This window comes from Rutilus rutilus, assembly GCF_951802725.1.
Source record: "Rutilus rutilus genome assembly, chromosome: 15".
In the NCBI taxonomy this organism is placed as follows: Eukaryota; Metazoa; Chordata; class Actinopteri; order Cypriniformes; family Leuciscidae; genus Rutilus; species Rutilus rutilus.
Genome location: NC_140220.1, coordinates 5,973,064 through 6,034,011, shown reverse-complemented (window position 1 = coordinate 6,034,011; position 60,948 = coordinate 5,973,064). Strand labels below are relative to the sequence as shown.

Here is a 60,948-nt window from a genome sequence, read left to right as displayed (position 1 = left end):
GACAACTTGCCCCGATATATGCTTAATGTAACATAACACATTAAAATCCTGGATTGGAAAGTGATAAATGACACAGAAAAAAATTATATAAATCAGTATATATATATATATATATATATATATATATATATATATATATGCACCGATGTAAATGTACCTTAAATACTATACACAGGCTGGAGTGGAAGATTAGATAATTTAATTTAAGTGGGGGTGGTGGGGGTCTCATTATGGTTTCACATTAGGCGTGACGTAAGCAACCACGAACTCACGAGCTCAGACCCTGCGTGTCCCGCGCGCTCAAAACAGACGCAGCGCGCACTCCGAGCTGCAGCACGCGGAACGGAGCTTGTCTCTGCCTCTTGAGTCTGCAAAACAAGACAAAGACCTTTCCGGATAAGATTAACAGCAAACAACATCTGTGTGCATCATGAAGTTTGCTGCTTTGGTCTGCTTGGTTGTTTTCCTCGCTGCGGGTAAGTGCAATTCTCACAAAGAATCATTGCATAAATCTTTTCAGCACCATGGTCAGCGACACGACAGTTATGCTGCAGAAACAAATAGTACATCACAATGGGAATTTTCGTTTTTTGCACAAGTAAAACGTATGGATAATTGGTGATATAGAGATGAATAAGCTTAAAAACATTTTGCATTACAATTTGCATAAATATGATACAAGGCTTTTACTATCCCAGATGGAGATTCCATACCAGTTGAGCAGGACAGCCGAAGAGAGGATCTGGTATGCTGTAGCTTCTGTTTATGAGGAGGAAAAAAATTAACCCTAAAGCATTTATTTCTCTACTCGTTTTATTTATGTACACACTTCCATTTCAGCTTACCCGGTGTTTAGTTCAGATCCTTTCAAAGGTGCTCTACAAGACTGATGATAATCCAGTGCATCCAGAGTGCAAAAACATCCTTACACCAGGTACGTTGTTACTTTGCACTGTTCGTATTGTGTTGCTTCAATTTTTGAGGTAAAAGAACAAACTCAATGGTGACTTCTTATGAAAGGTTATTCTAGCCTTGCACTGTTTGCAGAGTGAACTTACATATACTATCATTTGGACATATAACGTGAAAACAGTCAGACTACATTATCGTCATAAATTCTAATCTCAGTACATTGTGTTTGGTGGAGGAGACAGTTATGGGTCAGTGGTTTCATTCTAAGACTGTGGAATAATAATTGGATGTATTCATGCAATGCATAAGCAATGGAGTGGAAATGAGTTACGAGTCATTTGCATTTGTGTTTTGTGCCCATTTTTATGTCTCCCTGAATTCAGAATCAGGTCATTCCACAGTTGTGAAAAATCAGAAAGATGTTTTACAACTGGCTCAAGAGAAGCTGAAAAACCCAAGAGGAGAGTCTAAAGTCAAGGAGGAGGAACTCATTGAGGATCTTCTCAAAGCTGACAAACGCGAAGAGCTGGATGATGAACGGAGCCAGGAAGAGTTTCCAAATTTTATGAAAAGAAGAATAAAAGACAGGCGTGAGGAAATGGATGATGAACGGAGTCAGGAAGAATTCCCAAATTTTATTAAAAGAAAAATCAAAGAAAAACGCGAGGAACTAGATGGGGAACGGAGCCAGGAAGAGTTCCCTAGTTTTATGAAGAGAAGAATCAAAGAAAAACGTGAGGAACTGGATGATGAACGGAGCCAGGAAGAGTTCCCCAGTTTTATGAAGAGAAGAATCAAAGAAAAACGTGAGGAACTGGATGATGAACGGAGCCAGGAAGAGTTCCCCAGTTTTATGAAGAGAAGAATCAAAGAAAAACGCGAAGAACATGATGATGAACGGAGCCAGGAAGAGTTCCCCAGTTTTATGAAGAGAAGAATCAAAGAAAAACGTGAGGAACAGGATGATGAACGGAGCCAGGAAGAGTTCCCCAGTTTTATGAAGAGAAGAATCAAAGAAAAACGTGAGGAACAGGATGATGAACGGAGCCAGGAAGATTTCCCAAGTTTCTATAAAAGAGGCTACAAGCATAAAAGAGAAGATTATGATGATGAGAGAAGCCAAGAGGAATTTCCTCAGAAAAGACATTTTTCCATCCTTTACAAGCGTGATAACCCCGATGAGGAGCGCAGCCAGGAGGAATTCCCTCCATACGAGTATAAAAGGAGTCATCTTCTGGCCAGCAGAGAAAAACGTGAAGAACCAGACTATGATAGAAGCCAAGAGGACTTTCCAAGTTACACCCACAAAAGGAACTACGGGGATGGAGAAGAAGAGGATGAGGAGAGTGAAGAGAGAGAAAAGCAGATCTGGAAGCCATCACATAGATACCACCACAAGAAAAAGCACCACAAACGCAGTGAGAATGAGGGTTTTGAAGAACCAGACTATGACAGAAGTCAAGAAGAATTCCCAAGCTACACCCACAAAAGAAACTACGGGGATGGAGAAGAAGAGGACGAGGAGAGTGAGGAGAGAGAAAAGCGGATCTGGAAGCCATCACATAGATACCACCACAAGAAAAAGCACCACAAACGCAGTGAGAATGAGGGTTTTGAAGAACCAGACTATGACAGAAGTCAAGAAGAATTTCCAAGCTACACTAACAAGAGGAGCTATGGAAATGGCAGGCACCAAAAACAAATCGAGGATTTGCTGAACGAGCAATCTGAGGACATGAACTCTCAGGAAAAGAGGTCTGAGGAATCTGAAGAGGTAGACGAGGATATTGCAAAACGATACTGGAAACCCACTCATAGATACCACCATAAGAAGCATAACCACAAGCGTGGCGACTCCATAGAGCTCGAGAATGAAGATGAACCCATCTCAGAGAAGACTCACAGTCTCCATGAGTCAATAGACAAGGCCATCAAGCTTCGTTCACCTGAAGAGGAGGAAAAGGAAATTGTCCATGAGCTTAATGAAAATGAGCTGAAGAAAGGACACAAGAGTTCGGCAGAGGAGAAGCAGGACAGGGAGGCTGCGTTGAGGTACCTAACAAAGAAAAAGAATGAGTTAGAGGAACGTCTACTTAACAAAGGCGATGTCTATGAGAAACGCTCCCCATGGATTTACAGAGGATACTACCATCCAGCCTGGTACAAAAGAAGCCACAAGGTGGGTGAAAGCACTGAACACCCCAATCTCAAACTAGAAGAGGTTGCCGAGACCCTCCGGTACAAAAGGGGCCTGCCTTCTCAGGAGTCGTCACCTGGGGAGGAAAAGGATGTCTCCCAACAGAAGCTTTTCACACCAAAGGAGGTATAGTATGGTAGTTTCATCCAACAGACAGTGCAATTATAACCAGGATTGCCCACCGAGAGTTACCAAAGGTTACTTGTCTGGTCAAGGTTGATAGTTTACCCTTAACAGTACGCTCTTAAAAAAAAAGTGCATACATTTTACCTTTAGGGGTACAACAGCATGTCACTAGGGGCAGTACCCTCAAAGGGACATCTTCATACCTTATTTACCCCAGAAAAGGTACACAGTACACTAAAAGGAGAATAAGGGGTTTTATATGGAACCTTAAAGGATTGTGTAAAGTGCTTCATATATAGAACATTTAGGGGTTCCCATCATGGGATCATTTTATGAATTTAGTTCTAATTCATTTTTGATTTTTTTTGGGGGGGGGGGGGATTAAACAGCTGGTAAGCATACTTATTTGAAATAACCCATTAAATATGAAAGTATTATGCAACAGACATTTCTCCTGCTATAGATACTTTTTGACATAAAGGGTTCTCCAAAACTGAGTCAAGAACCCTAGGGTTCTATATAGAAAATAAAACCTTAAGGATACATACTGTATTACAACTCTAATATGCACCTTTTAGGAGTAGATACAAGTAAAAAGTTGTCCCTTTATGGTTACTGCCCCAGTGACAAGCTGTTCTACCCTGAAAGATACATGTTTGCACTTTTTTTTTTTTCTGACAATGTACACATTTTGGGTGTCTTCCTACTTTGATTCAACTTGTTTGTAGAGACACCAAGTCCTGGAATTGGTGTGCCAGATAAGAAAGATATCCATAATGTGTACTGCTGGGGAACCTTTGGGAATTGGTTTGGGAAGTTTAACAAATGGCCCCACTGAGCCCTAAAGCCTACATTCCTAGTACAAACGGGAATAGAAACCATGGACTGACCTGAGATGTTTATGAATAGACAGGAATGACATTAATGCAATCAAACGTTGCTTCATGGAGCTCTTGAAAAACAAGGCCAGTTTTTCTGCTTGAAGTAGCTTATCTGTATCTCTGCTTGCTGGGCTTGGGCAAGTTGAGTTACTAAGAGAGGACGTGGGTAGACTGTAACCCTTTTCTCAGTTTTTATTACATGCAACTCCAACTGCACCAAAAAAATGTTAATTACCTCCCAGCAAAAATGTATCTCTGGTGACTACTTGTGTCAAATGTTCTACTATTACAAGGACATTTGAGTTATCTGATATGCCTCTAAGCTATGCAGTAACATTACTTTTAGTTGAGGGTGTAGAGGGATAGCTAGACTCTGTATGCTCAGAGAGAGAGCATGCTAAGAGCATCATTCCTCATCATGACAGGGATATTGTATAACTAAAGGTACTTCTTTTTAACTTTTCTACTGAGACTGTGGAAATAGGATACTTCATTGACTAGAGCAGGGGTGTCCAATCCTGCTGGAGGGCCAATGTCCTGCAGGGTTTAGCTACAACCCCATTTAAACACACCTGAACCAGTTATTCAAGGTCTTACTAGGCATACTAGAAACTTCCAGGCAGGTGTGTTGAGGCAAGTTGTAGCTATATTCTGCAGGACAGTGGCACTCCAGGACAGAGTTTGAGAACAACCCTGGACTAGAGCAACAAATTGTCTTTCGTTCATAAAAAAAACATAGTCTGGCTATCACCAGACCAAGCTCAATCTTTTAAGATAGAACATTAGTCTGGGGAGTCTGCGATGTATTTTCTACTGCACAAGAGTCGTGATCAACGGGCATAGGTCAGATGACTCTGTACGCAATTGGATAGTCCTTCAACCAATCAGACCAATGATCCAGGTGACGTACTTTGCAGAGCAACGCAAAATCTCCAGGCAGGAAATGTGTAACCAAACGTGTTGATCAGCGGTTTGCAGAAGCAGCAATGGAATCGAGCGATTTTTGCAAAGTTATGAAAAAACAAAAACAAAAAAAAACATGAAAGTTAGTGGTATTTACACCCACTCGAGCGATTTGTTTGCTAAAAAGAAGCCATTGAGCATTGTCGAGAGGTTAAAAGGAATTGGACAGAGCCGTAACGGCTCTGGAATTGGATTGGATTAAACCCGCCAATAGCGTGCCAAGTGGATAAGCCAGTTTGTGATTGGTTCCTGCAAATTTGTAAAGGAAGCAGCAGAGATAAATGTACAGGTTTCCAGCCTGAGCTGCAGGGCGAAATCAAATCGCCGGCAGATCAGGCTGGGTTTACCCAGTCTAAATAAAACAACCTTTGCAAACACAAAACGATTGTAAACAGATTGCAAACACACACACACAAAAAAAACATGGGGACTGATTAAGGCAGTGGTTTTTAAGCATCACTTAAGAGTCAGAAGTATTACATTTAATTCCTGCTCTTTTCTTTCATCAGTTAACCGAACTTGAGAAACTGGCCTCTGTGGATCAACAGATGAAAGAGACAACTTAACCATTCCAAGAACCAGCTGAAACATCATCTTCCTCTGCTGCCTGATTTGACTCTCCATCAGCTTTATGTGTGCTCACTTGGGCTGCTTTATATGAATGCATTATATGTTGTACCCATTTACAACTGCATAAGACTTTTGTTATTGGTGTCAGTCAGTGTATATTTAATGTGAGAGTCTGAGAAACAAGACAGTCTATAAAAAGCAAAACTAGCTCGAAAATGTCATGTGAATTATTTTTCTCTTTATTACATAATCTAAAATAACAAAGACAAATGCCCATGTACTATTGGACTGCATTTAAGAGCATGCTACGTGAAAGATGCTGTACGTGTTTAAAAATTCTTGTTGTTCTTTATGGCCTTCAATAGAACCCCTGCATTGTTTGCATTTAATAAAATGTGTTATTATGGGACCAAAGCTGATGGATGCAGTTATCGTTTGTGTTTTGATGCTGGAAGCCTTTTGAACATTATTAAAAACCGATAAATATACAGTTTCTCTTAGCGATGAATGACTGACTAAGCTTTATTTTGTGAGCAAAACTTGGTTATTCGCCAAGTGCAGAGGATGGCGTCTTTTACAAAAGTAAATGCATCTTTTACACCCCCCACATCTTGCTAAAAAAATAAATAAATAACGATGAAGGGAACATTCTGAAGCTCTTAAATGCAAATCTTGGCGAAAAAAAAAAGTAGACTTTGAATAATAAAGTCATGCAACAATACAGAGAATAAAGCACTGCCTGAATGTGTGAGTCAACACTTATTTGGTTTCTTCTCACTTAAGCAAGTTAAACTAAACTAATTGCCTTGGCAGAGCCGTCACAAGGTGAACTAATCTCATCCAGCTTCAGCCTCTTGGCGGCAGGCTCCTCTGATTTGTGCTGATTCCTAGCTTTGGCAGCGTCTGTAGCGACCGTGGTTCCAGACAGCAGATACCCTCCACCTCCACTCATGAGCAGCACTGGATGAGTCCGGTTGGGCAACACCTGGAACAATGATACAGAAGTGAAGAAGTCATCAAAGTCTTTCTAGGGGTGGGCGGTATGACCAAAATCTTATTTCACAGTCTTCTTATATAATAGCAATTGTATAACAATGTAGCTATTTTTGCTGGAAATGAAACAATTTTTTTTTTTTACATAAACCATGGTAATGGCGATTTTGGGAAAATCAAGAGATTTAAATGCATCACAAATGTTGATTTTTTTTTTAATATATTGAATTTGATAGATGTACACTACCATTCAAAGGTTTGGGGTTTGTAAGACTTGTTTTTGTCAAAAATACAGTAATATTGTGAAATATTTTTACACTTTAAAGTAAATTTACTATTTGAATATAATTTAAGATTATTCCTGTGATCAAAGCTGAATTTTCAGCATCATTACTGCAGTCTTCAGTGTCACATGATCCTTCAGAAATCATTCTAAAATGATGATTTGATGCTCAAGAAACATTTCTGATTATTATCAATTTTGAAAACAATAAGCTGCTTGATTTTTTTTTGTGTGGAAACTAATGCATTGCATTCAGGATTAATAAGTTCAAATATTTATTTGAAATAGAAACTTTGAAACAGTGTAAATGTCTTTAATGTCACTTTTGATCAATTTAAATGCATCCTTGATGAATAAAAGTATTAATTTCTTAAAAAAAATAAAAACTGAACAAAATCGGTAACACTTGGTCTCGGTCTCATTTGTTAACATTAGTTAATGTATTAACTAACATGAACTAACAATGAGCAGTAGTATTTATTAATCTTTGTTAATGTTAGTTAATAAAAATCCAGCTGTTCATTGTTCATGTTAGTTCACAGTGCATTAACTAATGTTAACAAATTCAACATTCGGTTTTAATAATGTATTATTAAATGTTGAAATTAACATGAACTAATATTAATAAATGCTGTAAAAGTATTGTTATGTCATGTTAACTAATGTAACCTTATTGTAAAGTGTTACCAAAAAAATCATACTGACCCCAAACTTTTGAACAGTAGTGTAAAAAAAAAAAAAAAAAGTATAAATCAAAGCCTGGCATTAGAGCAAAATCAACTGTTTAAAATAAATATTCTTCATTGAGATGAAGAATTACCTGGTAATGCCTGAGCCAGGAATCTGTTAATCTGAGACTGATTGCTCCTCCTTGTTCCCTGAGCTTTGTGTAGCACTCAATCAGCGGCTGTCCGGAAGAGATCAAAGAGTAAATATTACTGGAAGCAGTTATCAAAACACTCCACTCAAATTGAATATGCAAATATTTTTTAAAACAATGGTATACCCTGATTTACAACGTAACTGAATCAACACTGAACTGACTTCAGCTGAACAACAGCCGAAACGCATCGTTTTCCTGTTATCACTGTTAAAGCTGCTTTGAAACAATCTGTATTATTTAAAGCACTATATAAAAAAGGTGACTTGACTTGATTATATGGTATTTTATACGCCTTTGGAGAGCCTGGCAATAATCGGAAATAAAAATAACCACTTTTGTGTTCAACACCATGACGATCAGATTCAGATTATTTTATTTAGTGCCATGTCAGCATTCGAAGCTATTTTCATGGCAAAAATGCAATTACAGAAATACAAATTTCATATAAATACAAAAAAAACAAAAAACAAAAAAAAACAGCAAATCATATTATACAAGATTTTTTTCATTAACCTATGATAAAACCTTTTCAGGCATAATCTTACTAAATAAGTCCTTAAGTGAGGTAACTTCAAAAAAGAGCATTGTGCTTGTATTAAGTCCAGGACAATCTACATGACGATTAGTAGGCGATTATAAAATCTTCATTTTTGGGTGAACTGCCTCTTTAAAACTCTTGTCAAATCAATCGCTTTACCTCTCTGTACTGGCAGTACACTACGAACGGCCGTGACGGTGCTAGGAACTTCAGCAGACCCATTAACACGGGACAGGGGTGGAACCGACATGCAATCACCAACCTGAAACAAACATTCAAATCAGCTTTGCCCAGTATCAAGTAGGCGAATCACTGGAAGACTGCATACAAATCAATAAAAAATATGACATGACAAGACAAGACTCATCAATATTACATAATATGCACAATGAACTACCAGGACATATAAAACAAAGATAAAACTAACATTTTAGCTATATAACAAGCCTTTAACTACACAAAAACACATACCCATCTGCATTTCTCCCCTCTAACAGAGCAGCAGCGGAGGCCAACTTCTTCCTCTTCTCCTCCAACTTCACCTTTTTCTCTTGAGCCTGTAAGGTTAGAACGGTGAATTCAATTAAGTATTTGACTTATACTGAGATTTTAGGAAAACTCTTAAAGGACACTTCTACCAGCCTGACTAGTTAAAATTGCCCACGAACATTGTTCAACTGGGGGTTTTTTGGTGCTTTTTTTTCTGTTTTCTTCACACATATCATTTCACACATTTCACCTCAAGCTGCTCTTCATTTAAACTTTTGTCTCCTTGGTAACCAAGTAGACCTTTGAAAACACTTCGCTGAGGGCAAAACAATACATTTTTTAACAGTTTGATTAGCTTTTGTTAAATTATTATAATAATTTACATTTTATTCATATTTTAAAATGGACTAAATACAGCACATTTTTAAATGGTTTGTGGATATTTAGCTTTTTCTTTATGATCAGATATATAAAGTGTGTGTATATATATATATATATATATATATATATAGATAGATAGATAGATAGATAGATAGATAGATAGATAGATAGATAGATAGATAGAGAAAGAGATAGAGAAAGAGAGAGAGAGTTTCATTCATATTTATAATTATATAAATTACATTCATATTTTAAAATGGAAAAGTTTGGTTGTGGACAAAATATAAATAGTTTTAAATAGTTTGTGTTTATTGTTATTTTGTTTAAATTACTTTTTGAACAAAATAATAATTGATATTCATAATTATTCAATACATATAATATTTAAAAATGGCAAGGTTTGGTCTTGGACTTTGTGTTCTTAGCTTTTTGTTTAAATGATCTCCAAGTAATAATTAAAATGTATAATCATTTAAATGATATTCATAATTTAGAATTGAAAGTTTTATATTCATGTTTTCAAATTTAGAAACAATAAAATCTATACAAAAAAGCAAAAGCAGCAAAAAATAAATGAAGGCATGGAAATATGTTTCCAATTCAATTAACGTTAACAATATATATATATATATATTTTTTTTTTTTTTTTTTAAACCAACCCCTTGGACATAATAGTAGTTGCAGAATCACCCAAACACAAAGCGATATATGAATGTTAAACTCTCTTACCCTCTGTTCCCGCAGTCTTTCTCTCTCCGCTCTCCTCACTTCTTCTTGCGGGTCGACGCTGACCTCCATACTCTTAGGTTCTGATTTCTTCTCCTCAGACACACCTGAGGTTTCCTGAGAAGCGTCAGATCCACCGATCCTGCTGCCGTTGGCCTGAGAATCGGCGTCCTTCTCCGTCAAATCCAGGGTTCCCGCCAGCAGAGCGTTGACTTTGCATAAAGGGAAGTCATGCAGCGTCTCGTGGAAGTGTGACGGGAAGCCGAAGCTCTCCATGCCGGCTCTCGTTGGCCCTCCACCGGGATACATCTGAATCACTGAGCCAAAACCTGAGGAAGAAAACATTTAGATCATCAGCATAGTGTAACAGTGCTCAGCTGATATAGGTTTTTCAATAGATCTATTGTATGACGATAAAACAGTGAAAAGTAAAGTGTGATTACCTCCCATTCTCTCCATCACAGAGCCCAACACAAGACCAGCACAGGTCTCAAACACGATGATTTTACTGCCAGCGTGGATGTTACCCAGAGTCAATATCTGAGCCAATGTGTCGTACCGCAGGTGACTAAAAGAGTGGAAAAAATACTATAAATGCTTATGAAACATTCAAATCCTGATATATACTAGTGCAGGGTTTCTCAAACTGGGGTTCAAGCTATTAATTAAATCATAAAAATGTAAAATAAGCAATCAAAATAAAACACTCAGTAAAAAAAATGACTTGAAATGAAACAAGGCATTTATACACAAACAAACTTTTATGTTAGATGCAATTAATCACGATTAATCGATTTGACAGCACTAAAAAAAAAACGAATGAAAATGAAAAAAGCACATAATAAAATTGAAAATAAAGAATAAAAGCCAATTCAAAATATGAATACATACTATTTAAAGGTGCTCTTAGCGATGTCACGCGTTTTTTAGGCCGAAATTTATTTTTGTCACATACAGCAAACATCTCCTCACTATCCGCTAGCTGCCTGTCCCGTGAACACACTGTAAAAAAACGCGGTCTCTGTAGACAGCCCAGGCTCCACAAACGGCAACAAAAACAAACTGGCCCAGCCTGGACCACGAAACATAACAAACAGTGTTCCAGCCAATAACCGACAAGAATGATTTGGGGGTGGGGGTTGGGGGGTTAGTGCACTTGCACATGAAGGGGGGTGTGGGGAGTGGAGGAGAGAGAAGCATGAAGAGTGAAGTTAGCTAGAGGTGAGATGTGCTAGACAACGACAACGACTAACGTTAGAATTATATTCTCTTGAATTTTGATATGGCCGACACACAACCAAAGAGACATTCCGATGAACAAATAGCAAAGAAGAGGAAAAAGGAGAAGGAACGCACAAAGGGAGGGGGAGGGGACGGGATGAGGAGGAGGGAGGGTCGAGCTAGCCTCCGTTTTGTTTGACAATACTTCAAACGTCAACAAGAAGGGACGTCACCCAACATCGCTTAATACATAATAGTATATAAATAATAATAAAATAACACTGAGAACTGTGACCATGTGGATATGTTATTAAAGAAGTAAAATATTAAGCTAAAATCTTCAATTAAATGTTTTTAGGTTTGGATAACAAAACGTATTCTAGTATCAAGTATACCTGAAGGAAACCTTAAAATAATAAACTGGACATTAAATTAGAACCAGGAATGTAAATATTTCAATTTGTTCATTAACTAAGGGTGGTTGTTTATGCATGAAAGACAATAATTGAAGTAATGATCAACATTTTAATATTAATTTTGCTGCTGACTATCTGCAATTGATATTACAAAATAATGATTCAACACACACAGTTCATAAAAGCTTTTTCCATTCTAAACACCTGCGGTTTGGTGGATGTGTCTCTGACAAACATCCTGTGCAACAAGTGATTTATTTGACATTTAGGTCGAAATAAAAGTTAGTTTAACAGTGGAAATTGAGTCTCACATTATTTAAATTTTATTCACACACAAAACGTTAATGGTGAACATTTTTGACTATAAAATGATTCTCTCAAGTCTTGGCGATCGGCCCCTAGAAAGTACGACATCTTTTTCATATACATAGTTAGGTAGCCTACTATTCTTTTTGGCAGAATCTATCATTATAATCAACTTAATTATTTCCTTGATTTTGTATCACTATAGTCCCTAAATGTATGTAAATGCAGGATATGGGATTCAAATAAAAAAATAAAATAAAAAAAACATTTTCCCCCATTTTGTGTCCCCCCCACTTCTCAAACCAAAGTTACACCCTTGAACTTGTGGGTTTGAAAAAGTGTGAGTAAATGATGGCACTTTTCATTTTTGAGTAAACTTGTCTTCCTAGATCCCATACCATATTTTTCCTGGTTCTCTGCCGTGATACATCATGGCGAGGAGTCGAGCGGAGGGTTTCAGGACTGTTATGTCACTCTCGTACCTGTGTGCAGAAAGGCAGAGTGCATGTTAATAGTTATATTTTTCGAGTGATTGGTACAATATGAATTAAAAATGTTTATCAACTGTTTGAACTCACTTTTTCTTTTTCTTCTTGATGTATTTCGCTTGAGCAAATTCAGTTTTGTCCTTGAATGTTGTACTGTTGTCTATGAGCTGCTGAACAATCTCCTTAAATGCACATGAAAGGACATGTGAGAAAAATGTCTTTGTAACCAAATATGAAAACCTAAATACCTTCTATACAGATATGAATAACACCATTCTGCATTCACACTGCAAACATCCATGACAGCTTTTATCTTATCCATGCAAGCAAATAATCAAGGCCACCCAACATAAATTAAAAAAAATTTTAGTACAGCCATTCAAAACCACAGTAGAGCAATCACCAACAGAATCATTTTGGCCAGGGATTCATGTAAACACAGATATCAGATACCAGTCGTGTCTAATGTGAATGTAAACAGGTGGGGGAAAATAAATTGGATAAGTGATAAGACTTTTCAGTTTTATCGACGTTGCCATCTTGGATATTATATTGGTCACTGTCGCTATGATTACTGGTAAAGGTTTGATTCCCCATAGACAGTATTTAAAGGGATACTTCAGGATTTAGCATTAAGCTTTGTATTAGTAGAAAACCTGTAGTATTTTCGAATTATCGTGCTTTCCACCCTCATATCCCCCTGAGACGAGAGATTTATGTATTTTTTGGCCAGAGGCTAAAGACTACAGCCAGTAGTAGGAGCTCGTTCCGCATGTTTTCAACCCGCCCATAGAGGGTGGGATCTCACTCACAGAATGTACACAGTGTCAGCCGTCTTTCTTTGGAAGCTAAGCTAGCAGGCTCTTTGTTCTGTGGAGAAAGCTGAGTAGTAGGGGTTACCATCCTCTTTTTACCGTCGAGATCGTCCAAAATGTCCGGGATTCGGCTTTTGCTTTCTGCAGTCGCCATTCATTGTTTACATGCACATCTTTTGTTTCAATCTAACTGAATTCATTCCGATTGGTGAATCTGAATGTAGTGTTTACATGAACGCTAAACAAGTGATCGGTTGGTGTGCGTTTTAACATTGCTAAGAAAATTCCCGCTCCTCCGTGAGAGATACGAGACCGGTGCGTCTCACAGGTGTCGCTCATCAGTAATCACGCCCCCCGCCTCGCACCGTTCTCCCGCGCCCCTCAGCCTCGTCCTGCTCGCCACAGTAAACATAACGAACTGTAGAACGCAAAAGCCGAATCCCAGACATTTTGGGCGATCTCGAAATCCCGGGCAGACTCTTCACGGAGACTCACTAGTAGCCTAGCCTTTTTGTTTAACTGCGCGCTCTCTTACCGGTAGGCGTGGCTTGGGAGTGGCCTCCTGGGGCAGCGAAGCAAGTGCATTCTGGGAGTTGTTGTCTTTCATCCACATAGCCAAAAATAAATTTTCTGGCTTTTCTCAGTCTAGAAAGCTCCAAATTCAAAAATAATTTCACATTTCTTCTACATAAATGACCCATTTTAAATACACATTCATCTTTCCAGAGGTGAAGTATCCCTTTAAGACGTTACTATAAGTTGCTGTTTGAATGGAACATTTCAAGACTCACACCTACTGTAAGTAAATGCGGTTGTAAAAGTAGCCTTTACTCGGGTACATACCTGCCCCTTTAACCCTTGCTCTTTCAGTGTTTCAATATCATCCCTGGTCAGTTTTTGAGATCTGCCATCATCCACTATATGTCTGTTATCCTGGCCTGCTTCTTTAGAATCTATGACAGCGGAAAAGAGAAACAAATTCACCTCGTCCAGGAGAAAATAAACGAATACACAAATAACAACACAAATCTGTAATATCATTACCTAAAGAGTCTCCTGCACGTTTTACTGCCTTGGGTTTGAGTGTGCCGCCGGCTTCGATTTCAAACATGGTCCTGTACAGCTGCCCAACCACATTGTCCAAGAAGAACCACTGCTTCTCAAAGATCACTTTCCTAAAACACACAATACACAGAATGTCAAATCAAAGCAAGTGAGGCAAGCAACAAACCCTTAAAGAGAGGGTAGGCGATTTGTTCAAGAAACATTTTTGTTATGCTGGTTGAAAGTCTCTTCACATCTTGATAGTGATCACTAAGTTAAGTGGTCTAAATGTATATAGTCTGTGGAAGGCGTAGGACCATAAAATACAACCTGCCTGTCAACGTATGTTTTTTCATTCCTCCACGCAACTGTTCACGCAGACGCTTCATGCTATGCAGAGTTAGACATCAGTCACCGAGCACATAAACAAAGAGCAGATCCTGCTGAACCAAACAACAAGCGTATGCTGCGTTCACGCCATAACTACTGTAATTTGTAAGAAATGCAAACCTGTGACATTATACTCGAGGTGCTTCGTGACTCTAAATGATGCGTTTCAATGGCAACACCATCAACGCCGAAATGAATCTGCAGCAGTCAGGTGATACAGGTCAGAGCTCTTTAAGTTGATTATTACTGTAATGTTATGTGCTTAGAAACATGAGGTAGTTTAGTTTTCTCCCTGATGTATGCGTTTGTATGTGTTTTGAAGAAGGCATGACTTTGTAGACGCTCTGAAGGGAGGGTGGGATCTCATGGTTTCAAAGCTAGCACGCTCTAAAAATTGCCTACCCTACCTTTAAAGTCGACATGAGATGGAAGTTGTGATAGCATTTTCGTCCTTATTGTGGCGAGTGAAAGCTTTCCTGGACAAGAAAAAATGTAGGGCAGGACTTGAGGTTTGCTATTTGTGGATCTCATGTGAGTGACAGGTTGCCATAATAATCCATAAAAAAAAAAAAAGTAGTCAATTTTGATTTCATGGTGTGAAACAGGAGTGAAATGTGAATATTATACTTTATACTATCAATTGACAGATTTACAACAGATAAGATTAGCTCATTTTTTATATTAATTGGCTTTAAAGATAAGCAGTGGTCTTCGCAAGTCTAAGACCACTAATGAAAAATGCATCAACAACAAAATCTTTTACAATAATTTAAGTGTAAAGATGAATTTAAAAACTGACGTCTGATTTTATGTCATGTTTACCTATTGCAGATTATTACACCGAAATAGCGCAGAAAGCAATACATGTCTGATAACTGTAATATTTTCACTTTTCTTTGATGTGCAGGTTTAATTCGTTTTTTAATCCCATCGGTTTTCAAGGTGGTGTACACAAAACCTAAAGCCATTGAACCTGCAAGACTTATAACTTATAAGAAAGATGACATTTAAAAGTTGTTAAACTCACTTTTTATTTTCGACCTGCACTGATTTGAAGACATCTCCTCTTTTCAGCACTACATAATCTCCGTAATTTATAGTGCTCTCAGCATCACTGTCATTTGCACACTCCGCCATTTACTGTGATCAGCGTGGACAAAGATCGCCCGGAGAATGTTTAAAAACTAGTTTACACTTCAACAAACCCGACGCAAAAGTGGCAGCTTCTGTCTGAAAACAACAGTAATTTCACACAAGCTATGCTCCCTAGTTTCCCCACGTGTGTTGTGTTCTGTCACTTCCTGTTCTGAGAGGCCAGTTAATCGAGTGCTGATTTCGAGAGCCTCAGTCTGTCAGGAACACTACTAAGTCACAGATCAAAACGATTTTAGTCACGTGTACATTTAATATATATCCTCATTTTTAAGTGACCAAACCTCACATTATGTGTATACTAATAAAAACGATATAAAAAAGTATATTTGTGTCTATTATCTTAAGTGTGTATATATTTAGGATTTGTGTTTAGTTTTGTACAGGACTTTGGTCAGACTTGTGGCTGTTTTTAAATATGCTTTATAAATTAATTAAACTTGAAACTTGAAAAACTACCTAAACATAAGCTACCATGGTTGTCTGACCTATGTGTCTGACACGTACAATGACTATATCATGGAATTATCTCTGTACTATGGTACCGCGATTGTACTTTATAAGTTTGTTTTATGCGCTATTATGGTTATCATTACTAAAATACCAATATTTCTAACATAATAGTGGATGTATTAAAAGAACTGTATATGTATAGTAGCCTATAATATACAGTTAGATCACATTTGGTTCTATTATTAAAAACTAAAGGCTAATTTTACATCTAATTTATAAAAAATACCTCATATTCAGCACGTTAGTTTTTACATTTCAGTACTTGTCCATTTCAAGTATGATAAATTATCAGTAGCCTACTTGATTCTGAAATTCAGACAACATTGAATCTCATAATGGAAGAGAATATTTAATTAGACTATTTAAAGATTTTCCAGCCAACATAATGAAAACGAAAAGAAATTGCACCTTTTTTTTCAGAAAACAAGCCAAAAGCACCGAGACATTTTGGTGATGGCTCATTACAAGTAACTTGAGTTATGTAATCAGATTACTTTTTCAAGTAACTAGTAAAGTAACGCATTACCTTTACAATTTACAACAAAATATCTAAGTTACTTTTTCAAATAAGTAACGCTAGTTACTTTTTCACATTTATTGACCGACATCTCACCTATCCCCATGTTGAGAGAAATAAAGTGAGGAGGTGTTGGGTGCGCTGTGTAAACATGATGGTTATTGTAGACTAAATCCATAAATCTCACTTGCACGAAAACATTCAGTATTCCTCAAAATGAATAAAAACAGTAAAATGCAATCTCAGAATTTTATTTAAATTACACAAATATACTTCATGTATTTAATCTCACTTTATTAACCAATGTTTTTGCTGCTGACCTTCAGTGATCTAATTCAACCATACTAATAAGCAAAAATGACTTTAGATTAGATTGTGTTTAACTTCCTTCTCCTGTATCCTATTGTTCTTTAATCCAGAAAGGTTTGTTTGAGCGGCGCCCTCTACTGTACAGGCGTAAATATGCATTTCCTTCAGCCTGAGGCTTGTTCATTTCACTTTTGTTGTGAAAGGGCCTTAACATGTGCCAAAAATATAACTTTTTTTGTTGTTATTAAAAAACAAACAAGCAAGCAAGCCCAGGTGAGAAAAAGTAAAGCAAAAGTAATGCAATTAGTTACTTTTTTGAGGAGTAACGCAATATTGTAAATGCATTACTTTTAAAAGTAACTTTCCCCAACATGCAACATTCAAAAACTGAACTGTCAAAAGCTCTTTATTAATACACAACTTCAAAGAAACCTACAATGGTAAACTAGCAACTCATTTAAATCCAAACTCCACCGTAACCATCCTGTAACACATATCTATAACACAAATTCACATATGGAAATGTGCACAGTAAATGATGTATATTGTTCAGATGCAAAAACAACAAAAATAAAGACGTCAAGAGTCAGCAAATGAATTGGTTCAGATCAAAAATATGGATTGAATAATCCGATTTATTTTCTCTTTTGAGCACAAGGCTTGTGTGTCTTAATACAAATATAAAACGACTTTGGCAGATTAAAAAATAAAAAATAAAACACTATACAAATTGCTTTCCTGCAACACTAAGGGCCATGTCAGAGTCCCGACGTGTTGATGTGAGGTCAGTCTTGTCCTCCCGTGAGTTTGTGGAAGAGTTCTTCATCTAATGTTTCATTCTGGTCTTTTGAGCGCGTTGAAAGGAAAATGTATCCTCCGATATACTCGTGAACCACTTTGCAGTCGCAGCTCTGGCAGGAGAACGCAATGGACACGCTCTGGTCAAACTCAATGGCCACCTGTGACACAAATAAACACACTCAAAAAAAGTCATCTTTGCACCAGCCGCACGGGTTACTAAGGTTATTTTATTCACCTGTTTAATCTCCCAGTTGACGTTCCATTGTTTCATGTTGGAGAACCTCCAGGTGGTCACAGGCAAACCGGTCGACATGTCGATGCGGATCAGCCTGTTGTAGGAAATCCCCAGGAGCTCATCTTTCTTGCTCCCTCTGAATCTGTGGCACGCAAAAGACAAAGTGAAATGATTTTGATCTTTATTTCATGGTTGAAGGGCTCAAAAACCTATTCAGACTTGAGTAATGCCAGGCACAAATCAATCTGTAGTTCAGCAAAATTACCTGAAGATACTATTATGTCTAATTTATGAAACAAATCTTATTCAGCATGCGTTTGAATGATTCATTGACTATAGTTTGTTCAAACAGACTTTCACAGCTGCATGTGAAGTATCTGTATATTGCATTTCAAGCAGCAAAAATGATCAGTGCTTGATTATGAAATTGACAAAAAGTCAAAATTGGACCTTATAATGAAGGTTGACATTTCATCTCAATGAGAACAAAGTTACAATTGCAATCGAACCGACAACACTAACAAATCCCAATTAAATGTTTGTTTTTGTTAGAAAAATAGCCAAACGCACTTGTACATTTTGATGATGTGTTAATGTAAACTCATTTATTGTTTGAAAAATTGAACTGAAAAAAGCACTTAGTTAGGAGTACACAAGAAACCTAAAATTTGAATCATATTTCATTGTTTAAAGGCTCAAAAACCCTAGAAATGTCCCTGAGAAATAACAGCCACAAATCAACCTGTTGTTCAGCAAAAGTACTTGACACTGGAAATTTTATGTCTAATTTTTGTAAGTAAAAAAAAAATTCATATTCAGCATGTGTTTGAATGATTCTGTGACTATATCATTTGTACAAACCGCTGTGAAGTATCTGTATATTTGAATAATGAAATTAACAGAAAGTCAAAAGTGGACTATACTAAAGGAATAATTGAATAGTCCTAAGTCCTTAAAATATTTAACCTTGAAATTGAAAGACAACTCTCATTAAATGACCATTTTCATTTTTCAGAAAACAAGACTAGACATTTCGATGTAAACTCATTTAACTTTCGAAAAACTGAACTCTAAAAAGCACTTATAGTCCACAACTTCAAAGAAAACTACAATCTTAATCATAATTCATGGTTGAAGGGTTCAAAACCAAACTCAGCCTTAGTATGTCCCTAAACATGCATTGCACAAATCAATCTGTTGTTCAGCAAAATTACCTGACGATATAGTACTTGATGCCAAATTCGGGCAGGGACTGCCAAGCTTGGATAAAACGCATTTTAGCCTCCATGAGGGAAAGCTGGGAAATATTGTGATGGGCCTCCAAGATTCGTGTGGTCAGCTAAAATAAGAAGAATACATAAAAATGTTGCTATTATTGTAACAGATCTCAGATAGCCAATGATGTTATGTCATAGTGAAAATGAGCCATATCCTGCCATTCTGTGTCGAGATGTAATTTCACCTGTTTGGTCTTGTACTTCTTTGCATATCGAGGAGAAACGAAGCACTCGGCATTCATCTCCATGGACTCTACGTCAGGCGCTGCCTGGCCAGGAGGGGGCGCTAGACTCTTCATCTGCAGGAACGACTGGATGTTCTTCACCTCGGTGCGGTACGAGCTGTAAGCCATCGTCTTTCCTTTAGAGGCCAAAATACAGGCAGCTTTCCACTTGGCGTACTGCGTTTCCTGTTTTTATTCAGTTTTAGCAGAAGAAACAATTAAATGCAAACGCTCATAAAGCTTCTGATTGTAATTTAACCCTGTAAAGCCTGACATATGGCATAATAGTCAGAAAAATCTATTTTTTAAGTAGTTTATTGAACCTTTTTATGCATATATATTATGAAATATTATTACAATGTAAAATAACTGTTTTCTATTTGAACATATTTTGAAATGTAATTTATTTCTGTGATGCAAAGCTGAATTTTCAGCATCATTACTCCAGTCTTCAGTGTCACATGATCCTTCAGAAATCATTCTAATATGATGCTTTGCTGTTCAGAAACATGTATTATTATTATCAATGCTTATATTATTGTGGAAGGTGTGATTTTATTTTATTTTTTTCAGGATTCTTTGATGAATAGAAAGTTTTAAGTAACAGCATTTATTTGATATCAAAAACTTTTGTACCTTAAATGTCTTTACTGGTTCACTTTTGACAAATTGAATGCATTACATAAAAAAAAATAGGTTTTATGTTTTGTATCATATCTGATACTTTTATAGTGATAATATGTAGCTCACATTTGAGGAGGAATCTTTTTTTCCTCAGAGACCCAAACTGAACAGAAATATGCAATTTGGTGTTGTTGTTATTTATATGGGCAAAAAGTAAGATGAAATTCAGATTTTTAACATCAGTGTGCAAAAATCTACATATAAAACACAAATATAAAACTCACATTGTCACAGCGAATATAAACCTCGTTCATTCCGTCAGCTGCTGGCAGTAACAGCTTAAGGCCAAACTTCCTCTCGGTGACGTTGACATCAGGAATGACCTCACATCCTGTATGATTAATGATATGCATTATCACACTGATGCATTGGCTATATTAAAATGAATGATCTTCTCTCTGATTGGCCGCTCACCTCGTAGATGGAGTTGCTCAATGGGCTCCTTATTGGCAGACTCTTTGTTTTTGAAATAAGAAATGGTGGTGTCCCTAAAAACAAACCAGTACTCCTTATACGGCTTTAACGTCAATCGTTTGGGCCTGTAGAGCAAACAAATGAACAGGTAAGTAAATATGCACTGTATAGTTATTGCAGATTATTGCAGTTCTAGACACAAAAAAATAAATAATGTACTGACAAAAAGTACTGTTTTATTCATGGAACCATAGTATATGAATAGGCTATCATTCAGTACCATGATACGCATCTAATTAACATAGTATTATCGTCTGTATCATGTATCGTCTGTTTACCTCAAATAAAAAAATTTTCAAAAGATTATTTGTTAATAATTTGCTTTGCCTTCAAAGAGAAATCTGTAACAACCAAGACTTTTATACTGAAATAGTAAGCTGATTTATTTTTCTCAAAAAATTTTGATAATCTTAAACTCACCTAAACAGTTTAAGTGTATCTTCCAGCTTTGGAATATCAGTGATATCTTCCTGGAAAGAAAAGCACAAGTTAATTTTCATATGTTTTTTTGGAAGAAGTCTTGAAAAAAGGCTGCATTTATTTGATCAAAAACAGTTATATTATAAAATATTATTGCAATTTAAAATAACTATTTTCTATTTGAATATATTTTAAAATGTAATTTATTCCTGTGATCAAAGCTGAATTTTCAGCATCATTACTCCAGTCTTCAGTGTCACATGATCCTTCAGAAATCATTCTAATATGCAGATTTGCTGCTCAAGAAACATTTCTTATTATTATCAATGCTAATATTTTTTTAGAAGGTGATCAATTTTTCTCAGGATTCTTTGATGAATAGAAAGTTTTGAAAACCAGCATTTATTTTATATCAAACACTTTTATACCATAAATGTCTTTACTGTCACTTTTGATCAATTTAATGCATCCTTGCTGAATAAAAGTTATAATTTCTTTAAAAAATCTTACTGACACCAAAATAATATATGTATATAAAGTACCTTAAATATCAGCCAGATTCATTCCAGATATAATAAACTGGCTATTATACCAGGCAACCTAATATCAGTCATAAAGCTAACATCCTTATGAAGAAAATCTAATCATAATGTCATGAAAATCACAGATACCAGGATCTTGTCAGCGTTCCGTCCTTCCAGGGTAGACTCTAAGTTTGAGAGCGCAGCCTCGACTTCATCAATCTCTGGTTCATTGGAATTAGTCAGTGGCTCCGTTGACAAGGTCAGTTTACAGATGTGATACTAGAAAAGATTCATCATTTTGGTCAGTCAATAATGGAGTTCAAGACTCAGAAGACACTGACAAAATTATACATTTCACTTATGAATGAATATAAATAGAGTTTTAATGGCGAGTTCTCAGTAAATAACTAATGAAGTAGATTACAAACTTTACTACATGCTAACATTACAGAAAAAACCTTGTAGTTTCAATGCACATAATTCTAGCAACAAATAATGTGCTAAAAAAGGAGGAAAAGGTGGGAGAATGCTTGTCTGTGCAAGCATTATAGCTCATCTAATATAGTCTTTTTTTTGTTGTTCAGGCATGTCTCCCATCATCCTGCATTCAAAACAGATTTTCCTGCCCCAATTACCACCTGACCTGAGCCCACAGTGACACAGTTAGCCACATTTCCCATCTCACACTGATCATAGATATAGATTACCAGCACAAAACTGCGTAACTGAATGCTATTTTGTGTTGTGGAATGTCACATCCTTTGTCCTCAAAGTAAGTTATCTCATAGCTTCAGGCGAGAAAGGACGACACTAAAGAATTCACCGTAACTCAAAACCATTTAAGATATGTCATGACACTAAATACTATATGTTAGAGCATACTTGTCAGATGATGTTTAATTATAGTTAACAAAAACTAAAACCATAAAAAACTTTGTTACTGGAAATAAATGTAACTTTCCTTGAAATAAAATTGAAAAAACAAACTTTTTTTTCTTCAACATTTCTCCTTTTCCTTTAGCTTAACTTTTACTAAACTAAAAAATATTTTTTTTAAACTTCAGAGACATTAATATAAAAATGTCATAAATATTCTGGAATAAATCTGAAATAAAATAATGAACACAAACAAAAAAATATGTTCTAAGAATGTTTTGCTAACATCCTCATTTAGTTATGGAAACATTATATCTGATTTGTTTTGTTTTCTCCTGAAAGTTAAAAACATTTTTTAAACGTTTTGAAAAAAAAAAAAATCCGATTATGCAAACATTAAGGGAACACACCATTTTATCATTTTGCAAACATTATGGGAACGTTACTTTTGAATGTTCTCTTAAACATTCAGTAAAACAGTAGTTAAACAGTAGTAACTAAAAACTTTAAAAGTAGTAACTTTTAAAAAATGTAAGATGAACATCCAACTAAAACGGTTTAGAAAAAAGAAGTCCCATGAATGATCTATAATACCATTTTTGTGTTAAGATTTTGAGAACATTTTTAAAGACCAGATAACTGAATGAATGTTCTATTAAAGTTTGCTCATAACTTTGAGAGAACTTTTCCAGAATGTTAGCCAAAGTTCTGAGACTGTTCCCTGTTAGCAGGGGAACTGAGATTTACCTGAAGGGATGCAAACATGAGCATCTCTTCTTCAGTGCAGTCGATCTCCTCCAGCAGTATCGCCCAGCGGGCCTGTTCATACAACTGTGTGATTCTCACAGCATCATACTACGAGAAGAAAAAGCTCATTTAGACATATCGGGCCATCTAACCTTATCAACCATAAACATATGAGTCACATCTCAAAGATGCCATATTATGCCTTTTACAAAGTCTTGATTTTGTTTGTGGAGTCTACTGGAATAGGTTGTTATGCTTGAATTTTCAAAAACATTATTTTTCACACATTTAACATTGTTGCAGCTCCTCTCTTCCCAGTCTGTCAGTAACGCTCTGTTTTAGTTCCAGTCTATATGAAGCCCCTCCTTTTGAAAAGTGTGATGTGCTCTGACTGGCTGCTGGACCAGCGTGTTGTGAATGTGATTGGTCAACCGCTTTGAGTGGTTGACCAATAGCAAAGCTCCTTACCACAACCTTGAGTTTCAACACACTACTGACTCAACTCAACCAGGCTTCCCCCTTTTTTTGCATATGCTTTGGGCGGGTTATTATTTAAAGGAACACGCTGACTTTTTGGGACTTTAGCTTATTCACCGTATCCCCCAGAGTTAGATAAGTCCATACATACCCTTTTCATCTCCGTGCGTGTCATAACTCTGTCTGACGCACCCACCGCTAGCCTAGCTTAGCACAAAGACTGGAGGTAAACGGCAAGGAAAATGTTGGCGTTATTTTGTCACTTATTGGGAGCAGTATGCTAGCTGGAGCCGTTTACCTCCAGTCTTTGTGCTAAGCTAGCTAGCACTGGGTGCGTCAGACAGAGTTACGGCACGCACGGAGATGAGAAGGGTATGTATGGACTTATCTAACTCTGGGGGATACGGTGAACAAGCTAAAGTCCCAAAAAGTCGGTGCGTTCCTTTAAACGAGGAATATTGTGACGTGTTTGTTCCCAGAAGAAAACTCAAGACTACAATGGAGGCATTTCAGGGAGTTCAGAAACAGTGCTCACTGATATAGAGAATAACTCCTTTTGGAGTGACTTTGTGTTTTGTAACTTTGCAGAACTTTTTCATGCTCAAACAGCAGCATTACACACTAAAGAAAGTTGAACATGTAAAAAAGCATAATAGGTCCTCTTTAATATAATGTGGCATAATTTAAAGAATAGTTGGTCTCTCACCTTTGGGTTGAGGTCAAAGAAGCAGTGGTACTTGAATCGCAGCAGGAGTCTGTCATTTTCCTGGATTCCCTGTTCCATCAGCGAGCGAGAGGAATCCAGCCACCTGCAGATCAACGTCTCAGTTAGAATACACAAATTCACAAAAACTCATCAATAAATACAGCAACATATTAGTCAACATGACAATTCTTTTTTTTTTTTATGTTGCCCAAGGGTTTTAATAATAGTGCACATTATTTTAAATGCATGTGCCTCGTACACAGAATAACTTCCCCTCCCTCTTGCAGCAACATCTCTTCTCTTCTCTGATGATGTGTTTACTGGCGTGAGGGCGGGACAACCTGTCATTCACATGAGATCCACCAATAGCAAACCACAACCATCCAACAATCCAATCAATTCCCAATAGACAAAAGCAAGTCCTGTCCTTCATTTTTGCTTGGATAAACGTCACAACGACTATCACAACTTTAAGGCAATTCATTATTCAAAGCGTGTGCTACTGTGATTTTACCATAGTAAATGATTGTTTTTGGGAATGAGGTGAAATATATCTTGAATAAAACAGTAGAAACAGCAATATGCTAAAATAAATGTTGAATAAAAAAATATGTATACATAGAGTAATATAGTTGTAACTATTAAATCACAGGTGTGTGGCTATTGTAATGGCACTGAATGCTGTGGAGCATCAGATTTTAGAAACAAAACTACATGCGTTATGAACTGAAGTATGAAGATCTATTAATAAAGATATTGAAGGAATCTCTATTCTTGGAGACATAGGATCAGGGGTCAAACACTATCATTCAAACATTTAATTCAGTAATTTAATGCATCCTTGCTAAATTTAATCAAAAGTGTCAGTAAAGACATTTAAAATGTTACAAAAGATTTTTATGTCAAATAAATGTTGTTCTTTTGAACCTTCTATTCATCAAAGATTTCTGAAAAAATGTATGCATCGGTTTCGACAACATATTAAGCAGCACAACAAATGTTTCTTGAGCAGTAAATCATCATATTAGAATGATTTCTGAAGGATCATGTGACACTGAAAATTCAGCTTTGCATCAAAGGAATACATTTTAAATTGTAATAATATTTCACAATATTACTGTTTTACTGTATTTTTGATCAAATAAACGCAGCCTTTGTGAATGTAAGAGAGTTCTTTTGAATGGTAATGTAAATGTGCCTGTCTGTGTCTTCCTCTTACCCAGCATTAATGGCTGCTTTATCATCCACAGTGAGAGGCTTGTAGAGTTTGGCCAGTTCCTCCGGTGGAAGGTTGGGCTGGCTGGCCGTCAGGGGACTCTCTCCGAACCACAGACTGGTGGAAGACGCAGGAGAGCCGCTCTCAGGGTCATAGGTCGGAGTCATCGTTTTACTGTACAGACCAAGTGCTCCTGTAGAAAGTATAAATGTAAACTTGTAAGTTATTATTTGTTTAAGACTTACATGTTTATCCAAACTGTAGATAACTATCCAGAAGCAATCCACAGTATTTTCTAGAATAAAAAAAATGCACATTAAGGCGTTTAAAACTTGTACAAAAGGAAATATTCATTTATAAAAATATTTTTTATTTTACAATAAGATTTTTATCTGGAAGCCTAAATGCATAATGCTTACTTAATCACTGTACATTTAGTTAAAATTAACTTTATTATATTTATACATTTTTATCCAGACATCAATGGCTGTATTAGTATCAGTGATACTGACCTTCATTCATAAAAAGATGCCAATAAACATGTATTTAAAATATACTGTAAATATATAACTTTATGTTGCTTCTACATTAATTTGGAGATTAGCTGTGAAATTATTACATTATAAAATATATAAATTAATATAAATAAAGTTGAATTTATTTATTTTTGAAGAAAAAATAATGTATGGTTAACAGTCTAAGAATGTATATTTATTGAATTAATGTTTTATTGTTTTGTATATTTGTATGTTATTGGTTATGATTAAGTGGTTCTTTTTTTTTTTTGGTTTGTTGATGCTTGTTTTTTCATTGTAATAAAAAAAATCTTCAAAATCTTCATGGCCATGTTCAGCCAATAAATACCTCCTGCCATTCCGCTGGCGATGTCCATGTTTAATATCTCATCAATGGCTGATTCTGCACCCTTGTCTTTTTTCTTTTTCTTCTTTGGTTCATCTATTGGTTTTAGAAGAGATAGTTCTTCAGATCTTCTAATGTCTGAGAACAAAGAATGAAAACATACACAGTTTAGTAAAGAATCAACTAATGTAGAGAAAGAAATAATGGAAAAATGAATTACTCAGCATTTCTTTCATGTAAAAAAAGTATTTTTTTTTAACCATTTTTGTTTTGTTTTAAATGTATTAGTGTCTATTTTTAAAAGTTTCAAATTTAGTTGTATAGAAGCATCTTCATTCAGCTGAGTTTCTCGAAAATCTGTGTAAAGACGCAATGCTGCATTAAAGGCACAATATGTAACTTTTTTGCTTTAAAAATAGCAAAAATCACTATATCTATGTTATATTTTTTTTTTGGTTGTGTACTTACATTATCCAGACTGTTTCCAACAACTTTCAAACCAGGTGAAATTTGTAATTTAATTCGAAGACACGTCCCGTTTCTTTATTTCCGTTTTGTCGCCGTCAATGGCGTCATATCCGCGTTCTCCCTGGTTTCCGCTCGTACTGCCATAGTAACCAGAGCTATGAACCAGAGCCCTGTGATAGTAACCAAAGCGACTGACGTGGACAACTGTGTAGTTCGCAATGTCTATTTGCACGCTGTTGTTGTTTCGTTCAAACATTATGGACCATGGCAAGCAGACTTTGGATAAAAAAGGAGAACTAAAACGAGAATCAATATCAATCAAGATGCCGAGAGCTCCACGTCCGAGACTTCGACCGCTCCTACATGTACTTTATTAAACAGGTGAGCACATTTACATAAAACTAATCAATGTTATATAGTTCAACAATGATAAAATGTTAGAATATGATCAGTATGTTATTCTAATGTTGATCTAGCTTACTGCTAGTCTCATACAGACAAACTAACACATAAATTTCAACACATTCAAATGCAGTTTAACAGTTAGTGTGCTAGTGTAATGTTAGACCAAGTGAAACAGCGCTGCGTTACCTCACAAAGTTTAATTTGTCTAATAAACTGACCTGTGAGTAGTAATTCTGCACTTGCGTGTAGTTCGGTAGAATGAAATGTCCATAGCAGCTATTCCTTTTATATCCGCGGGACTCGCGTCGCGTGTGGAGCTGATAGCTGTCTCTTAGCAATCCCGAACTGCTTCATATCACAGTCATGATAAAAGCATCGATGTATTCAGTCATCCATAAAGATTATTAGATCGGTCGGCTTGACGTTGATGACAAGATCCATAATTCTTAGCAAATGTTGCGTCATCAAACTACGTCTTTGTTATTGTAAAGAGGTTAGCGACTCCTAGCGGCGAAAAATTCCATACTGTACGTTTAAAGTCAGACTAAAGTATGCCTGCTCTGACCCACCTCAGCCCCTAGTATAATAATATGCAATTAAAATTGTTTTGTAAATGCATTTATGCCACCTCTGAGCAGCATTAAACAGTTGCGTAAAGACACCTAATTGCCACTTCAGAAGTGCTTCTGTGCCACATTTGCAGTTAAATTTGGCAATTCCAGTTCTAGTATCAGGTTCAATCAAAAGTGTTAATCATAAATGTTCGTTTTTAATGATTGTCCATATGATATAATGTGGTATCTAAATGACACAAACCTGAATTAGTATTACAGCACATTCATACATTTTACACAATATTTTAAAATAGGTGAATTATAAAATCCCAATTATCCCAAATTAACCCGATTTCTTTTTCATGTAAGCAATTGCAATGTAATATTATATTAATCATATTTTATAATATAACAAATACATCATTTTCCTTTGCACTTGTTCTTACTGAGTGCTTTGCAGATCTCAGCCACGGCTCTGAAGACCACACCAGAGAAGGTAACCGGGAGCTTGATGGTCTTCATGTTGGGCAGCTGGATACACAGGGGTTTGTGTTGTGGAGTGTATCGCAGGTCAGCGTCCGACTGGACTCCATATTTATCCAGAGTCCAGTGTGTCTTCAGCAGCCAGCAGCTCTTCTGCTCCCACCAGATGGCATGATCAGACCAGTCCTGAGGAGCCTCTGACACAAAGAACGTCATACTGTGAGAACATGAGCCTGAGACAATGCTCTGATGCCATTTATCTCCACACACACATATAGAGCACAACAGTAGGGCTCCAAAAGTAAAAAAAAACCACAAGCAATTCCATAGTAAAACAGATTTTTGTAATAACATAAACCTTTTAAGACCTAGTAAACGGAGGCAAAGTCCCTTTAACCCCTTTCGCGGCAAAGATCACAGACGGCTTATTGTTGTTCAACATTCATTACTCGTTAAAACATCACACTCTTACTTGATCTGGACAAACTGAGCATCATTAGAAAGGTTTATGACTCCAGCTTCGATATTTGACCACTGTTTATGATTAAACTGGTTTGCAGTGACATTAATTTCTTAATTTATAAAAGGCTCTTTAATTTATTGAAAGGCTCGGCGATTTACATCAATAGAGCATGAATGGGCCAGTTCTCCTCACCAGACATTAGTCAAAGACTGTAAATGGGTGTTTACAGGGCAATACAATATTTAATAAGAATCTCATCAGCCTTCTCTAAAACTTCTCCAAAGCCTCCCCTGACATGGTCTCGTAATTTTAGAGATATCATCCTCAGATTTGAAATGAAGCATGACCACAATTGTTGCTACACTTTAATTGTGGTTATAAGTTGCAATACTACATTCACATAATATTTTTATTCATTTAATAAATATATTCTTAATATTTGTTGTTTTTGTTTTTGTGTTTGAGCTTATATATCTCAATATTAATAACAGTCTGATTAATTTTGAGTCTTGAACTGTAAACTCTCAAGGGTTGGCTTTCTAAATATATGTTGGTTATGTGTCTATTCAGAATGACTTATGAGCAGCAACCTTTTTATTTTGGGTATGTCATGTATGCATCACTTGCCAAAATTGGGGCTGACTGGTAAAGGGCTTTAAGGCATTAAAGTCATTTCACTCAACGGCCATTTTTGAAACGCCTCTCTGGCATCTATTTCAGTCATGAAAGTACAGCTCCTATCTCTTTGAATGGGGAAACACAAAATTCTCCAAAGGTGTTTACCAAGCTTACGATTACATTTCATATTTGAAATCACCAATGAAATCTGACAACAACTGTCTCATAAATTTTGTTTTTAAACACTCAAATCATGACCAGCCAATGCACATGTGTAGTCATAAGAAGTACAGTCATAATCTGTTTATGTTATCACAAAAATCTCAGAACTCATGACTGTTTCTATAGCTGTTTCTAGGCGGGACTTATTTCGCCATATTGTGCATTGCACATTCTCCCATTCATAAGCTGTGTCCCAATTCAAAGGCTGTATCCTTCAAAGCCCACAGCCTCTGAATTGGGACACAACTATAGTAATATGATATTTTGATGGAGCAGACAGTCACTGTCGCAAAACATATCTTTTTACTTCATCACAGCACCTATACAAAACATCTTTGCTGTTATTACTATAGTAAGAACATGTAACAAGTTACACATTACATGTAGTAACGACAGTAATAACTGTAAATTATGCATAATTACATGCAACTAACTCTAAACCAAACCCTAATCCTAACCCTATGGTAAGTATATGTAGTTAAAGGTATAGTGGAGGATTTTCTTTTTCCGGGTGGATCATCAAGACTATTGGTCCTCCTAGTTGTCAATCATTCTGGTGATATGTTTACGCAAGGCCGTCGTACGTGCTCGTCCCTAAGTAGTTTTCGCTTTCTGCGCATGCACACTTTCAGGTGTATATGTGTGGTGAGCTACGGTTTCAGCCATTCATTGAAGCTCGCCGTTCTCACCGGGTTTTTTCAAAATGTCTGAGGGTCGCAAGAGAAAAAGTGTCTACGAATTGTATGACAAGAAGAGAAAGGCCTCTGAAGAAAGAAACAAGACCAGAGTGTTTTTGGGAGAATATTTCACACGCTGGCGTGCGCTAAAAGCACAGGTTGGGCTTCCCACTGATGCCTCAGTCGTGAAGTTTCTACTCGACAGGTAAAGTTTGGCATGCTATTTGGAGAAATCCATTTAAAATCACTGCTAGTAAAAGTTAATGTAAGCTATGATTAGCGATGCTAGCCCTAGCACAAGTCACGCACCGCGCAGACTAGGCTTGTATGAGCCATGCTGACAGCAACTTGTAAACTTAGCGTGCACGAGGAGAACTAGGCTAGTGCATGTTCTCTCGTGCACACGTTTAATAGGCGTTCCCTCTCGGGAGCAGGTAGAGTGTTGCACATGTGCATTTTTTCAAAAAGTGGAGAGGGCGGTTCTTTTCTAAAATTCGGGAAAATCCTCCACTATACCTTTAATTATTATTAAAGTGTAACCAAATAAAGTGTGACCGGAAAACATTGGATTGATTTGAGTACTTATTGGGTTTGGGTGGAAAAGTTGATGTAAAGCCCTAAAACACCAATTTCAAATGAACTTTTAGTTTAAACAGGTTAGGATATATAATCGTTTAATTGTGAGTAATGCTATTGCTATCTAAAACTATTCAAAATCATTGACAAAGTTGAAATAAAAAAAATACAAATATAAGATGAAGAATTTTACCTTAACAAATTTAATTAAGTTGAAAAATAAATTAAAGCTATAAATAATTTTAAAAGAAATTAACAAACGGTACACAACAAAATTATTAAAACTTAAATTAAATTGAAAACTGAAAAAAGGATATTTAGTATATAAATAATACTAAAATAATACTGTTATTTGCTTTTTTATTTTACTTTGCGCACGTTAGTATAGGACTTTGAGGAAATTATTATTAAAGAGCTGAATAGGAAAAAATTTTATGTGGAGTGGTTTAATGTGTAGTTAAACTACAACCATGACATAAACCAGACCAGTTCCACAGAGCAATACAAACATGAGGCAATGTTTGATGACACGACAAATTCATTTAAACCTTGATGATTCTTCTTTTACTCACATTTCCTTCATCCTCCACACTGATCATCATCTGACTCACACCCCGTAATAACCTACTAGAGAAATTCTGGGGTGCCTGTACTCTAATATACCTATTACGTTGACTATAAACAGATTGAGTTCAAATGGGTTCAAGAATGACCATTTACAATTAAAGAGCTACATGGCAAAGCATAGTAATTAGCAACTGGGTCGTCTGATGAGTCTGTAGAGGAAAGCAGGATGTTTTGCAAATGTCTCTCTGGCTAACACAGTTACACAGTGAACTTCAGACCCTGTGTCGGCAAACAACGCCTGAGTCAAAGAACAATAGCTCTGAGCATGAGGCTATACAAAGATATGTAAGGTAAACATGGGCGTACCTGTGCATTTCAACCAGTGTTTAGGACTCTAGAACTGCACTTGAACGGGATCCAGAATACTTAGTTTTTCGTTACTTCATTTCTTTTTTAAAAGGGGTTTCCCATAAACTCTGACTGCTTTTTTCAACCCATCCTTACAAAACACTATTCTTACTTTGAAGAGCTTTGGACGTGCTCTTAAAAAGCTTTTCAGAATTGCACTCAGAACTTCTTTTAAATCCAAAGGAAAATCTTGAATTTGCATTAAAGTAGCAAACAGAGGCTGAAACAAAACTGCAGTTAAAATGGAATGAAATTTAAAGACATTACTGCTTGCTGTTTGGATTTAAATAGGCAAATGTTTAAAGGCCTCCTTAAATAAAACTTTACGTTTTTTAGCTTTTAGTACGAATATGTTAGACTTAAGGTTTTGAATAAGCTGGTGTGTTCCAAAACAATGACAAAATTCACATTTAGGAGGAGATATAAGCATTCAAAACTTACAGTCTCTCACTTCCGCTAAAATAGATCACAGATTTTTATGACATCACCGCAGATCAGCTTCTCAACACATCTTCTGTCCAATCAAATGCTCTCTAGAATCTAAAGCGTCCCGCCTCCTATGCTACAAATACCACCTGGCCAAAGCGACCGTTGACGCGCCACGGAGCAATATGGGTTGGAGATGTGTTGGTTAAGATTGAAATGGCTAGAATTTATTCACAACTCTACTATTGAATCCAACGTATCATCAACACTTGGATTTGCTTCCATGGTGCTGTCAAGTACGACTTGCAGTCTGTGAGGTAAACTAAAAGCTATTGGCTATTTGAAAAGGGGGAGGGGCCATTCAAAATGTCCCGCCTTAGCTTCCTGTTTCAGTGGAAATTACGTCAACGCATCATACAAAGCTGCGCGTTCCAAGGCACCTCAGTGGGCCTTTAAGAGCCTATGATTGGATCATTATTGCAGTGATTATTATGTTTATAGCATGTTATATGTTTGGCAACAGTTCTTCTTCTAACCCTAAGTGATGGAGTGTGTAGCCTTTAATTTCTTAAGCAACCATATAGGAAGACACATCATGGCCATATTCCAGGATGACAATGTCAAGATTCATCAGGCTCAAATTGTGAAAGAAGGGTAGGAGGGGAGAATGAAGAATCATTTTCACACTGGAATTGTCACCTCTGAGTCCAGACCTTAAACTCATTGAAAATCTTTGGGATGTGCTGGAGGAGACTTTACAGAGTGCTGGACTCTTGCATTGTCAATACAAGATCTTTCATTGATGCACCTCTTGATGGAAATAAATGTTGTGATGTTATTTCCATCAAGAGGTGCATAAATTTTTGGTCAAGATCTTGTATTGACAATGCAAGAGTTAAGCACTCTGTAAAGTCTCCTCCAGCACATCCCAAAGACTTTCAATTAATTTAAGGTGTGAAGATGATTCTTCATGCTCCCTCCCAACCATTCTTTCACAATTTGAGCCTGATGAATCTTGACATTGTCATCCTGGAATATGGCCATGATGTGTCTGCCTACATGGTTGTTGAATGAAATGAAAAGCTACACCAATTCGTGTTCATACTCATGTGCTGGTTCTCCAACAGAGAAGTCTGTAAATTACTCACTTATCTTCTCTACAAGTTTGAGCATGAGACCCCCGACATGGAGATCCCCCTTGACCCGCAATTTAAACTTCATGCCCTCATCTCCCTCGCGCTGGTCCACCTGGATGGTGAGTTCCCAGGAGTTGGCTACGGTAGTGGCCATGATTCTGCCTGCAATCAAATCACAGACAAACACAGTTACAAACCACCACAGGCACATGATATAGTCTGATCCAGAAGACTATTCATGTGATTCAGTGTCACAATACTTTTTTCTTCATTCCAAACAGCATATGAATTATTTTATGATTTGAAAACAAACCTTTTTTATGTTTTGCTTGAAATGTGTGTTCTTATACTTTATTGGTGACACTTTACAATAAGGTCTCATTTGCTAACATTAGAAAACTACATTAGTTAACATGAACTATCAATGAATAATACTTCTAAAGCATTTAAAAATCGTAGTTAATTTCAACATTTACTCAAAAGTTGTATCTGTTAATATTATTAAATGAAGCGCAGCTAACATGAACAAACAATGAACAGTTGTATTTTTATTAACAATTGTTAACAAAGACAAATAAATACTGTAACAAATGTATTGCTCATTGTTAGTTATTATTATGGCATTAATTAACATTAACTAATGGGACCATATTGTAAAGTGTTACCATAACTAACATTAACAAAGATTAATAAATGCTTTAAAAAAAAAACATATCGCTCGTGCATTGTCAGTTCATGTTTGCTAATGTATTAACTACAAATCAGACCTTATTGTAAAGTTTTACCACTATTTTTATTATTGATTTGTCAGGAAAATGTTTTATATAGCATTACAGATATAAAGAATACATAAAACAAGGGGTAAACATTCTGTTTTTGATGTAAGTACAGGTTTACATAGGCTACACAAAATCAGAGGGAGTGACAGACAGAGAACTAAGGGTGGAGGAGGGATGTGTGATTACAGAACAAGGGAGACTTCAGCTTAAAATTCCTGACAAGCTGAGACAAGACCACAGTCAGAAATAACAGAACGACTCACACAGAGCCGTCATCCTGCTGTCTTGTTGGGTTTTACATCAATAAACAACAAAGCCCGGGTCTTACACACAAAAACACAGAGTCAAGATCTGCTGTGTAAACTACACAATCCATGACTTTAGGGATCTTTTTGTGTGACTTAAGATGGGAAAGCATTAATGTTTTTACAAGTTGCATTTGAGTTCTCAGTATTGCTATTTAACCAGGTCTGTCCATGTTCACTAAGGAGGGTGGGGGAGGGAGAGATGTTTGGCTAGATTAGAGATAAAACACACTCTCTGAACTAAGACAACTTTTTATCTAGCCCAAGGGCCAAGCTGGTAAGCGAGCAGGTTAACATGTCCGCAGGCTAAGAAAGAAAACTACTATTCCCTATGTAACAGATACTTGAATTCAGATATGAACAAGTAGGACATTTAATTCTTTATACAAGATAAATTCATCAGCTCATGTTTGCATTTGACGATCATGTAAAAATTAAATGAGGGCTGTAAATAAAAGCAGCTGTACAGTTCAGAGGGATTCACTTTTCCTCTGCTACAATATGCTGATCTGAAGGATCCGTACTGTGACATCAACAACTCTTTTAATCTACAAAGACCCATAATGTAACTGAATAACCCTATATACAAGATATGCTGTAACTAAGGTGCTGCAAATGTTAATTAAAACCATATATGTGAGAATATACTATTAAAAAAAGAAAAAAAAAGAGTTGTGCTCAATATCTCGAAATACAGTGATAGATAGAAATGAATGAAAGCATGTGTATTTACCTCAGAGCAGACCAAAATTTCTTACTTTTCCCAAAGGAAAGAGTACAGAATGTATTGTAATGCACAGGCCTACGATCCGACGTTTTTCATAAATAACATGATATAAAACATTTCTTAAATAGGTATCTCATATTTACTTTTAGCCTATATCAAACTCTTAGCATCGTTAAAACTCATTCTTAAGCAATTTTCTCCAATAAAATAGCGCAGAGCAAACGAAACAGAAAGCCGTTAGGCTATATAATAATCTAAACTGAGTAAAATATATATATTTTCCCCTCACCTGAACGTGTTCCCGAGGATTTACCCTTTGGAAAGTGAAACACAGATCTCCTGTCCAGGTGGGCAAGCTGGAGAAAACCCCGCCCAGAATTCTACTACGTCAAAGGCCGGGCTCATGAATATTAATTAAATCGTGCCGCACGTCTCTCAAGCTCTCCAATAAACTCGCGTACGTTAATTGCTTGTCGGTGACGTTACGGTGTTCGATTTCAGCACCTAAGGCTTGATTTATGAATATTGTTAGTCACTGGCTTATAAAGATTAGGAACACAGTCTTCACCATAGTAGCATAATAGCGGTGTGCCATAGAAATACAGGAAGGGCCCGTAACGGAAGTGACTAAACAAGCCACAACGCAAATACCTGAACACTAACTAGGTTGTAATTGTTGCCCAAACTATGACCACATAATGACTAACTCGTGCGCTGTGTCTGTGAGATTTTTAAACCAGTTCCAGCCAACAAAACTCAAGATTTAAACCGGATTATACAGCCAGAAGGTTAGCTACGGTTAAATTTGAACAGAATATTTTATAATTTACAAGCTGTCAACCCTTTTTTTTTCTTTCTTTTTTTTTTTGTGAAATGGTTTGCTTGAAAAGTTTATATAGGTTACACTTTTAATGATAAGAAACCGATTTTGTTTGCGTTGTTAAACATACATAATAAACGTTTAGCACAAGCCACATGTTATTTGGTCCCAATGTTGTATTTGACCATTTTAATGTATTATTTCACAAAAGTAGGCTGAAAATAACTGATGCTTAAAATGCTGATAAAGTATAAGAAAATGAGAACAATTAAGTGAATTTAAATGAATAATTTGTCATTTCAATATGGAAATGTTATATATCCTAATAAAACCATAAAAATGGATTTTTATATCCTAATCTTTCTTCTTTGCTTTCTTATTTGAAGTTAATCTGTCTCATTTGGTTCATCTGTCCAGCAGAGGTCAGACTTTGCATACTAATATGCTATGATGGAATTGCCCTGATTTTTTTTTTTTTTTTTTTTTTTTCATGCACCATAGCATTCTTTAAAGTACATTGGAGTCCCATGCAAATACCATGGTATATAAATATGGTAATCATGCAATACCATACACTGATGAGAGAGAGACATCAAATGGCACATATTGTGGTCATAAAGTGGGAGAACATTATTAGTTTCTGAGAAACAGACAGACTGTTTACAGGATTCACATATAAAAAAAACTTAACAAACTTAACAATGTGACATTTTAAACTACAGAAATGCCCTAAAATATTTCCCAACTGCGTTTCTCCAGCACAACACCAGGTGTTGCTGTACAGCTGGTGTGCAGCCAGAGTTTAGCCACAATTTCGGCTAAAGACTCACATAGTTTCTGTCTCCCTATGGACATTATTTTATGGTTTGGTAAACCTTACAGGGAATGTGGACTTGACCAAAATATCAAATGTCAAGGCTCAGCCTAAAGACCCTAAATATGCGCCGTTAAAGCAAACTCCCATGGGAGAAGTGTCCTCTTACATTTATGCTAATTCAAACCATGTCCAATGCTTATGATCTTTTGTTTTCTAGTTGAAAAACACTTGTGTTCAAATTCCTACAGGAACACCAGCAGGAATATTTCATCATAAAGAAGGGGGCAGTATATCAAACAGACGGCCTTTTCTCTGAACTCGACCAATTACTCAGTTTATTATAGTTTGATCAGGCACTCAGCGGCATCAGCGTGTCAAATAGAGAATCTATTGTGCAGATGATTAGATCCTTCCCTAGCCAGTGTTAAAACTCAGGTCGGGTCCGATTGCGATCTAAAACCTAAATCCCTGCTAGGAATCCACACACGGAGGCCAGTGGGATCAAGCTATGCTCGCGGTGCGCTCTTTCCCTAAGTGGATCAGTCCATTAAGAAAAAAGAAAAGAAAACATTGTTGTTTACATCCTCCGTATGACCTCATTTGACCTCTCTGCTCCAGCATTCCTGCCATAGTTTTGACATTTAAGCGCAAGTACACGAGGCGGACAGGGAAAACAAGGCTTAATCACACCCAAAGGGCGAGCGGGAGATAACAAAACAACTTCTTAACCTGAGAGTTCAGAGGGGTGATGGATGCCACTCCATCTGCACATCAGCCTTTTCATTTTCTCTTCTCGCCTTTAAAGACACTCTTCCTGCGAACCCAGCAAATGATTCTTTGAAAATGTTATTTTAATAATTACGAACGCCAGGAGGGCCTCTCTGCGAGGTCATTCCATATGAACTTGAGTTTTGATGCCCAAGTAAGTTTCCACAGCAGGATGAAGCGTGAGCACAGGGGTTATAACTTTTTAACAACTTCATGTTCCTTTAATTCAAAGAACTTTTGCCTAAAAACAAAGAAATTAACTTTCGGTTACACTTTATTTTACATAGTTACATTGTACTTACTCAAGTACTGAGTAATATTAATTAACTACATGCACTTACTATAGATTTATAGGGTTTGGTTTAAGTGTAGTTATTTGTAATTATGCATAATTTACAGTTAGTAAGTACATGTAGTAACATGTAACTACGTCACCTTAAATAAAGTATTACCCAACTTTAATTTCAATATCTTTTAAAAAAAAGGTCACCCCGAAATTAAAAAAAATTGTTTTTGGCATTTGGAACTTTATATTTATTATGCATATACGTTTTTTAATGTAATTTAAGTTGAAATGACGTAAACGTCCAAGTTGATTGTACTTAAAAATTTAAGGCAGCAACCTTTTTTTTTCCAGTGTTGGTATTTCCACTATTCTCTCCATTCTTCCTTTGATTTCTGAATCCAAGAAACTGGTAGCGTCCAATATTTTGCATTTGGAGTGGCATTCTGCACTTTTCTTCAAGTGAAGATTCTTCACTAAAGGCACACTTCCTCTTCTTCTATGTGATTGCTTAAATCTCACTAGATATTGGATCAGATAGCCTTGTTCTTCTAGTATCACTTATCTTGTGCGACATTATATGCTACTGAAACAAATATGAAAAAGTATCAAGTTGAGTTGTTTGCTCATAAAGCTCCCTTTCTGCCCCTCTCTCCATATATATATATATATATATATATGCGTATACCAAGATTTGGATTGTTAGAAAAACAGTTCTAGAAAGTTCCAGAAAGTTCTGAACAGAACTAGAAAGTTCCAGAAAGTTCTAAACAGTTCTGAAGTGTTTTAGGAAGTGCTACTTATAAGCAGTAACGTTTGTTATTATGGTTGTTCCAATTTTTTATCTGGGGTGACTTTTTTTAAACTTAGAGGAATTAGGGACTTTTTCATTGTTTTTAAGCTAAAGTTCATCGATTTATGATGCAGGAAATCTTTTATTTGAAAAATAGTCAAAACGTTATAACCTTCGTGAGCACAGAGTCACAGGAGACAGAGAGAGTAAATAGACAAGCCAAAAAGTGCACTGAACCTGTTGGTTTCCGGAATTCTCATTTAGTGCCGTATGGCGACCAGTTTAAATGAGTCTAATTAATTACTTTAAGCTAAAACACATTTACTGTGTAAAGAAGGCATTGTGCAAATGTAGTGCACAGAGGGCTGATGTTAAGAATTACGGGTTACATACTCTAAGCAGTGCAGTCCTTTCTAGTTAAAACTGATTTATGCCATCCCGACATTCCCACACTCATTATTTGTGTCTCACTTGAGTTTTACAATGTGCCTCTGCTCTCGATTAGCGATGAACCCCTCTAGATTTCTTATTTACAGCCACAGATTTAATTCAAGTCAAACATGTCAACATGGCTTAGGAAACAGTTGAGATCACTTGTGTGCACGGATCAGGCTTGGCTAAGTAAATATTACTGGCCTGTAGTGAAAATAAAGCCCGGCTCAGGTTACGATAGAATTAAGCGAGCAAATGTTTGCTGTAGTGACGTTGGCATGTGCGCACACCATACAATTATTCCACAGACCTCACCGAGTGAGCTAACTGTCTCTATCTCGCACACACAAGCACAAATTACATAGTACAACCACGCGTATGATGATACATGCTCGGTCACTAGACTGAATTTCAGCTAGATGAGTTTAATATTTAGATTACAAAACCCATGAAGCAATCGTTCAACGCAAAAGGAAAACTTTCTTTCATCTGTGGAATATAAACAAAGATATTTTGCAGCTATTCTTTTTTATATCACAAAAGCGAATGGGGATTCAGACTGCAAATAAATAAAAAGGGGGGGGGGGGGGGGGGGGCACCATAAAAGTAGTCAATGCCACTATATCTCTATACATTCTGTCTAGAATATCTGTCTAAGATTGGGGTCAGTAAGATTTTAACATTTTACATTTTTTTAAGAATTCTCTTTTGCTCACCAAGGCCGCATTTATTTGATCCGTATGCCGTAATATTGTGAAATATTATTTTTAATGTATTTTAAAATGCAATTTAATCCTGTGATCAAAGCTGAATTTTCAGCATCATTACTCTAGTCTTCAGTGTAACATGATGCTACATAAATCATTCTAATATGATGATTTGCTGCTCAAGAAACATTTATTAAATTGAAAACAGCTGTGCTGCTTAATATTTATGTGGAATTTTATTTATTTATGTGAAAAAAGTTTTTTTGATGAATAGAAATTCATAAATAGTGTTTATTTAAAAAAGAAATCTTTTGTACTATTATAAATGTATTTGCTGACACTTTTGTTTGATTTAATGCATCCTTGACGAGTAAAATTCTTTATCAATTTAAATAAAATTCTTTATCATTTTCTTTAAAAGAATAATACCGATCCCCAAATTTTGGATGGTAGTATACTAGCCTATATATATATGTATATTATACACACAACTTATTATTCACTAATAAACCTTTCCCTTCACTGCAGCTTGTCTCATCAATGACGAGAAGTTATTGTCAATGGCGGGGAAAAAGTTAAAGTCTCAAGACAATCTCTGATGCCGAGTTCACACTGCACGATTTTCAAAGTAGTCGAGTCACTGTTCATTTCACACTGCATGACTATCTGGGGTAACATTCAGTTGCTGGTGTGTTCACATTGCACGATGGATCAGCGACTTTCACGCATGACTTAACAAAAGAAAGAATCGCAGACAACCGTCTGGTTCGCAAACTACATTTTACAACCAAACACGCTTTTGACATGAAATTGTTATTAAAAATTATAGCCTGCAGAATACTGTCTGCAGAAGATTGCGATCCAAATAGTCTGTGCACTGATTTACAGCGAAAAGGAGAAAAATAAATGTTCATCAGTGTTGCATCAGTGAATGTTTTCTTACCTATGCTTTCAAAAATGAATTATTTCGTTAAATGAAATCGCCAACACCACATCTGCAAGAGAAAAAACAATGAGATGACAGATTATTGCAATATGGCTTCATATGCGAAACAAAGTCACATAAGAACTTTTACCCCCGGTTTCACAGACAAGGCTTAAGTCTAGTCCCAGACTAAAATGCATGTTTAAGATGTTTTGACCGAAAGCAACTTTCACCGACATATCTTAAAATTGGTTTGTGCCACTGTTTTGTCTTAAGATGCAGTGATGCCTTTTTTTCTAAGGCACGTTTGTAAAAGCTACTTAAATGTCTTAATTGACTCTTCGCAGGGAGTTTGATTGACATGCGATCTGACCAATCATAATCTGCCATCCGCCATATTTGTCCTACAAAGCAGTCAGGAGTGTACTGACGTCTTTCTGCGGTTAAAACAACATTCCTTCTTATGTTCATTCATGTTTATTTGATGCTATAAATTAACTAGAAGGAAGAGATGATAGGTTCACGAGCAGCTTTAACTGAGGCTCTACAGCGATCTGTCAGACACATCAAAGAGCCACAAAACGGTATTTATTGTTTAAATTTCTTTAAAAAATTACCAAATTTGATCAAACTTTGTTTCACATCAAAAGTAACCTGGTCTGTCCTGTCTGTCAGCGCGTTGTCAATGTCCTCTTTGCTCCGCGATGTATTTTTCACTGTGTGAGAACATGGTGTGTGGCGTGAGAGCGGCGTCGCTTGTCGGACATAGCAACAGTCACTAAAGGGGGCGGGTCTTTGCGAATGGTCAATTGAACTAAGGACTAATCCTGGCTTAATCTAAGCCCTGTCTGTGAAACCGGGCCATAAGTACACAACTTTCTACACATTCTAATTGTTGTTAAAAGTTTTAGTTACTAATGCTTTTTTAAAAATATTCCTACCAACTAAAAGTTTGGCAGACACAACTGTGATAACATTCACACTAACCAGTGGGTTATACTTTCGATCCATTCGAATAGAAAAACAGGAACTTTTCTCTCCATATCTGCATGCTAGTCTGTAAATGCTTAATGCAATGAAAGCCTGTACGTGTGACGGTCTAATTTAGGAAATGGTCTACCCACGCTGGATCCAGTGCTATACGGGGCTAAAACATTCAATAGTAAAACAATTCTTCACTGCCTCTCTGCAGACCTCTGCCATGTTTCTGAAACCTTACGAAATGAAAGCCAACAGGGGGTAGTGTGCAATCATTCTCCTCCATCTGGCCTGTCCACTTAAATTAGCCGGGCCTTGCATCCAACGGCATCTGTTTCCAATATGGTGCAAGGACGGAAGGGTGGGTGCTTGGCTTTGCAGCGGAAAATACAGCCTACTGTACTTTTAAATAGCCCACGGGAGAAGCGGGACGGATGTGGTCCGTATATCGCCTTATCCCCAGATTCCTTGTTGCTGGACTGCCACTTCTTCGGCTTTGAAAGATGTCAAATGTACAATTAGGAAGGAATTCGTGTAATGCCGTCTGTGCATGTGAGCGCAGCTCTGGTGGCACATGTTTCCCATACTCCATGTTGCACTGCATGTCGGATAGAAACATGCTTTGCTTTAAATGCTTGCAAATAATACCGCTTCCATTGATTTAAAAGTGCTGCTGCTTCCCCATAATTAAAATCTTCAGTAAAGTGGCTTTTTTCTTTTTTCGCCAATTGCGTGTTTTACACCAAACTCTTGGTGCAGCAGTGAAACTGTGTTGGAAAAAAAAGACCAGACTAGTGATGTTATCTTGACATGGCTACAGTTGTGAACGAACAAAGCCTTTATATAGCAGTCACACATCACTTCACGGCTATACGCGAACATAAATATTCCTGTTTTTACACATGTGCACATTCTTACGGTGCTAAATCATAAATCCAGAGCCTTTTTAACTTGTTCCTGAAGTGAGGAAAGGCAGTGAAGACAGTTCATACTTCTGGACTGCTTAGCCCAGCAGGTTCGAACCCTCATCCAGTGATGCTCAGACATTTCCTGTCCCAGAGCAGTCTGGCTCAAACCGCAGCTTTAGCAGAGCTCTGTGGTGACTGCAGCAAACGGTTCAGACTTCATACGGAGACAAAACGTACAAGAGCCACTTGCAAAGATTATATCTGGGCGTAAACTTGTGTGATACAAAAAGATGAAGGTTTAGTTTTATTTAAAGAGAATTCTGTCATCATTTACTCACCCTCGTGTTGTTCCGAACCCGTATGATGTTAGTCTGTGGAACACAAAAGGAGATCTTTTGAAGAATGGTCATGCAATTACAAAACTGTCCCAATGAATGAGAACTAAAGTTTCTTCAAGTATTCCTGAAGCTCAAATAGTAAAGGCATGGAGATAGCAATGCCAAGGGCATTGGTTTTGATTCGCAAGGAATACATGAACTAATAAAATGTATTCTTTCAATGCTTTGGATAAAAACATCTGACAAATGCATACATGCATATTTGGCAAATACTCTTAAGCAATAGGGAAGAGGAACAGACTGAACTTGACAATCTTTCCCTCCAGTGGTTTGTTAACTTGAGAACCATTGCGAATGGATCAATAAATCAGTGGAGAACCAGATTCATTCGTGAATGAATAACTCAATCATCAACTGATTCACTGAAGATCTGATTCAAAATATGGATTCATATGAAGTCATATAAACTAATTTCAGGATAATTTTATGGGGGTTTTGTATTTGTTTAGAAGTTTGCAAACTAATTTCATAGAAAAAAAAACATGCCACGGAAGAAAGAAGGGATTTGGAACGACAAACAAACAAACCAAAAATGACATAATGCTAATTTTGTGGTCAACTTCTCATAGTGACAGTAAATAAGCCAACAGATTTGTTTAAACACTATGACAAATGAGTTAATGTTCAGATGGTTTGTAATTGTTTGTTGTAGTTCGCATATATCTCAGTAGCAAGTAAACAAAAGATCGTTGTGAAAAATGATTTGTTATTGTACACGTCTCAAGGGACACCACGCACACAGTGCCACACTGAGTCGCGACAGGGCTGAAACGGCAAGGCGAGGTGTTGTGTGAAACCATCTGGAAGAGATCTGGCATTTTTCAAAATCCATTTCTGTTTATCCAGAGTCAAAGACACACAGAAGCGAAGCGGCCATACAGTTTCCAATGTTGAATGAATGAATTCCATTTTTCCATTCACACTCAGGAAGGAGATGCACTGCAAAATCTGATAAGGCTGATGACAAATCAGAAGAATTGCTGACAAGCTCCTGACATTTTTTGGCATGGCTTTCCAGAGCCCTCCGTGCATGCTGAAATATAGATCACTTTGGAGGGCTCCTCTCAGCACAGAGATAGATCCTCAAGAAATGTGGTAAATAGTTTTTTTTTTTTTTTTGGTAGAATATCCTGTAGGGCTGCAACATCAACTGTTAAAAAAAAAAAAAAACTGGTAACACTTTACAATAAGGTTTCATTTATATGAACATTTTATTAACTAACATTATCAAAGGTAATAAATGCTGTAAAAACAATATTATTACCCTTTGTCTGATTAATTAAAGAAAACTGATTTTCAGAATAGCTATAGTATTAATATCCCCTTATGAGCCCCTTAATAGCCCCTTAATATCCTGCTCCAAATGATTTTTGTTCGCATTGCTTAGTAGTTAAATTTGGTAACACTTTATTTTGATGGTCCACTTTAGACATTCTATTAACTATAAAATACTCTGTAACTAAATGTCAACTAAGTCTCCTCAGAGTATTAGTAGACTGTGTGCTTAATATCTGCTATCACTTTATTGTGATGCTCCCCAAAAGACATTCTACTGACTACAAGTAACTTTGCAACTACATGTTAACTTATTCTACTAACCCTAACCTAAAGGCCCGTTCACACCAAGAACGATAACTATAAAGATAACAATATTAGCGTTCACACCAGTGGATGATATCGTGTGCTTGTCTGCTGCTTTAAATGCTCGATATCGTTTCTCTGTGCCGTTATCGTTATAGCTGTGGTGAGAACTCTATTCATTAATATTGCGAAATATCATTATCTCTATAGTTAGCATCCTTGGAAACGGGCCTTAACAGTCTACTAATATTTTAATGACTTGTAGTAGACATGTAGTTGCAAAGTTACTTATAGTTAGTAGAATGTCTAAAGTGGACCATCGAAATAAAGTGTAACCGAAAATATTATTGCTTTTACTTTAACATGCAAAACCTGCAGTCACTTGCTTGCCTTGGCAAATGCCACTATTTACGTTTTATTTTGGAGGTATACATTTCAATCGGGAAGGTGAATAGCTTACTGTTAATTTGTTCTTGATGCTAGAGTTTTGACATTTAGAAACCAACAGTAAACTGTTTAAGTTAGATGCAATGCTTGAGGCAAGAAGTGACAGGAAACAAGATTTATGGATTGCAATTTACGCTTCTATGGTAAATTTGTTTCCGAGCTAGGAATAAAAGTAAATATTTGAACGTTTCGCACACTTTATCGAGTGTCAGTTGAATGTCCGCCATGCCCGTGTAAGTTTAGACGTTTCTAGTGCTTTTGGAGTTAGTTCCTTCCTGTTCCTATAGCCATGGTTACAGCCTACTAATCCACAGACATTTGTTACCGTTGAGAGTTTTGAACTGCAGGTTGTGGAGGGCAGATTTCTCACACATGGAGAAGGAATTCAGACCATTGAAAGATCCACATCCCACACTGTTTTCTGATTAAATACTCTGATATATATATTCAAGTGTTCTCCACATGCTTCAGGCCGCCTTATAGCAAGACTCCCCACATTTTTCTGTTGGATGGCATGCCGAACTCATCTGCGGTCATCTTCAAAAGAGCTGAACGCCTCCGGCAACACCTCCTTTGTGTTTACGCGCTGCCTGAAACATGTTAAAAGGTTTCATTTCTCATTAAAGGCAAGCATCGTTAACATAAGCTGTTTGTAAAATATTCACTCCACCTTATATTTGGCAGTCAAAGGTCAAGAGGATCCATCAGCAACAACATGAGGATTATCCCGTTGACATTCCAATTTCGGAGTCTTTTCTCTCTGACTCATGGGAGAAAGGTCCTGCTCTGTGCTGGCAAGCCAGGCATCAAGGAGCAATTACTGTCGCATTAGGGATCATCATGACATGCTGCTCAAATACACAGAGAAGCTACTGTTTTCATCTGTTCCTTGAATGCACGTCCATCAGGTAGACACATTTAGCCTGCCTAAAGCCCGCCTGGAGAACTTTGAAGTGCGCTCGCGAGGAACAAAACTCACAGGTGTCCTCTAGTTGAACCTATCACAAACGATTTAGCACCTCTTGGCGCAATTTCACTTTATTATTCACGTACCCTTCTGCTGTCCTTTTAAGAAGAAATATGGATACGGTATATTCCGTTGATGTGATGTTATCTTTGGCAGGCGGAGAGGAAATGATTTTATCTTCCCGATTCTTTATATGCTGAAATATTCACTACAAAGCATTTGCTAATGATTATACTTCTCTATTACGTTCGAATGCAGTTTGTCAGAAACGTTTACAGACACTTGCAGTTACTGCCACTGGAATCGCAAATGCAAGATTTATCAGCTTTTCACTTCAAATATGTTGAAATAATCACTACAAATCATTTAATAATGATTTCTTATCAATTACACTGAATTATTATGTTGCATTTTGGAGTTAATTAGGAATTATCAGCTTTTTCATTCAAATATAAGTTGAATTACTCATTGAAAAGCAAATTATTGTTTCTCAATAACCCTAAGTTATGGCTTTCACACATGCATTTAGTCAGAAACCTATGTAAAAGCTGCACTTACTGCAAATGAAATATAAAAACGTGCATAATAATATAATTATTACCTTTTTACTTAAGTAAAACCATTTGCTTATGATTGCTTCTCAGTTATGGTGACTTGCTGTGTTGCGTCATTACCATTTGTACACGTTAGGAGTTCCTGACAGTTGAAATAAAAAGACAAAACATAAGAAATTATGAGATCATCAGGTTTTTACTTGAAATATTCACTACAAATCATTTGGTAATTATTTCTTCTCAATTGCACTGAATTATCACATCGCATTTGAGTTGCATGAAGTTTGCAGAAATTTGAGGTTTCCGCAACTGGAAGTGCAGAAATTAGGAATTAGTAGTTTTTCATTCAAATATATGTTGACATTTTTATTGAAAAGCATCTCAATAATCCTAAATTCTGGCATTGATTATAAAAAAGTACATTATAATAGAATTATTAGCTTTATACTTAAAATTTGGACATTTGCTAATGACTGCTTCTCAATTATGGTGACTTACCACATTGCATCATAGTTTTTGTCAGAAATGTTTGCAGATATTTATAGGTCCGGACAGTGAACATTAGAAATACAAATAAATGATCAGGTTTTTACTTGAAATGTGCACAACATTATGAAGTTTGTCAGAAACATTTGTAGACAATCTCAGTAACAGCCACAGGAATATAATAATTATAGAATTATTTGCTTTTTATTTGAAATGTTGGAAATATTCACTACAAAGCACTGCTTTGACCTGACATATCACGTCACTTAATGGAGGTCATCAGAAACGCCTGCAGACATATTCAGTTCCCGCCAGTGGAATTGCAAATAAAACTTAGACAACAATGGACTTATCAGCTTTTCCTTTTTTCTTCAAGTGAAAGAGCATCGGAATTCTTGACATTCCTGTCAGAGCCGGCTCTGGTAATGGATCTCAAGATGGCAGGCCTGTATTGTAGCAGCTCATCTGAGATGTTCTGGGATCGCTCTCGGCTTACAGGAACCTCCCTGAAAATGGCCTCAGGTGCAGGGATTACCGCTCTTCTGTGTTCTGAACAAAACCCAGGCTGAGTTTCCCCTCTCAGTCCAAATCCCACAATGGGAGTTTACATCATAACCACAAGGAAGAAATGATGTCTCACCAAACAATGCGCGACAAAGCGTGTTTATCTGACCCTGGACCTTGCGGGATCGCGCACAAAGTGACTTCTTAGACTTTCATTAGTTGTGGATGCAACAAGAGAGGATTGAGCGATTAGATGATCATCCTCGGGGAGTCAGATGCGTTTTTGTTCTGCCGTTTTTTGTTGCATTATCAAATGAAGAAAGCAAAATGAATTGCAAACCTTTTCACAGCATAGTTAATGTTTAAAGTTAAAGTTAACAATTAAACACATCGATCCAAAATTTCACAGATGCTTTTTTTCTTCTGCCACATTCAGCCTGGATGGGTAATGTTACACAGAAACCGGAACCTGATGAAATATTTGCGTAATGGCACTGGAATGGGCTTTTAACCTATACAGCGCTCACCGTTTAGTCAGTGGTCAGTGATTTTACCACAGCAGGCCTTGAAACCATTTCCGCAAACACATGGCATCAAGGCTGTCTATGGTAACAATTAAGCCTTTAAAGATGCCTGGACACCCTGAAAAGACAAATTAAAGCCCATCCTTCCTATACACCAACCAGCCCACAATGTCTGGAGCTGGCGACCCCATCCCAGAGCTTTCATCCCGATCGCTCATCTAGCAGAAATTGATTAAAGGCCCTCTAGATTACTTCCTTTTCACAAAGCTATTATTTTCCAATAACAGGAGTCCAGATTGAAGACTGTTTAACCGTTGTGTCCCTCCGCTCATTCTTATTTGTGTTTTTGTTAGAGGTAAATGAAGCGGCCTCGCTGTTTTTCTCGCTCGTCATCAGGCCCTAATACCGGAGCTGCTCGAGTAACATTAGACGCTTAAACGTCTCTGAGCACCAGACCTGTCACGGCTCTGAGTGAAACCAGTCACCCTCCAGACCTCGGCACAAAGGGCCCGGGTCACAAAAGGTTCTCTGAGAGAGTCTACTGTTGTATTTAAATGCTTTTGAAGTCACAAACAACTGAGTTCATCTGGATAATAGTGGTCCCTCATGACTTTGACCTCTCGGGGATGAGATTCCCCCATGACTGTAAGGCTCCTTTTCTTCCTACCGCTCCACTCATCACCTAAGAGTCATGCTATCCCTTCCGGGGGTCATCGGCAGGGTTAGTGGGGTTAAAGGATCAATGCAATTTCTGCTGCCTTTAACAATGGAAGCAGACTTGCCGTTCGGGGATTAAAAATGTGGAAGTGAAACAGACTAACTAGACTATTAGCACTAGATTAGTCCGGCAACAAAGGGGAAAAGTTGGCCACGTAAGAAAGGAAATAAAGAGGATTACGATGGTGAAGCAACATCTCAAGTTGTTGTTATGGTTTTTCAAAACAGGCATGTTAGGAATACGTCATGCTTTCCGCTTAAAGGGATAGTTGGCCTGAAAATTCTGCTATGATTCGTTTCAAACTATATTACTTTTTTCCTCTGTGGAATACGAAAGATCAGTTTTTGAAGGATATCCTTGTCTCTTTTTTCAATACATTAGAAGTGAATGAGGACCAGCGTGCCGAAATTATGGAAAAAATGCACCATAAAAGAGGTCATTATGACTTTTGTGCTATATTCATACGATTGTAATCTATTTAAGATTCTTTTGGCATGATTGTTTACACGCAATTTTGCCATAGCATCAATGCACTTAAAAAGAGAAGAAAAAATCTTTACATTTGGCGAGTTCATGATGTAGTCCAAAATTTAGTCAATGGATTGTGACAGAATTGAGTCAGTGAGGTGGAGAATCAAATCCGATTCATGAATAAATCGTTCTTTTGAGTCAGATCTTCTCAATGAATTGTTTTTAAAAAAACACACAAATAAGACTGATTCAGTTCTCAAGTTCAACTCACTGATTTAATCTGTTCACAGTGATTAATGACCCCATGGAGGGCAAGATTATGAGTAATGACTCAATTTTGATCTGTTCGTCACACAAAGGCATTGCATGGCTGCAGGAGACTTGGAAGACAGCGCACAAGTCACTTATGGATTACTTTTATAATTCTTCTATGGTGCTTTTGGATTGTTGAATTTCAAATAAGCCAGTTCGCATTCACTATAATTGCATGGAAAAGTGACCAGCATTTTATTAAAAGTAAAAACTTGTCCTTTTTACAATACACAGACGAAAGAAGTGCATGAACGCAAAAGTAAAATTTTTGGATGAACTCATTGAAAAGGTAGAAAAACAGCTGGCTGACATAAAAGATGAAGATAAAGAGGAATGAGACACTTTGATTTTTGAGAGGAACACCAGAAGAACGTTTGGCCTTTCAGAGAGTGCTTGGCAAACAGGATGTTCCACCGCTTTAAATACAGCAGTTATCCAAAACACCTGAAACACCTGCTTTTATCTGGGCTCGGTATCGGAACAGGAACATATTTTCCATTCTTGTTCACTTGTGTATGGCAACTTCAACCCATTCACGTCTCACTTTGGCAACATGAGACATCTGAAAGAACGACTGCGCATGAAACAACCACCTCAAAAGAGGGGGAAGTCCGCTTGAGGGAAAAAAACAATATGCTTACAAATGGTTTTGCCAAGAAAGCATACAGTACATACGCACATGCAGGTGGTCCCAGACACGCTACACAAACAGACGCGTTTGATCGGACAGCATCTTCTCTGGTGGCTTTAGTGATTAATCTGATGGTGACTGACTTTTATCTGGAGACACCTCACGTTTGGAGACAAGTAAGAGCAGGTGCTGTTATGTCTCATGTCGTAGGCCTCTATTCTCAGCTCAAGAGCATTGTGGAAAATCGTGAGGGTCAATGAAGATGCTCTGAAAAATAAAAAACGCAAAAGAATGAGTAAACACTGCAATAGCACAATTGCTGCTAATAATCAGAATGTTTCTTGAGCAGCAAATCAGCATATTATTTCTGAAGGATCATGTGACGCTGAAGACTGAAAATTCAGCATTGCATCACAGGAAAAAAAGACATTTTTAAACTTTATTCAAATGGAAAACAGATATTTCTAAACTGTAATATTTCTTCATAATATTGCTGTTTTTACTGTATTTTTGATCAAATAAATGCAGCCTTGGTAAGCTTCTTTCACAAATTCTTATCGACCCCAAACTTTTGTTTTAAAGCAATAAAATGTAGATAAAGTAATGCCATAAAAATGTCTCTGGTTTTAACTTTTAAGAAATATTGTGGGTTATTTAGAACTTAATGTACATGGGCGTACTAATCATTTTAATGCAATTTCACCATATTAGTCTTTACACAAGGTGTTGGACATTTCAACTGTACAAGTATTTCAAACGTACTTCAAAGCAAAGTTCACTCACTTATCTTTTGTTCCTAAACTTTTCGTCCCATACTGGTGGCCAACACAGCAAGCTTTCTGGAGCAGATGATATGACTTGCGTCTCCTGAGCAGACCTTTCATCATCAATTTGAGCGTCAAAAGAACAAGCACGTTTTAACGAGGAACCACAGCATACTTTTTGACGGAGGGAAACAAAGCTAGCTTTTGTGCGCCTGTTCTGGGAGGCCAGTAGCTCTTGTCATGTACATGTGAAATTAATTATGAGGAAATACTAAAACACTTGGGTGGAAATTGCTTTTCACCAGATGTTCCGCATGTGAGGATCAATTTAGTATTCTTAGCAAAGCGAAATGACTCCATAAGTTCGATTCTGGCCCCTTTGATGAAAGCCAATCTGTCACTCAAGGCACGTAAAAAGGGAGCTGAACTTCTATGCTACTGTTTGTTCCACTTTATGGAGCCTGAGGTAATATGATTACTTAACCAGGTTAGGAAAATAGAATGTTTCGTTCTTAGGTAGAATTTGACATAATGACAAGGGGGGCCCAGTCTTTCTCAATGATCCATACACAAACCAAGTGAGAGAGCCTTTTTCTCATTCTCAGCGACAGGAACCGAAAAAGCCAAATGAATCAAAGATGAATTACAGTCTCTATATGAGATAACTGTGTGATCTGAGAATTAATTACATGTCTACTTTTAAATAGGACCTCTGTCTCCTCTCATTGAGTTTATCTTCCGTCTTTAAAAACGCTGCATGGCTCACATCCACGTTAGCAGGTCTTCAGGCAATATAGAATATTAGAAAAAGGTTGGGAACACTGCTTGAGCCAGATTTAGAGTTTGGTAGAGCTTGGTCTGTTATGCTTCATGGGATTTCTGTTTGATTAATAGTGTTGTGTCACGATGCAGAGAAATGAGGCGCAGATTATGCACTCCATCTTTTAAAATCATGCATGTACTGAGCTCACTCTCAATTGTTTATCCTACACAGGACTTTCGCTTAAAAAATCTCCTCTAGAGTTTCAGAAGATGACTCAATGTTTCAAACTCAAGATAAACTCAAATATTTCTCAGCAGATTCATCCAGTATCAAATTATCTGTGCTGAGAACTTCAATTTAACAAAAAAAAAAAAAGTATATTCAAAGACGATGAATTGAATTGATCAAAAGCGTCAGTAAATACTTTTATAATGTAAAAAAAACAAAAAAACAAACAAACATTCTATTCATCTAAGAATTCTGAAAAAAAGTATCACGGTTTCCACAAAAATATGAAGCAGCACAACTGTTTTCAACATTGTTAATAATCAGAAATGTTTCTTGAGCAGCAAATCTGCATATTAGACTGATTTCTTAAGGATACTGAAGACTGGAGTAATTATGCTGAAAATTCAGATTTGAATCACAGGAATAAATTACATTTTGAAAATATATTAAAATAGATGACAGTTATTTTAAACTATAATAATATTTCACTGTTTTTACAGTATTTTGATCAAATAAATGCAGCCTTGGTGAGCAAAAGAGACTTTTTTCTAAAACATTTTAAAAAATCTAACTAACCCCAAACTTTTGAAAGGTATGTATCTCTAAGCAATAAAATGTTTTTCTGGTTTTAGATTTTAAGAAATATTGTGGGTTATTTACAACATTATTTCTATGGGCAGCATTCGAGACATGCTGACGATTACCACAGACAAAAACAGTAAAACAGCAGGCAAGAGGGCAGCACCGTGAATAAACATTTCAAGTATGCGACTATCACAGTGTTTTTAAAGTATAACCATAACATGTGTTTGCTTGAGACCTGTGTAACGGAATCATTTCCCAACCTTGTCTGTGCAAAGATATAAACAATCTTTGTTTTAACCCATGTCATGATCAGCTAAAAACAATAAACCTGGGTACTTGCACTTGGTATCCGGTCAAGGATATCAGGAAGGAACATACAAGGAGCGTGATGTAGTTTGGAATAGCATAGTATGCAGGATGTCCAATACATATCCAATAGAAATTCTCATCAATCTTACATGTCACATTTTTATGCATAGGGTGAGCATCAATATCATCTAAATCTCAAACACCAATAAAAATAGCACACAGTATACATATTGCATAGTGTGCAATATGCCATATACTAGTATTTATTCAGAAAATAACCAATATTAGTTTACGTGAAGCAAACTCCAGGCACAGGGATTAAGTCAGTAATGCAAATCCAGACATGAGAGGTGGAGGGTTTCTGACTGCTTACAGCATACACATAAACAAATGATTTATAAGTAAAGCAGGAGGCTCATTGGCTGCAGAAATCCAATCAGCTTGAGCCCTGTTATATGATGTCATTGTTTGCAGATTTAATTAAGAACCTATCAGCCTGCATAATCTAGAGTTTCATGACTGAACTATATATGAGTGCATGAGGGACTAGTCCACTGAAAAACAGTGACATTTTTTTTCTTACATATTACAATTGATTGCATTCCACAAATGATAACCTATATATATATATAGCCTATATATATATTAGGGGTGGCACGGTACATGAAAAAACATCCGAACCGTTCGGTTCGCTTGTCTCGGTTCGGTGCGCGTGTGCGTCGCGCGGTTTGCACGGTTCGACGCATGCGCAATGTAGCCTCGTGCCCGTGCTAATACAATGCTAAATCATAAATCAGACATATGTAGAATTACATTACAATGTCCAGCAATCGATTTATATAGTACACTGAGTTTACCTAGACATTTAATGAGATCTACTCCACACTATATGTTGTTTTTTTCATGTGAATAAATAGGCTACATAGATCGACTGTTCCACGTAGCCTAATGGTCCAGTGGCAGAACTTGCCAAGCGTATCAAAGGTTCTGAGTTCTAATCTGCGCTCGTATATATTTTTTTCTTTATCAAAACCGATTATGTTTATCAGCGGTTGTATATCAAGCAGGGACCGATTTGTATGAATTTTGTTTTATTATTTAATCGGAACGAGTAGCCTTGAGTCTCCTCAATGGATTGAAGCGCGCGTCCGAGTGATGAATGTGCGGCCGCTGCGGTGTGTGCGCGAGCCACGAGAACACTGTATCAGCACCACTGATCGCAACTGCAACGAGCACTTTGATCACTTGATTAAAAAAACACATTTCAGCGCTAAATTGCTTCTTATTTAACAAACGAATGAAACAAATACTTTGCTAGTTAACTGGAAATGTTTTATTTATTTGTATTGGTACACCCGTGCTGCAAGATAATATCAACCCTGGCAAAAAATGGTGGGGACATGTCCCGCCTATGATGACGAGACACGAGGATAAATTGACAAATAACGGTCCAACACAGCCCACGTAGCTCTACAGATGATGGACCTCCAGGGCCACTGAAAGTTTCCTCAGGGTGACTGCTCACTCATATTACTTCAGAATGGGAAATGAGAAGCTGCGTTTTGCAAACACACCCCATTTATGAAATAAATAAATAAATAATTAGATAATTCAGCTATATATCATATGCTGAAGTAAATTTTTGGAGTGTTAAAGATTAAAAGAAAAAACAACAACATGAACCGTACAGAACCGAAAACCGTGACCCTAAAACCGTGATACGAACCGAACCGTGGGTTTTGTGAACCGTGCCACCCCTAATATATATATAGCATATTATATGTTTAGCAGCAGTTTTTCTAACCCTAATTGATGAAGTGTACAGCTTTTCATTTCTTAAACAACCATATAGGAAGACACATCATGGCCATATTCCATTGTGAAAGACATGAAGAATCAACCTCTTGATGGAAATAACATCACAACATTTATTTCCATCAAGAGGTGCATCAATGAAAGATACTGTATTGACAATGCAAGAGTCCAGCACTCTGTAAAGTCTCCTCCAGCACATCCCAAAGACTTTCAATTAATTTAAGGTCTGGACTCAGAGATGCCAATTCATGTGTGAAAATGATTCTTCATTCTCCCTCCCAACCATTCTTTCACAATTTGAGCCTGATGAATCTTGACATACTAATTCACTGACTATTTTTAAATAGTGTACATTTTATACTGCACAGAATTCAAAGTAGGTTACTTACTGAAGTATGTTCTGAGTATGAGCTCTTCCTGTTTCCTCTGTAAGGTGGTCTCTGAACATCAGGTGGAAGGGGTACCAGCAGATTCAGGGAGGTCTTCGAACCTGGATCAAAGAGGTGTATTCTTGAGCATCTGGGGTTTGTTTACGACAATGTTAGTGGCACATCACTGTAATGGAGTGTGTGACGAGAGAGAGAGAGAGAGAGATTGAGAGAGAGAGAGAGAGAGAGAGAGAGAGGAGAGAGAAAAGGCGAATTACAGGCACAGTGTTTACCCAGGCGGATGAATAGACATCAGCCGCTATTTGATTCTCTGCTGTAATTTAAGGCAGTGTTTGATCCAGCTGATTATTCTCTACACTTTGTGAACCCAGAGCAGTTTTTCACAGAGATAAATAGAGCAAACAGGCAATTAAGTCACATGACCTATGAGGGTTGGTTTTTGCTGCATACTGATTCTTGCTTACTTGCACCAAATGTCTTCATTTACTGTTTTCTTCTGTGAAAATTCTGAATAATGTCCTGGACGTAATATAAATACAATTAAAATAAAAGCTTACTTTATTATTTTAATAGAAGTAATTTATTCCTATGATGTCAAAGCTGAATTTTCAGCATCATTACTCATAATAATCACATAATACTCACATTATCTTTCAGAAATCATTCTAATATGCTTATTTGCTGCTCAAGAAACATTTATTGTTACTAATGTTGAAAACATTTGTGCTGCTTAAAGTCCCCATGAAATCAAAATTTAAGTTTTTTGTCTTTTAGTATTAATTTGTTAGTCTTAATGTTATCTATAAGCTAGTGTGCTCCAAAACAATGACAAATTTGCATTTAAAAGATAAGCATTCAAAACGTATCTCACAGTACGCCAATATGGATCAATGATTTTGATGACATCACTCTGCACTTCAGTTTCTCTTCAGATTTTCCAGCGTCCTGCTCCGGCCCCTACATTATAAATAACTGCGGCTGAAATCGGTCACTTGTTCACACATTTACTCTTTTCTACATGGTGAATGGTACAAAGTGCACTATATAGGGCATAGGGAACGACTCAGACAGTGTAAATATCAAATATTAGTGTCACGTGAACCACCGCAGCCAGTGTGCTCCGGTCCAGAGACACGATACACAGAGTGGATCATATGCGCAAGTCGGCGCAGACCAGAAAACACCCATCTGAATTCTGAACAGAATGCTCCATTTTAAAGCGATATGGAGGAGATTGGGAGGAGAAACGGTTCAAAATTAGGCGGAAACTGCGGCTTTACCGAGCTCAACGGCTCTGGCCGAGCTGTGATATAAACTAAACGCTATTGGCTATTTTAAAAAAAGGGGAGGAGCTGTTCAATATGTCCCACCCTGTCTTCCTGTTTCAGTGGAAATTACGTCAACACATTGAATAATGCTGGGTGTTTCAAGGCACTTAATGTGTTTCTTGGGCCTTAATGTTTGTTTACAAGAGTATTTATTAAAATAGAAACCTTTTGTAATATTATAAAAGTCTTTAGTATCACTTTTGCATCATTACTAAAAAAATAAAATAAATATATAAAAAAAAAATCTGTATGGCTTCAAGTCAAATTGCCAGGTTAAAGAGATGTGTTTTTAGTTCTCTTTAGTTCTGCTTCTCTGACAATGTTAGGAAGACTGTTCCAGAGTTTAGGCGCTAAATAGTAAAAGGATCTACCGCCAGCAGTCGATTTTGATATTCTAGGTATTATCAACTGGCCAGAGTTTTGAGATCACAATAGACTATAATGCGTTAAGAGCTCCCTCAAGTACTGGGGAGCTAAACCATTTAGTATTTTGTAAGTAATCAGCAATATTAAAAAATGTATATGATGTTTAATAGGGAGCCAATGCAGTGTTGACAGAACCAGGGCTAATATGGTCATACTTCCTGGTTCTAGTAACTCTAGCTGCTGCGTTTTGGACCAGCTGTAGTTTGTTTATTATGCGTGCAGGGCAACCACTCATAAGAGCATTACAATAATCTAGCCTTGAGGTCATGAACACATGAACTAACTTTTCCACATTTTTTATTGAAAGCATATGTCGTAATTTAGACATATTTTTGAGATGGAAGAATGCGGTTTTACAGATGCTAGAAACGTGGCTTTCAAATTAAAGATTGGTATCAAAAAGCACACCCAGGTTCCTAAACGACGACAAAGACTTGACAGAGCAGCCATCAATTGTTAGACAGTATTCTAGGTTAGTACGTGCAGAGGTTTTTGGTCCAATCATTAGAAACTATGTTTTTTTTCAGAATTAAGTAATAGGAAATTACTAGTCATCCAAAAACAATTATATCAGCTATGTATTCCGATAATTTCTTGAATTGGCAGATTCGTCAGGGCGCGAAGAGAAATATAGCTAAGTATCATTGGCATAACAGTGAAAACTAATCCCATGCTTCCTAATTATATCTCCCAAGGGTAGCATGAACAGAGTGAACAGCAACGGTCCTAGTACTGAGCCTTGTGGTACTCCATACTGAACTTGAGATCGATAAGAAATTTCTTCATTTACTGCTACAAACTGATACGAAGACTTCAGAAGACTCATTTTTAGTCCCATATATTTTGAATGGTAGGCCATTGATGTTGTTTAACTACATAACATTAGCATGTCTATTATTATACACAATAATATTAGTGTGTGTATTAGTATACACACAGTTTCATAAGTCAGATTAAATGCAAGTGTTAAATTCCTACAGCTGGTCGCAATGAAAACATCACTGCCAGGGTTATGTCAATATCAGCTAAGATGCAGAAAAGACAAGCGCAGGCGTTTAGATAAGTGTTGATAAGTGCACAATCGCATCTAGCAAAATACACAGTTAAACATGAGGATCCCGTACCGTGCCACAAGAGGCGTGCTCAGTTAAATGTTTACACAGCTGCTCTCAAGATTATTATTATTGTGAAACCACACACTTTTAATGTTGCTGTGTGGATGCCAAGACGTGTCTGCTCTTTACCTCCCTTCTGAGCACTTCCAACTTCTCTCCATACTGAATAGAGCTCAAAGTGACAGATTCATGGGAGATTCGGTGAACGTTCGGCCATTATATCGCACATGTCTCCGGCTGTGTTTTACAAAGATAAATAAAGAAGTTGTTGCTGATTTTACGGAAGAAAAAAGCCTGTCGTCTGCACCTTACTGGGCCCTCTCTTTATTTAACCTTTCTACAAATACTTGGCATGCTCTATCTGTACAGAGACACTTGAATAGTGTCTCTGTACAGATACGCTATTCAATAGTAAAAATAGTAAACATTTTTACTATTGAAGTAAAATAGCTTAAATAGGAAAAATGTGTTTGACTCCAAACAAGAATTTCTGAAGAATGTGAATGAATGTGGGGACTGTCAAGTTCAACAACGAATAAAAAGCAGTTAATTGGACAAAATGACAAATATATTTTTTGTGAAATAAAATTTTCAGTGTAAGCTGTAAATGGAATTATTTGATCTAGCAGGATTATGTTTTTTTCATGTAAAGCTAATTTGAAACAATGTACAATGTGTGAAGTTCAACATAAATAAAACTGACTTGACTTAATAGGACTTATTTGTGTGTTATTTACTGAAAAACTTGCCTTGAAAACCATTCACTTTCATTGAAAAGAGCAGCTTGGACGTCTTGAAGAAAGAAAATCACAGATGGGGTGAGTAAAATACTGACAGAACTGTTTGATTTCTGGAGGATCTATCCATTTAAGATCTAAGAAGAGAATGCCACTTGCTTGATATTTGTGTTTAAGTTATCTAACCCAAAGGCGCTGACATGTTTTTGTACCATAAAGGGTGACTGGAAGGGCAGAAATAGATATGGACAAAACGAAGACTTCTAAACTCAGAAATACTTGACAATCATCCCTTTAACAAGTCCATCTGAGGTATGGGACGTACTTGTAAAGGTTCTATGTAAATTGTGTATCTTTCCATGAAATAACAAGCCTCTCACATGAACTCTCCCCATTTTGTTTGACGTGTACCCAAATGCAGTGTTTAGGTTTGTCTATCTTTGGTATGTGCACTTAAGGTTGCCTCTCAAGTGTAAACCTGCAGGCCAGGAGACACAACCCACCATCAGATGCCTCCAAATATCCCTCTTTGCAGACGTGGTGTCAGTCAGGCGAGCTCAAGTGCCTGTTGAAGACTTTGTCAAAGTTGAGAGGAAAGATTAATGTCTTGTTTTCTCTACTTGTCAGATGATATATGTGGAATAGGTACGAAGTATGCTGCCCATTTCGAGGTCACGTCTAACCGTAAGCAGAAAATTATATTTGTGAGGGTAAAACGGCAAACCTTGGCCTAAAAACTTGCGCGTGCACCAGCCACATCCTTTACTGCGCAGACTCCGTCGCGTTTCTTTTCAACTGCCACTTTGACATATGTCGAACTTCACTGATCGGTAGCTGCGTTTTCCGTAATTGAAATTTAATTTGCCACTGCATCCATTAACTCAAACGAGCCCCCTCAGGATAGGAGTTTTTAAAAGGTTTCTGCTTCTATGTATAGCCGGAGCTTCTTATGTCTGCGGAGGAGTCTATAAACAGCTGCATGTGCTTAAGCGGAGAAATGTAAATCTTGACACGGGATGTTTATGCAGCCCAAGCTTCTAATCATGCGAACGTATAATTCAGTGACATGTGGTGTCTTTACGAGACCAGTTTGATTCAAAGGGCAGATCCCTGTATTTACCAGTCTCTCTCTGAACCCCGAGCGCGTTATATCTCTCATCTCAACTCTTCAGATCTAGGCCTACAGAAGTTTTCTGTAGTGGTAGAATTTTTTCAAAGCAAGCTGTCTTGGAATAGATCACCAAAGATGTAAATACATTATTAATTCAATAAAAAAACAATATTTACTCATCATGTTGTTGCCACGTTGATCAAGTTGACACGCGCGCGCGCGCGCGCGCACACACACACACACACACACACACACACACACACACACACACACACACCATAAACTATCCACAACATGTGTGCTATATTCCAAGTCTTCTGAATTTATATTATGAGAACAGACTGAAAGTAGTTATTCACGGAAAACAACACATTTATTGATGTCCAACCTGAATCATAGGCACAGTATTTGAAAGCGACGACAGAGGGGAAGCTTTTAATTAAAAAAACGGCTTTACTTTTGGTCTACTCCTCACACAAAGCTACCATATGACTTCAAAAGACTTGAAATGTATCACGTGAGTCATATGGACCACTTTTATTATACTTTTATAGTGCTTTTTTTGGCCTTGACAGATGAAGATGAAATAATGACAGAATTTCATTACTTTAAAGCTTTCAAAGAGCACCGCCTCACACTGTTCAAGCGTGAAGAGAGCAACAAAACCTCTTTTACTCCAATTATGAAATTGCCTTCTCTATAAAACATTTAAACATGATACATTTTCTAGGAAGTGAGTAAAACTGTGATGAAAGCCTGTGTCTAACATGCACCTGTTTAATAATTTGCTTGAACTTTACTACAACTTGTCTTTTGTCCTTTGACAGACAGTCACTTTCCATTTTAATGCTTCTATTATTGCTGTCTTGTCCTAAAAGGATTTCCAGTACTAAATATAGCGCTAT

At 36.9% G+C, this 60,948-nt stretch overlaps 3 protein-coding genes across 3 annotated transcripts; 1 reads left to right on the top strand and 2 right to left on the bottom strand.

The window, feature by feature from the left end:
- The first annotated feature begins 296 nt into the window (after window positions 1-296).
- chgb (chromogranin B) lies at window positions 297-5,724 on the top strand. Its single transcript, XM_084432698.1, has 5 exons — window positions 297-476; window positions 699-745; window positions 841-934; window positions 1,296-3,235; window positions 5,589-5,724. The coding sequence occupies exons 1-5, from the start codon at window positions 431-433 to the stop codon at window positions 5,643-5,645; spliced, it is 2,184 nt and encodes a 727-aa protein (XP_084288824.1). The 5' UTR covers window positions 297-430; the 3' UTR covers window positions 5,646-5,724.
- Window positions 5,725-5,865: 141 nt separating this feature from the next.
- Window positions 5,866-16,005, bottom strand: trmt6 (tRNA methyltransferase 6 non-catalytic subunit). The gene is made up of 11 exons (XM_084432700.1): window positions 15,650-16,005; window positions 14,233-14,363; window positions 14,032-14,141; window positions 12,464-12,555; window positions 12,284-12,367; window positions 10,386-10,510; window positions 9,946-10,271; window positions 8,818-8,903; window positions 8,506-8,608; window positions 7,746-7,832; window positions 5,866-6,634 (listed from the first exon to the last, which is right to left on the bottom strand). The coding sequence occupies exons 1-11, from the start codon at window positions 15,757-15,759 to the stop codon at window positions 6,437-6,439; spliced, it is 1,452 nt and encodes a 483-aa protein (XP_084288826.1). The 5' UTR covers window positions 15,760-16,005; the 3' UTR covers window positions 5,866-6,436.
- Window positions 16,006-17,040: 1,035 nt separating this feature from the next.
- Window positions 17,041-35,828, bottom strand: fermt1 (FERM domain containing kindlin 1). The gene is made up of 15 exons (XM_084432024.1): window positions 35,739-35,828; window positions 33,651-33,800; window positions 28,509-28,742; window positions 26,639-26,773; window positions 25,778-25,967; window positions 24,559-24,661; window positions 23,376-23,483; window positions 21,900-22,031; window positions 21,229-21,278; window positions 20,749-20,873; window positions 20,559-20,665; window positions 19,612-19,836; window positions 19,364-19,488; window positions 18,150-18,291; window positions 17,041-18,072 (listed from the first exon to the last, which is right to left on the bottom strand). Exons 2-15 carry the CDS (start codon window positions 33,790-33,792, stop codon window positions 17,899-17,901), a joined length of 1,992 nt encoding a protein of 663 aa, XP_084288150.1. The 5' UTR covers window positions 33,793-33,800; window positions 35,739-35,828; the 3' UTR covers window positions 17,041-17,898.
- Window positions 35,829-60,948: the final 25,120 nt, after the last annotated feature.

Bases quoted from the DNA above. Each gene is read 5' to 3' on its own strand.
- trmt6 (XM_084432700.1), bottom strand. From the start codon at position 15,759: ATGGCGGAGTGTGCAAATGACAGTGATGCTGAGAGCACTATAAATTAC. The intron at 14,142-14,232 runs GTAATGATATTA...CCGCTGTCATAG, and splicing joins ACGTGCAGGAGACTCTTTAG to ATTCTAAAGAAGCAGGCCAG. The intron at 12,368-12,463 runs GTGAGTTCAAAC...TTCTGCACACAG, and splicing joins ATCAAGAAGAAAAAGAAAAA to GTACGAGAGTGACATAACAG.
- fermt1 (XM_084432024.1), bottom strand. From the start codon at position 33,792: ATGGCCACTACCGTAGCCAACTCCTGGGAACTCACCATCCAGGTGGAC. The intron at 28,743-33,650 runs GTGAGTAATTTA...TCTTTGTGTCAG, and splicing joins CAAACTTGTAGAGAAGATAA to AGGCTCCTCAGGACTGGTCT. The intron at 21,279-21,899 runs GTATCTGTGATT...TTTTCTTTCCAG, and splicing joins GGAACGCTGACAAGATCCTG to GAAGATATCACTGATATTCC.
- chgb (XM_084432698.1), top strand. From the start codon at position 431: ATGAAGTTTGCTGCTTTGGTCTGCTTGGTTGTTTTCCTCGCTGCGG. The intron at 746-840 runs GTATGCTGTAGC...CTTCCATTTCAG, and splicing joins ACAGCCGAAGAGAGGATCTG to CTTACCCGGTGTTTAGTTCA. The intron at 3,236-5,588 runs GTATAGTATGGT...TTCTTTCATCAG, and splicing joins AGCTTTTCACACCAAAGGAG to TTAACCGAACTTGAGAAACT.